General features: G+C 45.1%; 2 protein-coding genes across 2 annotated transcripts in view; one reads left to right on the forward strand and one right to left on the reverse strand.

Annotated features, from left to right (window-relative positions):
• Polr1e (polymerase (RNA) I polypeptide E, 53kDa) overlaps positions 1 to 2,684 on the forward strand; it is a 17,024-nt gene extending 14,340 nt beyond the window's left edge. The window contains exons 9-11 of the mRNA XM_013026583.1: positions 446 to 527; positions 1,284 to 1,415; positions 2,401 to 2,684. Coding sequence (XP_012882037.1) covers positions 446 to 527; positions 1,284 to 1,415; positions 2,401 to 2,560 — 374 coding nt within the window. The 3' untranslated portion in view covers positions 2,561 to 2,684. The remainder of the gene's footprint in view (positions 1 to 445; positions 528 to 1,283; positions 1,416 to 2,400) is intronic.
• Positions 2,685 to 4,399: 1,715 nt separating this feature from the next.
• Positions 4,400 to 27,668, reverse strand: Fbxo10 (F-box protein 10). Its single transcript, XM_013026656.1, has 10 exons — positions 27,077 to 27,668; positions 22,250 to 23,089; positions 19,171 to 19,320; positions 17,495 to 17,631; positions 14,815 to 14,885; positions 13,346 to 13,498; positions 12,216 to 12,485; positions 10,638 to 10,951; positions 9,387 to 9,568; positions 4,400 to 6,940 (listed from the first exon to the last, which is right to left on the reverse strand). Exons 1-10 carry the CDS (start codon positions 27,659 to 27,661, stop codon positions 6,766 to 6,768), a joined length of 2,877 nt encoding a protein of 958 aa, XP_012882110.1. The 5' UTR covers positions 27,662 to 27,668; the 3' UTR covers positions 4,400 to 6,765.
• Between the last annotated feature and the right edge of the window lie 26,026 nt (positions 27,669 to 53,694).

Here is a 53,694-nt window from a genome sequence, read left to right on the forward strand (position 1 = left end):
CTCCTGAATAGCTAGGATTACAGTCATGAGCCACCAAAGCCTTGACCATGTTTGCATTTTTTAAAGTGCTCTTCTGAATCTTGAGCCCTCACCTGTCTAACCACATGATTCTGGTCATTACGGCCATTGGCTTCTCTCTGATGAGGTTGGGACCTGTTGACTTTTTTTTCTTTGTTTTTTGGTCTGTCATGGGGCTTGAACTCTGGGCTTGGGCGCTGTCCCTGCACTCTTCAGCTCAAGGTGAGTACTCTATCGCTTGAGCCACAGCGCCACTTCCGGTTTTCTAGTGGTTTATTGGAGATAAGAGTCTCACGGACTTTCCTGCCCGGGCTGGCTTTGAACCATGATCCTCAGATAAGTAGCTAGGATTACAGGTGTGAGCCACCAGCGCCCGGCGGGACCTGATGACTTTTGAGAAAGTAATCAAATGTAATTTGTATTCTAGGTTTCCTGGGACCCGGAATTCCCCACATCATCTCCTCCAAACTGCTAAAGCAGTTCACCTGCTTGTCTTATAACAATGGCAGGTCAGGAGGCCGAGGCAGGGGTGGGTGGGGGGTGTTGCCTGTGAAGGAGAAAGAAAGCAAGTGAGGGCTGGGTTCAGGTTCAGTTCCACATCCACAGAGATGCAGTGTAGCGATCACTACTATTTAATGGCCTTCTGCTGTCTAGTCTACTGTCCCCTTTGAAAAGCTCACTTTCTCTTCAGGTCAGGGAAGCCTGGTACTTACTTCCTATACTTCTGAGGGGCCATTCTTGATGCCCCACAGAACTAGTGCTCTATAGAAAGGCAGTGTGCAGTGAAGGGCCTGCCAGTGTGGTGACTTGGGGAAGACCCTTTGTTTCCTGCTTCTGGGTGTACTTGAAAGCAGCAGCGCTGAGTTTGGGCTGACTTGTTTCTTCCACCTCTGCTGAGCAGACAGACACAAATTCACCAGTGTGACATTACAACATCACCTAGGGAAAGTGGACACAGCTTTCTCCCTCCCACTGTGGGGAAATGCTGGCTTGATTTTTTTTTTTGTGTGCGTGTCAGTTGTGGGGCTTGAACTCAGGGCCTGGGCATTCTCCTTGAGCCTCTTTGTGCTCAAAGCTAGCGCTCTGCCACTTGAGTCACAGTGCTACTTCCTAGCTTGCCTTCCTTGGGACTAAGGCCATAGAAGGAAAACAGGACATGTTGCTTGGGAAGATGTTAAACACAGTGGAAGCAGGCTTATTTTGCATGGTCCTATTTTGCTTTTGTAACATAATTTTCTTTGTATTGCCCCTGCCTGGTTTTGCAGTTTACAGAATTTAATCTCAAATTCCATGAAGGCGAAGATCACTGCATATGTTATCATTCTTGCCTTGCACATAAACAACTTCCAGATTGACCTGACAGTGTTACAGAGGGACTTAAGGCTCAACAAGAAAAGGTGAGCTCAGCAGAGTGTATTGTTGGCACCACTGGTAGGGACTGGGAATAGTGCGGTGGGGTCATATGGGAAAAACTTGAGACAAAGGACAATTTGCTATGTATGTATGAATGAATGAGTGGCTAGACATTTTGAGTCTTTCTGTATAGCACAGCACTAGTCACTCATCTCATTGATTTCTCTGTTCCAAAAAGTAATGTCCTTCCCAAGTCTCACAAACACAGGAGAGTCAGGCTTCAATCAGCCTTTGCAGAGTATTCTGTTCTTGAATAACTGAGACCCTCCTGATCTCTGAATTGTCACTGTGGAAGGGGATTCTCTGTGGTTCTCGAAGTATACCTAGGAGTGCAAGTGAGCCCACCTTTGGCTTAAGCCAGCAGAGCTCTCTCAGAGAGAAGGGACTTGAGGTGTTCAAGGCAGGGTAGAACTGATTGTCAAGGACACATTTGAACTTCACCGATGAGATGAGAAGAGCTGGAGAGGTGACCTGTCAGGGGGAAATTCAGAGAGTAACTGAGGGGTATCCGACACCCAAAGTCATAGATTGTGTTCCAAAAGAGCCAGGATAACACTTCTGTGTGTAGTCCCACTGTTCTCAGTGGGGCTGTTCCAGGGCCTGGCAGTGAGGTGGAAAACCCAAGTGAACAGCCACCAGCCAGTCATACTCTAGCAAGAACTGAATCCTTGTTAGTTTTATCATGTGGTTATAGATGGTAAAGATAGTTACTACTAGAAATCTCGAGAACCTGGTTTTCTGTCACTGCATGGATAGTTCCCAACATCAGCACATTTACATGAAATTGTTGAATGCCCTAGGGGAGGGGGTGCACAGGGCCATCTTGTATGTCCCTTTACAGAGGCTTTGCTCTGGCTGGCCACTTGCGGGATTCTGGTTTCATAACCTGGAGCACAAATGTATGGCCCTCCTGCCAAGCCACAGCACACTGAGGAGTCCCTCTCTACATTCGTTCTGTTTTTTCCTTAGGATGATTGAGATAGCAAAAGCCATGAGGCTGAAGATCTCCAAAAGCAAGTTACCTCTGGCAGACAGCATGGAGGAGCAGCATAGACTGGGTACTCTGTCCATCCCACTGCCTCCAGCCTATTTTTTGGAACACCAGTCAAAGAGGAAGAAAGTTATCTAGATGGGTACTTTCTCGGTGAAGCATTTGACCACCTTATAGCCGCTTAGCTCATTTCGATTTTTATTTTGTGCTGGTGCTGAGGACTCAGGGCCTAAGTGCTCTTCCTGAGCTTTTTGTTCAAGGCTAGCACTCTACCACTTCAGCCTCCACCACACTTCTGGCATTTTGGTGGTTAATTGGAGATGAGTCTCACAGACGTTCTTGCTTGGGCTGGCTTGCTTTGAATCTTCAAATCTCACTAGGATTACAGGCATGAGCCACTGGCACTGGGCTCCTTCTATTTTTATATTTTTTTTAGTACTGGGGTTCTAATGCAGTGTTTCGTGCTCCTTGCAAGCACTCTACTATTTGAACTAGCCTCTAGCCCTTTTTTGTTAAGATAGAGTCTCATGCTTTTTGCTGAGGGGTGGCCACGCCACGGACTGTGGTTCCCCTGTGTGTGCTTACCATGTAGCTGGGTTTGTCAAATACTATACCCAGCTTGTTTGTTTGACATAGTGTCTTGTTTTTTGTCTAAGCCAGTCTCAAACCTTAGTCCTCCCCTGGTGAGATTATAGTAGCTAGATTACAGATATATATCACCATGCATTGCTCCCATTCCACTTAAATATATATATTTTTTGTCGGTCATGGGGCTTGAACTCTGGGCCTGGGCGCTGTCCCTCAGCTCTTCAGCTCAAGGCAAGCGCTCTACCGCTTGAGCCACAGTGCCACTTCCGGTTTTCTAGTGGTTTATTGGAGATAAGAGTCTCACAGACTTTCCTGCCCGGGCTGGCTTTGAACCGAGATCCTCAGATCTCAGCCTCCTGAATAGCTAGGATTACAGGCGTGAGCCATCGGCGCCTGGCTCCACTTAAATTTTTAAAGGGGAAAAAGGACAGGCATGGTGATGGGTGCCTGTAATCCTGATGTGTGGAAGAGTTAAGGCAGGAGAATCATAAGTTTGAGACCAGCCTGAGATGTATAATAAAACTATCTCAAAAAGAAAAAAAAGCCTAGCTTTGACATGGATATCAAGCCAGATGTCAGCACTCCAGACACACCTCCGTATGCAGAAGTATAAAGTGATGTTCAGATTGGACTTTATCTCCCTCCTTTGGTATTGACACAATTGTGAATGGCAGTTCTCACATTGGCTCATGTGTGGAGATTTGAAAGATGGGGTCTGCGGAGCTCAAGACAAAAGGTCCCCCAAGCTGATATCTAAATGAAACCTAACAGATGAAGGTTTATAAAGAAAATAGTATGTGGTGAAGCTTTATCATAGCAAGGTAGCTTCCAGCTTTACAAGGAGCTGTGGATTGCCATTTAACTGGCGTTGCCAAATAGCCAATGTTCTAGTCTGCTGTAATGAAGTGGTGCTAGATCAGGCAGTGATCATCCCAGTTTTTCTATCTGGCTGAGGCCACAGAAAAGGGTAGAGATCAGCCAAGTGGAGAGGACCAGAGACGAATACAGTGTGGAAAGCATTGATCTTACCCAGTGTCTTCACCTGCTATTTGGATACAAGCCTTGCCAGAATGACTTGACAATGAAATGTCTCATTCCTGAAGGCAGCTGTGAATAATGGCTTGTTCCTGATTGATTCTGTGAGCCAAGCATTTAATGCATATGTATCCTGGCAGCACATCTTGGTTCAAAACATCACAGAAGCCAGGCATTGGTGGCTTATGCCTATAATCCTAGCTACTCAGGAGGCTGAGATCTAAGGATCGCAGTTCAAAGCAAGCCCAGGCAAGAAAGTTCATGAGACTCTAATCTCCAGTTAACCACCAGAAAATGGAAAGTGGCACTGTGGCTCAAAGAAGAATGCTAGCCTTGAGTGAAAGAGCTCAGAGACAGAGCCCAAGCTCCAAGCCCCACAACCAAAAAAAAAGTACTTTTGCTGGGTGCTGGTAGCTTGGTAATAAGCAGTAGTCCTAATTCTGGAGATTTGGAGGATTATGGTTCAAAGCTAACCTGGGCAGAAAAAACAAAACCAGTAAAAAGCTAAGTTGGAGACATGGCTCAAATGGTAGAACACCAGCTGAGCAAGCAGTGCAAGTAAGTACAAGGCCATTTTAAATTCTAGTACTGGAAAAAAAATAGATACATAGTGGACAATATAACTCCAGACATGATGTGGAAGATATAGAAGAAATTTGGAATAGGCCCAGAAGACTCTTGCCCAGATGAAAGGGTCAAAGGAAGGCAAGCGTCCTCGGCTCAGGAGCAGGCTGCAGAGAGCTAAACCAATTTTCTATGAAGATTTCTTCAGAGACAGCTTACTGACGGGAATGTGGCTTATGTAGAGTGCTCATGAAAGCTGGGTCTGATCTGCAGCATTGTAGAAAAAACAAAACCCAACAAAGTAAACCTGCCCCCACACACACCAAAAAAAAATGGTATTAACTACTAGCTTCTCCAAGACACTATAGATTAGCAAAAGCTATAAGCCACTGAGTAACTAGTTGGGAAGATGTGTTGATACGCTGAGGAGGAACTGTTACTGCTGGTCGTCACAGAGATGGGACAGGGAGGACTGGAGTGACACACACACTAAGCCTCTGAGAGATGTAACCCATGTCATGAGTTAGAGCCAGGCTTGACAAGAGGCCCCTGGGATTTTCCCGCCCCTTACAGAGGTTCCAGTAGCCAGGCCCCTGCATCTGATCAGGAAATGCCCAGACCAAAAAAAGACACCCATTAAAAGTACCTTTTTTAAAAATAAAGAATATAGAACTTTATTTTGGTTATTGAGATGTTCATAAGTACCTGGTTCACAGAAAAGTCATTTTTTACAAAATAACAAAGGCAGCATTTTATACAGCGACTCACATTGGGGCCACCAAGTGCAAAGGACAGTGCTGGGGATGGAGGGACCAGTGCTCGTGTCCAGAGTCTTCAGGGAGAAGCCAGTGTTCCCGGTTCCTGCGCTCCCACCCACCCAACAGAGCAGCACCGAGGGCCTGGCAGAACCAGCCTGGGAAGCCATCAGGACCAGGATAGGACAGTGACCCCAACAGGCTGAGGAAGGCCCTGCATTAAAGGCTGAGCAGGAGGGAGATGATTGAGGCAGGGCTGGCCCTGCATCCAGCCCCCTTAGGCAGTAGGGTCCAAGCCCAGACTGCTTCTGGAACATTCACAGTACAGGTTAGTAAAGCCCTTTGGGAGCTGGCTGCCTCACTCAGGCCACTAACCTTAGCTCTGGGCTGGGACTTTGGGACACAGTCAGATATGGCCCTACCTTCAGAGTTCACAGGCAAGTGGGTGGGGCTGGGTATGGACCCGAATAGTTTTGAAACAAGGCAGAAAGTGCTCAGTGCCCTGAGGGAACAGAGGAAGGGCTGCTGAGGTTCAGAGGAGGAGACATGGCCCTTGGGAGCAAGGGGGAGAACCAGGTAGAGATGGCAGTGTCTGAGCTATCACCTGCACACCAGGAGATGGCAGGGAAGGGCATGCCGGGATGGGGTAAGCTGAGCCAAGGCACAGAATAGGCAACATGATGGGGTGAGTAAAGGCAGGTGGTCACCCATAAGGATGTGGACAGCTGAAGACCCAGGCACCTCCATCTGGACAAACGAGCCAGGAGGGACAGCTGCTGTGTGTGCTCACAGGGGACCCTGTGGCAAACATGGAGCTAATGTCCCGAGCGTCTTGCATTCCAAGCTAGCACCTGTCTACATACCTGAAGAAAGCCATCTTGTCACCTGCCAGTTTGTAGCACGTTCCCATGTCATCCCTGGGCAGCCTTTTAAGAGGGACTCCTCTTCCACTCACAAAGCTATGTCCAAGTCTATATCGTTCAGTGAACCAAATGCAGCCATGGCTTCCAGAGGCAGTTAGAGGCTGTGCAACCCCGGGAGGGAACCAAAGAGGGTTGGGTCCAGAATCTGAAGTCCACCTGTGTTTCCCTGGTTTCGTGTGTATAAAGCAAGGTTTCCTGTAACTGAAGAATCCTGACCTCAATAAAAGCTTCAGGGTGCTTCCCCAACTCTTCATAATCTCTAAATGCTGGCGTGATGGGAAACCTCTAATTTCCGTTCCTTTTTCTCCTTGGAAAGTGCTTCCAAGTTCATTCCTGCTGAGGCTGGTTGATCTGAAGGGTCTAGAGATACGTTGGCCTGGGACCTGCTTTTCCAGGGGGGCGGTGATTAAGAGGGGAGGGCCTACAAGTCTTCTCAGGCACTACTTCCAGTCTGAGGGCCTTCGTTGGGTCTCCAACCCTACAGGATGGTGCAGAAGATGCTACGGTTGCTGTGGTATCCACCTTCCACACGGGCTGTGATCCTGGTTGCCATGGCTGCCACCTTCTGCCCACCGTGGGCTGCAGAAGGGCCCCTGAGAGAGTTTTCAAGATGAGGCCGTGCTGGGGGGTTCACCAGGCGCCATGTATCAGACCTGCAGGTGCAAGGAGGAGGCTGTAAAATTGGAGATCAAGAGCACCTGAGTTCCCCGCAATCATCTTTGCCTCATACTCACTGGGTCCTAGGGTTCCAATCTAGGTGGCTTTGTCTCCCCGGGTCGTGACAGCCCAGAGAGCTGAGGTGTGAGAAACTTAGAAACTGCCTAAATGCCCAGTTGATGAATGGGTAAACTGCCCTCCTCTATACATAAAAACTACTCAACAATAGAAGGGAATTTAGAATTTCCCTTTAGTTGGTGTGTGTGTGTGGATGTGTCTACCGCGCTCTCCAGTGCTAAGGACTACCTGGGAGCTGTTCCTGATCTTTTCTGCTCAAGGCTAGTGTTCTTATCACTTGAGACAGCTCCACTTCCAGTTTCTTGGTAGTTAATGGGAGATAAGAGTCTCTTGGACTGTCCTGCCCAGGCTGGCTTCAAACTGATCCTCAGATCTCAGCCTTCTGCATAGCTAGGATTACAGGCACAGGCTACTAGCACCCAGCTCCATTTAGTTTTTAATATTTTTAAATTCCTATTTTGAGGACAGTTTATAATGTAAATGGTACACCAGGAGAATACTACAAATAACTTAAGGAATAATAGAACATACCTATATGAGGGACTTTCTCTAAACCTATCTACATGAGTATGTAATACAGTGTGACAATCATTACTAGAAAATGGGATCCAGGACTGGTATGTGGCTCAAGTGTTGGAACACTTGCATAGCAAGTATAAGGCTCTGTGGTCTAATTCTCATACCACTAGAAAAAGACAACGAATGGGGAGCCAGCAAAGATATTTGCTTTTGAATGGAATGGCCCTGGAGCTCTCTTTTAGGAAGGTCAGCTTGGCAGGATTAGGGGCAACAAGGGCAGGGAGATCCATCAGGAAACAGACTCAATACCACAGGTGTGACATGGTAGTAATAGTCACTACAGCAGTAGAGCAAGGCACTGACCAATCAAAACAGTTCATCCATCAACAGTTAAAACAGCTCTGCTGGTACTGCAGGTAGAGGGTAAGGGCCAGACCTGAGTAGGGGAGGTCAGTGGGGAGGAGGTGCCAAATACAACCTTTGACCACAGCCCCGGGTTTCCCCAAGTGACCAATCAAAAGGCTGAATATGAGAGGCCACTGTTCATGAAAGCATGTTTCATTTCAGCTCAGTTAAATTGAGTTGTTCCTACTGGTACTTATGCTTGGAATCCTGATAAATGGAGTTAATAGTTTAAATTGCTTCCTTCTGAGTCCAGTCTCCTCATTCTACAGATACTGAAACAAAACAACCGAACCTTGACTCAAACCTTTGTTATTTCAAGTACACGTCACTGCACATTTTGATTTACAGTTGTCCCCTGCTATATCGTGGTTCACTTATTACAGCTTCACAGTATCATGGGTTTTTGAAAAAATACATAAATAGTGACCCCTCACCTATCTTGGGAGCTACATTGTAGAGAACCCCCCCCCCCCCGCAATAAGTGACCTATGAGTGAGGGATGACTAAGGCTGCTACTTCCCAGATTTTCACCTATCGTAGCAGTCTTTGGAATATAACTCTCGTCATAGGTGAGGGATCACTGTATTATGACTATTACTTTTTTGAGATGTTAAAAAGATGATTCTCTGATTAAATTGTGTGTGTGTGTGTTTATGTGTGCGCGTGCGCGCACTCATGCACCAGTCTTGGGACTTGAACTCAGGGCCTGGGCACTGTCCTTAAGCTTTTATGCTGAAGGTTAGCAAACTCTACCACTTCAACCAGAGCTCGACTGAGCTTCTTGGTGATCTATTTGAACTCAGGCTGGCTTCAAACTGTGATCCTCAGATCTCAGCCTCCTAAGTAGCTAGAACAGGCATGAGCCACTGGTATCCAGTAATTAAATGTTTAAAAAAATAATTTTCTACAACTTTAGTTCTTTTAAAGAAAGTTTACTAAGTAAGACTCAAAGATGTTATATATCTTGCCCACAATCACATAGCTAATGACAGAGCTGAGATGTGAAAGTACCTATCCTTGATTCTTTTTTGTTGTTGTTGTTGGTTGTGGGGCTTGAACTCAGGGCCTGGGTACTGTCCCTGAACTCTTGTGCTCAAGGCTAGCACTCTACCATTTTGAGCCACAGCTCTACTTCCAGTTTTTGGAGATAAGAGTCTCACAGACTTTCCTGCCTGGGCTGGCTTTGAACTGCAATCCTCAGATTTCAGCCTCTTGAGTAGCTACAAATACAGACATGAGCCACAGGTGCCTGGATCATCCTTGATTCTTTTCCTCACAAGAAGTCAGGCACAAGTCCCCACCCAGACTTGGCCTGACACAAAGGGAAAGCTGGTAGGACTGTGGTGGGCATGTCAGAAGCTGCAATCTGTCAGCCTCAGCTGGCTTCCCAGTGACCTCACTGGTTTTCAAAATCTGGTTCAGGCAACCACAGAAACGTACTTTTTCTTGAAGACCAGGAACTTGTTGTTTTGCATGATGCATTCTCGGTTGTTTGTGATCTGCTGAAAGATGGTCTTGTTGTTCTTGCCCTGGAAGATAATGTTCTCTTGCACCAAGGCCTTGGCACGGCCCCGCACTGCGATGCCGTAGGCCCGGAATGAATGGATTCGGTTCTTTATTACCTAGGAGAAGCAGGCAGAATTTGTTATACCTTAGGAACCTACAGACGAGTCAGGGGCCAGACAAGTGAATTGAGGCTGGGAGGTCAGTACAGATCCAGAGAATCTCAATATAGGCTACCAAGAGCAGCCTGGCAGAGCCAGGAAGTGGTGGGCAAACTGTAGCAGTTCAACATGGGTTAGTTTTTCCAGGAAGAAGGAACAATATGGAAAAGCCAGATGCCAGAAGCCAAGGCCCCTGAAAGCCCAAAGAAGCCACAGCATGCCCCCTTCTGCTCCTCTGGGGTTCACATGCAAAGTATGGGCCTCTTCTGTCCTTGCCCAAGTTGGTGGAATTTGATGCTCTAGAGCTAAAAAGAGCCCGTAAGCTTCACAATTCCACAAGGGGGTGGGGAACTGTATTTGTTTGGCTCAGCACTGAAACCCTAGCACCCAGTACACTGGCTTTGCATAAAAGATGCTCTGAGCTCACATTCTGTGGGGGAGACATACAGGTGAAGAACGCATGGAGGTATTCATCAGGCAGGGTGGACACAAGCACATCCAAATCCAGAAAAGCAGCAGCACCTCGGACAGCTCAGGGCAATCAGGAAATTTTCCTGAATGCAACTAGTCCAGCTGTATGAAGTAGCATAGGAACAGGGGGGACTCTGGATAGATAGGGGGTAGTATGTGCAGAAGCCCTGTGCCAAGAGTCCTCTCCCCATTAAGCACCTACTGCATAACAGGTCCTGAACAAGCTCATTCCATTAAGAAAGAGCTGACACGGCCCTGACCTTGACCTGGATACACCATGAAGATACCTTAAGAGGCTCCCAACACCATGAAATCTAGGAGGTGACTGACATCCTCAATTCCTAGCATGCTGCTGCTGAATTCCTATTCATCCTTTAAGACCCTGTTTACATGTCCTCTCCTGGGTGAAGCCCAACCACATTTCCCAGGCTGGGTTCTGGCAGGAGGAATGGTGTTCCATGCAGCACTCAGAACTGATGGCGTGGATCTTCAGCAGAGGGCCTGGGCCAGGGCTGGGCCTCTGCTGCCACCCTAGGTCACACACATGCACACTTACCTTAGTGTCAGATCTGGGCAGCAACTGCAGCCCACTGCCGCGGTTGCCAATGATGTCATTTTCAACGACAACAGTGCTCTCGCCCTTGGTGATGATTCCATGGCCCCTGTTGTCATAGATGCCATTGCCCCGGAGCTCCACCTTGCACTGGGTCTCCACCTTGACTCCACTCTGGCGGTTGCAGGAGATGCTGTTGTTGGCCACTCGGGTGAGCTGGCCACTCTGGGCCACAGAGATGCCTCTGTCCCCATTAGCGTGGATCACATTGGAGATGACGTGCAGCACCTCACTGCTTTGGACATAGAGTCCCGAGGCTACAGACAGAGGGGGTGATCACAAGGTCAGCCCTGATAACAGGAGTCAGGAACAGCCTTCTTTGGATGGTCTATCACAGGACAGAGACCCGGAGGAAAAGGCAGTGACCTGCAGATCAGCCTTGGATGTCATCTTCCAGGCTGATGACAGAAAGTAGGAAGCCAGGGGGCATCGAGAACTTTCTGCTGCACTAGGACGTCCTCACCAAAGGTGGTCAGGGGCACAGGCTGGGAGAAGATTCCTTGGCTTCAATGGCCTGTCCTAGGCTCTCAACCCCACTGAAATGTCCCCTACCACCTATCTACTGTTTGTGCCTCCTGTGATGAGCAGCTCATTACCTCCTGCAGGCTCTGCCTGTTAGGCAGGTGTCTGTCTTAGTTTTTTTCCCCCATATGGATCTGGAACCTGTCTCATTATTTTGGAAAATTTTCTTCATAAGGGAAATCCTATCATTTCCTATCATATGAAGCAATACATAATCTAAAACGTGTAAACAGTTACAAATGCTTTGCAACTATGTCTGCGTGGAATAAAGCAGTTATTACAAGGGCCCCTGACTCATCAGGGTAACTAGACCTGGGTGGGGAGGGAGATGAGGAGGGCCTGGAGAAGAATGACTGTCTGCAGCTTTTATGTCGGCCTTCCACAGAAACAGGACTGGGGCAGTACTGGGAGGGGACAGTGTGGAAGACAACGACTATGGAAGTGGTCTACACCAGGAGTGAGTCTGCAAGTTCAAATCTCAGTGTGACACCTGTCTGCTGCTTCCCCGGTGTGGCTGAGTGTGTTTTGCCTGTCCTACCCTAACAGCCCAGCTATATGGAGGAAGCCTAGAACTAGGGGGGATGGACCCCATTTCCCATAGAGGTAGGCTGGAGCCGATGACTAGAATTTCCCTGCCTTCCGCCAATCCCAGAAGAAAGAGCTGCCCAGGGCCCAGAAAGTGATTTCTTTCTTCATTCGTAAATGACTCTGCACCCCATAAAACATATCACTGAGAATGGGGAGAGGCCACATTTCAAAGAAGGAAAGGATAGAGGCATTCACAGATGGTCAGGAAGTTCAAGTTACCTTGAGATGTGTGGATGGGAGGAATTTTAAGCATGAGTAAAATAGGTTAAGAAAAAGCTTAGAGAGGAAGTCAAGGAGCGTGGGTAGCAGATAAGAAGTAGCTGAGAGGCTGGAGGACCAAGCTGAGACCAGTCTGCAGTCTAAGACAGGGAGGACCCTTCAAGGTTTGACAGCAGGAGCTGATACACTCACCTCCATTGTGATTAATACTGTTGGACTCCACCAGCGCGATGGTGATGGGCCGGCACAGTGGGTCGTCCTCCTTCTCCAGCTCTGTCTCCCAGAGGATGGCATCCCCGTCCTCACTGAAGTTCTCCTGGGCCCCATGGCCTCCAGGAAACTCACTGATGCCATCCTTCTGGCTGAACACAGCCACTCCATACAGGCCATTGTAGCTCACGTGATTGCTGGTGACGTGGGGTAGGCTGGATGACATCATCCAAACACCACAGCCCTTGTTAGCTGAGACAGTGAACAGAGCAGGTCACTAACACCCAGCCACGGCTGAGGCAGCACCCAGGGTCACCCTGAGAGGGGATGCAAAAGGAACTGGGACAAGTGAAGTCGCAGCTGTAGCTGTGGGCTGCTTCTTCATATGGGAGGGATGTCAACAAGTAGGCCAATCTCACAAGCTGTGAGAGCTGACCAGCCACACTTTTGGATCAGAAGCACACAGGCTCATAGCGAAAGGGTCTCTGCAGGAGGACCCTACCATTCTCCAGCTGGGACCTAGAGCAGGTTATCCAGGATCCATGCCTCAGTTTCCCCACCTTTCTATTGAGATTAAATGTACCTTAGTACCTTCTGAAGGTAGTCATAAGGATTAAATGTGACAATGCATAGGAAGAACCTAGCAGAGGTAGGCCTGGATAAACCTTGTCTATAATTATTATTGGAAACTTAATCTGGAAAGATCATGGCTTTGTCCCAAATATATACATCCAGATGGGATGTATAAGGATGAGGAATAGATGCCCTTCTGTTGGATGAGGAAAGGAGGAGGAATTGGATGCTTATGTGTTAGAATTTAACTGCAACACTTCTGCCTTTTGTTATGTTCCTTGGTGGGAGGATAAAGCTCTGCTGTGCTGAGCCCTTGAGCTCAGTGTGGATCATGAGGTGATGGGGGGGGGTCTTCATGGTGAGAGGGTTTGCAACAACTCCACCTCTTCTCATGAAGTGTCTGAGTCCGAGAGAAGTTAGTGACCTTCTCAGGACCTACAAGCTAGCATGGAACCCAGGCTTCCTGCCTCGCAGGTAGGGCTGGACCACAGGACCTGTCCCCTGGCACCCCTTCCCCCCCCCTGGAACCAGCTTCTCACCATAGATGGTGTTCCCCTCTATCAGTCCTTTGCCTTCATCTCCCACAACCACACCGTCTGAGTAGCCAAAGCAGATGAGGTTGCTCCTGAGGACCGGGATGGCTCCCCGGCGGATGTCCACACCTCCCCACTGATTCTCCCGGATGACATTTTCTATGGAGAGGCAGAAAGAAGGTCAGCACACCAGAGCTACCTCCGGCACTGTCAGGATTTGAACAGCTTGGAGAAAGGACATCGCAGAACAAGATGTCCATACTTGTTGCTTCTGGCACTTAGCATCCTGATGCAAGTCTGCTGGCTGATGTTTCAGACACTCATCTGCTTTCTCTGGAGGAAAGGTTTGTGTCTGTCTTATGCATTCCCATGTCCCCAGCCCTCACTGTATCTTGTGGCCTTAAAATTGATGAGTAAGAAGAAACTGGCATTTAGAGCCCAAGGAAGAGTCCACAAGTTTCTCCACAGCTTGGGAAGCTACCCTGACTGACTTTCCTGCTCTCCTCTCTCCTGGGAAGCCTCTCCTTTCCTGAGAGTGGGTGAAGAGTCACAGATCAGAAGGGTGGTCCTGGCACTGCTATCTCCAACACTGTGGCAGAGCGTACTCGGCCCCCTGGGCCTGGGTGCAATGACTCTGAGACCCTTGTGTTGGGCCCCTTCCTGCTCCGTGACACTATCTCATGTTCTTTGCTCCAAACTCCCTATACTGTAGTCCCACCAGCTACCCCCAGTCAAGCATGCCCATCTACTCACACTGTTGGCCCTGTTCTTTTCTTAGGATTCATCCCATCTTTTAGGTTCTGGCTTGCATGTCATCTTCTGAGAAAGGCTTGCCTTGGGCCAGGCCTATAATCTCAGCCAAATAAGCAAGGTCTATAAGTAAGTCTAAGGCTTGCCTTGGGTGCAAACAGGAAACCATACCTGAAAAACCACTAAAGTAATATTGGGCAGGGAGTTCACAGGGTAGAGTGCCTGCCTAGCAAACACAAGGCCTTGAGTCCAGACTGACAACAAACAGAAAGAAAGGGATTAAGTAAAATGTCCCATAATAAAGATGTCTTGGGTACAACAAATGAATATGATATAAGAAGAAGCCAGGGAAGGCTTCTTTGAAGAGGTAACATTCAAGCTGATACCTCAAGGATGACCAGATTTCCAGAGCGAGCAGCAGCCCAGAGGAAGGATTCACACAGGTCATCAGGCCTCAGTGCTTCAGGGAGTGGTGTGAGCCACCCAGTGAGGTGCCTCAGCACCTGGCCTGGTAAAGGCCGACGCTCCTCTGTACTATGCTAGGCCCTCCTCATGGGAAACGTGGCCAGTAAGGAGCCCATGTCCCTGAGAACCAGTCCCTAGTCACAGAAGGAGGCATGTGCTGGGTAAGGAGTGGTAGAAGGTGGTGGAGCGACCCGAGGGGACGGTGGTGTGGCTGTCAGTTATCTTCTGCTAGCTGTGGCTCTAGGGAATTCCCAACATACCTGTGATGAGGCCTTTGCCATTCTCGTTCACTGCTATGCCGGCTGCACGGCCCTTAAAGATGTGGTTCCCACTAAAATGGAAGGACACGACATAAAGGTGAGACCAGAGGACTATCATCATGCCCCAGGACTAACACATGTTCCAATGTGCTATAAGCCAGACACTTAGAAATCCTTAGCAGTTAGAGGGGCAGCTTGACCAAAACTAAACTCTCAATTATGGGATGTAAGTATAATAATATGTGACTCTCTGTGGCTTCTCTTTACTGTCATCTACCTATATATACACCATTTTAAACAGATGTTACCATGGTGTATGGTCACAGGTAAGTCTTGGTGGCATGAAGAAATCCTAGGAGGCCATGCTAAGCTTGCTTAGGAGTGATTAGTTATAACTCCAGCAGCAAATCGGGTTTGCCTCATTCATGCAGCTCAGGAGCCTCAGATGACTACTACTACTATTACTACTACTTCCCCTTCTTTCCTCCTCCTCCTCCTCCTCTTCCTCCTCCTCCTCCTCTTCCTCTTCCTCCTCTTCCTCTTCTTCTTCCTCCTCCTTCTTTTTGACCAGTCCCTGGGGCTTAAACTCAGGGCCTGGACACTGTCCTTGAGCTTCTTTGGCTCAAGGCTAGCACTCTACCAGTTGAACCATAGGTCCTACTTCTGGCTTTTCTGTTTATATGGTATTGAGGAATCGAACCCAGGGCTTCATGCATGCTAGGCAAGCACTCTACCACTAAGCCACATTCCTAGCCCACTCTCAGACTTTTTTGTGTCCTCCCCTGAGGCCGCTGCCTCTTGTCACAAGCCTCATAAAAGGAAGGAAGCACACCCTGTCCTCTCAGGGTGACTATGTTTGCACAACCTGTTCTCTCACAGTGACTAGCCACATGTGAAAGACCATGTCACTGATCCGATGCTGATAGTCTTCACTCAAAGTTGGTTTTCCAGAACTTGCAAGGGACACCAGGACCACAAGTTATCTTTAACAGTGAAAAGTATTTGCCTAGTACTAACAGAACAGGGTAAAAAACTGTGAGGTATCAAAATGGCAGAATATTCTGAAACTTTCCAGAGTGATAAATACAAGTGCCATGCAACCACCTGGAAAATACTCTATGGACTATTGCACAGGAAAACCACCGGAGAACATTCTTACTGCAGGTTAATTGCCAGCTATGGTCCTAAAGATCGGCACAACTGTGTGAGGCTTCAGCTCAAACCTTTATTACAGATTCGCCATTATCTCAACAGAACCAACTCCACTGTCCTCAGCTTGGCTGATATAAGGCCATGTGTATGGGGGTGGAAGTAGTATGCCCATGCCTGTACTTGAACTCAGGATCTCTCAATCTTGCTCAACTTTTTTACTCACAGCTGATGCCACTTGATCTACCATTTGATCTATGCCTCCAACTCTGGCTTTTTGCCAGTTAATTCAAGATAAGAATCTCACAAATTTGTCTAGTTGGGCTAGTTTTGAATGGTGATCCTCAGGTTTCAGCTTCCTAAGTAGCTAGGATTGTAGGGGCAAGCAATCTGTGCCCAGCCTCAAGCCTTCTTTTCTACCTTCATTTCCACTATGCTGCATGGCAGAGACGCTGCCACATGGGTATAAAAAGTCATCTTAAAGTCATCATAGAATCCAAGACTTTCAGGGACAGTTTCAATAAAAAAAATATTCTATTCCCCTTCCACCCCCACCCCTCAAGCCACAGTAGACTGCTCACTCCTGGATCTGCTGGGCTCTACTTTGTTTGCTCATGTCATTTCTTTTCCTAGGAATGCCCACCTCCAATTTCATGAGAGTTTGAGTCTTCCCATGTTTGCTTTTTGTTGTTGGTGGTCATTGGGCTTGAACTCAGTGCCTGGGCTCTGTCCCTGAGCTCTTTTGTTCAAGTCTAGCATTCTACTACTTACACAGTACTACTTCTGGTTTTCCGGTGGTTAATTAGAGATAAGACTCTCATGGACTTTCCTGCCCAGGCTGGCTTTCAACCGCAATCCTCAGAGCTCAGCCTCCTGAGTAGCTATGATTACAGGTATAAGCCACCAGTGCCCAGCTTGCTTCCCATATTTCAAAGTTCAAATCCACCTCAGACACAAAGCTTTCCCACCCATATCCTCCTAGTCAGAATGATCTTCTTCTCTTGACATCACCTGATGGCATCTGTCACACTCTGTCCCATATCATAGCTAGTTTGGTAGATAGAGAACACTGTTCTTCTCACTACAGTTTAGATCACTATTTAGTCATAGCATGTTTTCAGAGGAAGTATGTGGATTTTAACATAGCATCCCAGGTGGCCACTCCCAACTGTGGCATGTGAATGGAAATCCCGATTTTACTCCTGTCTTATGGTATTTCTGTGCGTGAATGTCTTCCAGGCTATAATAAGCTCCTAGAGAGCACAGACCACCCCTGTTTACCTTTGTCATCCCTGTTAAGAGTACGCAGTGGTTTGCTGAACAGAATGCCAACACAACAGGTAATGCAAAAAGAAGGCAGAAGCACCAGAGCAGTTGTGTTATTAGGGTGGAATTAGAGTGTGAGGTCTCTGCTGAAATCTGTACAGTTGTGAACAAACATATTTTCAAATGGAACATACACAGAGAGCGGGGAAACAGATGAGAACAGGGAGATGGGATCGTGGCACAGCCAGATAATCTGGGCACCTACCTTACAACTGGATTTCCATGGTACAGGATGTAAATGCCAGCCTCTTTATTTGAAAAGATTTGGTTGTTTCTGATGATGCCTTTCCCATTGCCAAGGACAACAATGCCAGAACGAAGGCCATGGTGGATCTGGTTACACTGCAAGTAGAAGTGAGACACTATGGAAAACAGGTCAGGCATGCTGGTGAGAAGCCGAAGGCTCCATCACTGTCCACATGCCTGGGCCAGGATGGACACTGTGGGGACCACACTGTCACATGGCTGTCCTCCTCTTCCTGAAAATGGGGGAATGACAATAGCCTTGCAGCTCCCTGGCATGGAAGAGGGCACTGGGTAGGTGAGGCTTTGTTCTTTAAGCTGGGAACTTTTCCTTTCTCTACATTTGCATGGCCAGTCAAGAGAGGACGGCAAGGAAGAACAACCCTGAGTCAGACCACCTGCATTTAAATCCCACGTGTCACCAGCCACATGGAGTTGGGCAAGGTCTTTAACCTTTTTGTTCCCAATGCCTATACCTGTAAATGGGGGCAGTCACTGTCTTATTTCCCATGGGTGAAGGATAATTAGGTAAACATGTACAAAGGGCTTAGTAAAGTATCTGGCTTACTGGGGAAGGGTCTTATTTTATCCAAGACCTATAATTTCCCTATTTCTAGAAATCTGATTCTGAAGAAATGGTGGTCTCTCATGGCCCCTGTCACACAGTTTAAGATCTTAAGCAGGTTTACACTGGTATAACAGCAAGCTAAATACACCCTTACAGGCCCATGAGACAAATAATCTTCAGGACAAAATACCCAGTGTGTCCTCCTTATAGGAAGAATGGGCTAACTAGGTAGGGTTTCATTTTGATTTTAAGACCAAATGTCTTTTAGGGAAGACATCATGTCTTTATTGTTTTATTTTGGGGCAGTACTGGGTTTGAACTCAGCATTTCACACTTGCTAAGCAGGCAGTCTACCACTTGATCCACACTTCCAGCCCTTTTTGCTACAAGTTAGGATTTCACATTTTTGCTAGGGGCAAATTCCAAGGGGAAAAAGTCTCAGACTCAATCTTTCTTCTGCCTCATAAGGAACTGGGATTACAAACATGAGCCACTGCACTCAACCCTGTATGTTGATTCTTATGGTACTTAAAACCAACCACATATCAGGGCTGAAGGAGGGCCCTGTGAAATTTCCCTGTCCACCTCCTCTTTAATGATGGGAAGACCATAGGAAGTGACTTGCCCACAGTCATTATTAATGTATGGAAGAGAAAGTCATAAGGACACAAAAAAGGGCAACATTCACTTATAAACTGGAAGTACATAAATTCAAGATGGCAGCCTTTTTTCCCCTTCCTTCCTTCCTTCCTTCCTTCCTTCCTTCCTTCCTTCCTTCCTTCCTTTCTTTCTTTCTTTCTTTCTTTTTCTTTCTTCCTTTTTTTTGCCAGTCTTGGGGCTTGAACTCAGGGCTAGAACTATCCCTGAGCTTCTCTGTGCTCAAGGCTAGTGCTCTACCACTTGAGCCACAGCCCCACTTCTGGTCTTTTCTGTTTGTGGTACTGAGCAATCGAATCCAGGGCTTCATGCATGCTAGGCAAGAACTCTCTACCACTAAGCCATATTCCCAGCCCAAGATGGCAACCTTAATGGAGCCATCCTGAAGAAGGAAAGAAGATAGGAAAAAGTACCAGAATGAGTGGGTTGGACCGTTTCCGAATGTCAACACCAGCTTCCGCATTGTGGTAAATGTTGTTGCCTGCGATCAAGCCTCCTCCCTCCAAGCGAAGAAAAATGCCTGACGCTCGACAGCGATAAATGTCGTTCCTGAGCATGACAATCTAAGTGGACAAGGGAAAGTCATTTATTTTGCTGTCACGGTTTTGTTAGCAACCAACGGGGGAACACTTGAGACCTTACCATCTGGTAAAGTTCACCTCCAGTTCACCCACAGGTGAGAAGGGAACCTCTGTGGCATCTACCTTCCCACTGTGCGCTCCAGAGCACAGGGTCTCTCCACACAGCCTGGCAGAGCACCCTATGGGCTCATTACCAACCAGTCTCCTGTTGAGGCTTTACCAAAACCCAGACTGAAGCTTGGCCCTGAGCCCAGGCCACATAACTGAAGGATGGATGGAAAGGATGCTTACAGAAATGGGTTCTGGGGACTTTAAACTTCATGCACTGGGGTTGCATAAAGACTTCACAGGGGCTCAAAGATGCAGCTATTTTTAATGGATCCAGATCCAGATTTATCCCTTCCGCTTAGGATAGATCTTTTCTAAAGCTCACCTGTCCCGGCAAACACCAAGCACACGGGAACTCTTCTCCCTCCCATCATTCTTCCACTTAAGAAAACCAAGGCTGGGCTGGGAAGGTGGCTCAGTGGTAGAGTGCTTGTCTTTCCTGCATGAGGCCCTGGGTTCGATTCCTCAGCACCACATAAACAGAAAAAGCTGGAGTGGTGCTGTGGTTCGAGTGGTAGAGTGCTAGCCTTGAGCTGAAGAACTGAGGGACAGAGCCCAGGCCGAGTTCAAGCCCCATGACTTACAAAAAAAACAAAGAAAAGAAAAGAAAAAAGAAACCAAGGCCAATTATTTAGCTGTTTTTGTTTGTTTGTTTGTTGTTTTTGCAGGGGGTGGGGAGGGAGGCTTGGGAACCAAGCTGTGGCTTGTGTATTCTAGGCAAGCACTTTACCACTGAGCTATAATCCTAGCCCTTCTTCCTTCTCCTTCTCCTCCTCCTTCTTCTTCTTTTCTGTTTTTGAGACAGGATCTCACTATGTAACTCAGTCTGGGTTCAACCTTGTCATCTTCCTGGCCTGTCGTTCAAGTGCTAGGATTACAGGCATGTTCCACCAAGCCTGGCTGAAAATATTCTTTATTCTTTTTTTCTGTCGCGGTCCTGGGGCTTGAACTCGGTGCTGTCGTTGGGCTTCTTCTGCTCAAGAGCCACAGCACCACTTCTGGCTTTTTCTGAGTAGTTTATTGGAGATAAAAGAGTCTCACAGATTTTCCTTCTCAAGCTGGCTTCGAACATGATGCTCAGATCTCAGCCTCCTGTGTAGCTAGGATTACAGGCCTGAACCATTGGAGCCTGGCTTGAAAGGCCATATTCTAAATAATTATGAAAGGAGGATAGTGTGGTCCCTGAGGGCTTAAAGCATATTCTTCCATCAGGGTATCCCTCCTTCCTTGCCCATTACCCTTTTATTTGACCTTTTCTTTTCTGTTTATAGCACAATCTTAAGAGTAACATTACCTAAAAATCCCTTTTGGAAGTGGGCTGGGTAATATGGAAATAAAGTGTAACTGTTACTAACTATTCTAGAAGCCTGTAAGATCCACGTTTGACATCTGCACCGTCCCCTTTAGTTTCCTGAATACTTCTGCCAACACCATGGCACCAGGCCCTCAGCCCCAGTGAGAAAGGCCAGACAGGAATGCTCACGTCCTCTGCCAGAAGCAGAGGTACTGTTCACAGCAACAGAGAACCAAAGTGCTGTGCCAGGCTCTCTTCTGTAAGGCCTGTCTTTCCTTTCAGAGCCCTCCTTCCTGGTACCAATCATTAGTGGAATTGCAGTTTGTCTTGCCATACCCAGAATGCCTGCCTAGAGCCAAGGTGTTAATCATATCTCTGGGTTGCTCTTAACATAAGGTCCACCTTTCCAGGCCCCGGGAGAGGTGGCACCTGCTCACCTTTTGTTGCTTCATCTTTCAACCTGTCCCCACTAACAAGGGTGAAGGCAGCACTACAACCAAGCCCAGCACAGGACGTTCCTGCTGCTGGAATGGCTCACTGCATATATTGTGGGTCCCCTTTCCATCACATAGGGCCCATTTTCCCTGGGCCTCTACTTATTTACTCAGCACAGACAGCTCTTCTTCTCAAAAGCCTTCTCAGCTATACCACTTGAACCTGAGGTGAAACAGTGATCATGTCTCCATGAATCTTGTCTTATTTCTTCTACTAGGACATGCACAGCATGTCTGAGAAGCAGCATAGTGAATACACAGTCCTGAGCTCTAGAACACTATTCTCCCTCAAACTTTCTGTGTGACCCTGAGTAAGATACCTTCCCTTTTTAGGCCTCTGTTTCCTTTTCTATGAAATGGGAAGAATAATTTCTATCCTGTCCGAGTCAGATGATGAACATGAAGCAAAGTGTTAATAAGCTTTAAAAATTATTTTTAAAATGCCAGGCACCAGTAGCTCCTGTCTATAATCCTTGCTACTCAGAAGGCTGAGATTTGAGTATTGTGGTGCAAAACTAGCCTAGGCAGGAAAATCTGTAAGACTCTCATCTCCAATTAAACACCAAAAAAGCCAGAAATGGTTCAAGTGGTAAAACACTAGCCTTGAGCAAAGAAGCTCAGGGAGAGTACCCAGGCTCTGAATTCAAGCCCCCAGTATCAGTACACACACAGAGACACACACAGACATACACAAGCAAGATGCTACTCAGGAGGATCAAGAGCTGAAGACAAGCCTGGGCAAAGTTAGCAAGGCTCTTAAGCAAACAAAATATAAACAAAGGATCTGAGGGCTTAGTTCAAGTGGTAGAGCACTTACTAGGCACGTGTCAAGTCCTAGGTTCCAACCCCCACTATAGCAACATACACACACACACACACACACACACACACACAAAACATCCTATGACACCCTCTTTATCTATAAATCTCAGGAGCCCTCTTAACAGCCAACCATCATGCTCCAGGTGACCCAGGGATGCCTGGTCTTCTCCTATGTCCACGATTAGAACAGTACCTTGCTGTTATGTATACACCGCACTGCATAAGTCAGGTTGCGGAAGATGTTTCCTTCCATCTTGGCCCGGCCATAGGAGCAGACAAAGACGCCTCCTTTCCCGTCCCGGAAGAGGCACTTGCGGATGAGGCAGCCCTGCACGGAGCTGGCCAGCGCCATGGCCTCCTTGTCCTTCTGTAGCTCCTGCTGCAGTGAGTTCAGCACCAGGCAGCTGGGTAGCTGAATGGAGGCTCCTGGCAGTGGTGGGCCTAAAAAGGAACCTCCCAGGACAGGACGTGGGCCCTGTACCTGGTAGGACAGTCTGTACGTGAGCTGTTCTTCATCCTCCTCCTCACCCTCACCGCTGGGACTCAGGCCTCCATCGCTGCTGTCTGGGGTCTGGGCCACCCTTTCTACATCGCTGGCCACTTCAGCCTCCTGGGAACTAGCCTTGGAGCTCGGCTTTGGGGAGCTGGAGGCTGGGCTGGTGGGGCTTTGGCTGCCCTCGATGACAATATCACAGGTCCTTGGGCTCCAGGCCTGGTCGCGGCTCTCCAGGTCCAGGGACATTAAAAAGTCCGTGTCCTCTTTGGGGATCAAACTGGGAGAGGATCTGACAAGCCCCAGCAGATACTTATAGGCCCAGTTCTTATCTGCTGATGGGTGACCCTCAACTGTCACCGAGTTGTTTTCACTACCCACAAATTCACAATTTTCCAGGACACACAGGGGCACATTGTGCAGGAAGACATGGGTGTTTTTGAAGATGCAAAACTTCACCTGGCAGGTCCCGGGGCCATGGACCTGGATGTGTCCATTCTCAAAATTGCAGTTGTCAAACTGGACATGACCTGATGTGGTCTAGAAGAAGAGAAGACACCATGAGAGAGGTAATTTTTTTCTTTTATGACCTCCTAAGACTTGAACTCAGGATTTGGGCACTCATTCACTGTCCCTGAGCTTTTTTATTTTTTTGGTTCAAGGCTGGTGCTCTACCACACCTCTACTTCAAGGCTTTTTTGGGTAGTTTATTGGAGATAAGAGTCTCATGGGTTTTCCTTCCCAGACTGGCACTGAACCATGATCCTCAGATCTAAGCCTTCTAAGTAGAAAGGATTACAGGCATGAGCCACTGGCACTTGGCTGAGAGCTAACCTTTGTGTGCTGTCAGCACTCAAGCTGCTCTTAAAGGAGAGCAGGGCAGGAAAAGCTCACATGTTCCACTGATTTTCTGCCCTACTACACAGGGTATGGGAGTCAGCTGGTGCCCAAAGGAACTGGGGAGAAGTGGGAGCTACCTGACCTGCTATGAAATGCTTGATGACAATGCATTCCTTTCCAGAACATGGGTGGGGGGAGATTTGGCAGCTGATGCTGGATGAAATGGAACTGACACACATTCACATGGGAAAGAGGTGGAGCAGGAGACACTCAGGGGAAACCATGTGGTTGGGAACACTTCAGATTTTCTTTTTTATTTTCCTTTTTTTTTTTTTGCTTTTAAATGATCAACTTTATTCTTACAGCCAACCTGAATGGGTATTAATAACCCCATCACTTCAAACTATTGGAAGAATTATTTATTCCTTCTTACAGGTATCAAAACTGAATGAGTTCTTGGTTACAAAGGAGATTTAATTTTTGTACCTGTTTGTAAGTCTTTGAGACAAAGTAATCAAAGATGCACACAAGAGCTACGGATTTTTACAAACACAATTAGGTGGGATATGAGCTGGATTTTACCAAGCCTTCAAAAGGGTTGTGTGTGTGTGTGTGTGTGTGCGCACGCGTGTGCATGTGATGTCCCCACTCAGTCACTGGGTTCTAGCAAGAACGGGTTAAATCATGTGCAGAAATGTCTCTAGCTCTCACCCTTGCAAAGTGCTTTCGCTTTATGCATGTTTTCTCTTGGCCCACAGTCCTGTGTCTTCCAGGAGCCTGCTGCCCCAGCCCACCACAGAGCTAGCTGCCTGAACTCGGACTGGCCCATGCAGAATGTGATTGCAGGCAGAGGGGAGACAGGCTAAGCCAAGAGGGGACAGGCAGTCCTAAAGGTATGGGGAGAGTCCACTCTATGCAACTACTGGTATGCAGTGGAAACACGGCAAAAGATAGCAGGCTGCATCCTGAAGAGAGGAGGTGAGGGATGCTGCCATGGCCATTAAGCAGTGGTTAAGAGCACAGGCTCTGGGGAGGACCATATGGGAGAGACTTGACCTTTGTCTTTCTCAAGGGCACTTCCCAGTATAAATTACCTCATCTATCTAAGCCTTAGTTTCCTAGTCTGCAGTATGAGGTTTACTAATTAATAAAGCATAAAACTCAGATAGATACTAGTGGCTCATGTCTAAAATCCTAGCTACTTGGAAGGCTGAGACTGGAGGATCATAGATCAAAGCCAGTTCTGGCAGAAAAGCGCAAGACCCTTCTTTAGTCCATTGCTGGGCACAGTGAGGTGTGTTTGTCATCCTAAGCTCCATGGGAGGCTGAGACTGGTGAGAGCCCAAGCCCAGGCAGAAAAGCCCTTTAGACTTCATCTCAGTGCAGAGAAACTACATACAGTGAAGCATATTGTCATGTCATTCCATAAATGACAGGAAACAAACCCCTATCTCAAAAATTACCAATAGGAAGTAGAGCTGGAGATAACGGCTCAGTAGTAGAGGCTCTAAGTTCAAATCCCAGTGGCACCAGAAAAGAAAAAGTACAGAATGTAGTGCCAGGAATAAAGTTTGTACTCAGTAAAAGTTAGCTATTATTTCCAAGGTCACAGACACAAGGAACAGAGAGCTCCTAAGAGACTGGGGCTGGGGAAGCACTAAATTCATAATTTATCTGGGTCTCTTGGATTTAGCCTGAGTGAAAGACAAGCTTTGAATGACCCAATTGCTCAACATTTCTGAAAAAAAATTTCTAGATTCCACACAAATTGAATCAGATGCACTTGAACCATAAAATGAGCATCTTACAATCCTATTTAATAATCTGAGCACATTTATTCCTGGAAGAGTTTTTTAATATTCTCTAGTTATGAGTTCTCTTGAAAGCTTCTTCCTAAAGCTCCACTCCTCTTGGCCTAAGTTCTTCCTTATAGCTAACCTACCTTTTTCTTGCTGACACTTCAGTCCATGGTCTCTTTCCTTGGTCCTGTCTAAGGATAAAGGCCAGATCTCTGGAGATACAGAGCCACTGCTAGGATTTTCCTCCCAAATCACTGACAACTGCTATGAAATTACACTGGCCTTTTTTCCCCCACAAGGTCATCCCACGCCCATGTGCCTTTTTAAGTTAGAAGACAGTTGTGGATTGAGCACAAATATATGCCAAATACTACACCAGATGGAGAGTCACAAAGATGCCTCAGGCCAGGTCCCTCCCTTCAGGAGCTACAGCTGTGCTTTTGAGGGGAAGCAGACTCAAATGCACATATTACTCTAAGTAAATGTATTATAAAGGGTCTGGAATACTTTTTTGTTTTTGAGAAATGAAGTCTCCTAGGTCTGTAGCAAGAAGAAAAAAAAAGCTCATTCATCCTTCTAATACATATTCTACATAAAATGCAGGCTTTTAAGTTTCAGAGGAACCCAGCACGATGTAATTTTTAAGTGCTTAGATCAGAAGGCATGGATTTGAGCTCTAACACCACTAACTACCCATCTGAAAAGGTTACTTAGCATTGCTCTCCCTTAGTGCCCCTCACCTGCACAATAGGGACTCCACTTGTACTTTGTTCACTAAAGTTCATTGAGGGGATCAAATGAGGTCACAGATGGAAAGCCATCTAGATTATAAACACCTTACTAAATCTGAGACCCTGACACACACATCACTTGCTCTTATTGAGCCTTGTTCTCCTCACTTATACCATCAGACATTACTACTACACATCTCAGGCAGTGGTAGAAAGGAATAATGAGAAAACATCTGTAAGGCACATGCCTGGCACACATTAAGTGATCACAAATAACTGGTGGTAAGATGTTCGTTGCAAACCTAAGTTGTTATTGGAAGTAATAGTGGCAATGTAATTTTTCCTGAACAGGCACATAATCCAAATACTGCAGTCAGCTTCTGGGCAATTAGAAGCTCTAGATTTTTCTGTCAGGATCTACCAATGCTTTGATTACATGCTTACTTCTGCTCTGTGTTCATGAAAGGACTGGGTTTTCTTATGCACTCTCCTGGTACCTCTGAGAAGTAGCTAATCTCAGAAGAACACTTGTCTTCTTCAACCCCACGTGGGGTGGGGCTCACATGCTGAAGACACTTCAGCACAGCCTCCTGTCTCCCTGGTTTCGTCTTTCAGCAGCCAGTGTGTTTTACTGGGAGCTGCATGCTCCCAGAACCTAGACCCCAATGATATGCACTATCTATAGCTCCAGTCGGTCCAGTTAGGGAGGAGGGAGGTATTAATAATTTTGGCCCCAATTCCATGACTTACTTGCTAATACAGGGTTTTGTTTTGCCAGTTCTGGGGCTTTTTCCTCTCAAGGCTGGGGCTCTACCACTTGAACCACACCCCCACTTCCAGCTTTTTACTGGTTAATTGGAGATAAGAGTCTCTCAGATTTGTCTGCTTGGACAGTCAGATCTCAGACTTCAGCCTCCTGAATATCTATGATTACAGGTGTGAGCCACTGACGCACTAAAGCAGCGTTGACAGGAGTAAAGCGCAGTTTCAAACTCTACTGATCCCAAGGGCTATTTTTCAACTCATTGCCTCAGAGGAGTGTGTATATAGAAATAACCACTAAACTCTCAATGCCCACCAAACAAGGGAACCCAAGAAGAGAAGCCAAGCTCCTGGGCTCAGGCTTGGAAGGCACTTTCTTGATGGTGGACACTCACCTTATACATGATGGGTGAGAACCAGGCTGGCATGAAGACCAGGTTGCACAGGCGTGTGGTTGAGCAGTGCTGGTCAATGCTGGCTAGTAGGGCCACCTCACCCAACTTCCCCTGGCCCACAATCTCCACGGGTACCTTCAGGATGATTTCACCTTGTTCTTCGTACACACCCGGGAATAGTACAATTCGGTCATACAGGCTGGCCATGGCCAAGGCACTACCTAGGCTGTCAAACTCATGGCCTGGGCCAACACTGAGCGTGCGTCGCTCCTTTCTCCTACGGAACAGAGAAAAGCAGACAGAGGATTCCAAATCCAGGGCATTCTTGGTCCAGGTCTTGGAGGCAAGGTAATGCTGCTTGAAAGCTTCTCGCCAAGACTCAGGCTCCACATCAGGCTGGTTAGGCCAGTTGGGGTGGCGGCACTCGGTGCAACCCAGACATAGTTGTCGCCAGCGAGTACTGTCGAGGCTGAGAATCAGTTCATACCAGGCCCTGCAAACCAGGCTGCAGCGGCCCAGGTCAGGAAGGTGCAGGTAGGCTAAGATCATACGCCACAGCTCCAGTGGGAGGCCGCCAGCCTCCATGGTTTCCTGGGAGAAAGACACAAAACAGGATTCTGTCTATCCTGCTTGCTTACCATCACCCGTCTACAAATGCCCACCACCTCCTGACCCCAAAGATGAATAAACAAACAAGGCTCAGCCAATCAGAGCACTCAATCCCCTCAATCAGCTACTTTCAGATTTTTCTGCCTGGCATGAATAGGGAAGGCTCTTTTCTCTTTGGTCAGATACTCTAAGGATAGAACCCCAGAACTCCTGGCAGCCAGGTATCCTACCTTTTGATGCGAGAGCCAAGTAGAAGGGAGATAAAAATGAAAAGACAAAAGGTGATCCTGTGTGTATATGTTCTAGAAGTACTGAGTTCTGATGCTTCTAGATGTTGTGGAATCTACTCAGGAGGGATTCATAGCTCACTTTTGAGCCCATTTTTAGCTGTGATGGTTCTAGAGTCTAGATTGATTGCGCTTGACTCCCTAGAGACTATTACTATATCAGTATGAATGTAAACTGAGTGTCTGTCTCTCCTCATTCCTAGATAAGTAACTGCTACTGTTCCCCAGTGGGGTAGTCCCGGAAAGAGTTCATGGGTTTTAGTTCTGGCTCGCTACTTGTCACTGATGTAATCCTAGTGCTTCTAAACATTTACTAGGCTGGCTGCCCAGCCATCTGCCTCCTTGTTGTCTCTGGAAAATAGCATTCCTACTAGTAACTATTTATACCACATGATTTATATAGAGGGAGGGCTTCCTGAAGTTGTGTGCATTGAAAAAACAGATACTCCAACCTCTGGACTGCAAGTGATTGGTTACAATGGATTCCAGTGGGCTACTGAGACCTTATCCTGGTACTATTCGAGTACCAGGCTGGCTTCCTTCCTGAATAATGGGGAATGAATGCTTCTTTCAAAAACTATAAACTCAGGAATAGTTAATAGTGATCACTTTCCCCTGGGAGAAGAGCAGAAACTGATTTGCACTAGGAGAAGATTGAATCAGACACGCAGAATAAGAGAATAGGGAACAAGTAAGTGGTGTCCCAGTTTCTCAGCAGGTCAAAGCCCTAGTCTACTCTTACATTCAGCTTTCTCTTTGCCTTTTGAGTGCTATCAAATTCTGTAGTCTTATAATAATAAATCTTCCTTCTGGCATAAACTGGTTACATACATTTTCTGTTCTCTGTACCTGGTTAAAATTCATTTAAGTTTCTGGAGTGCTGAAGACCGAACTCAGGGCTTCATATATTCTACCACTAAGCAACAGCTCTAGCTCCCTGTCATTTAAGATAATCAATTTCCCAAACCTAAAACACAAGAAGGTTGAGTAAGATGCCCCAGAGAACTTCTAAGTCGGAAGCCCTACCTACAGAACTACAAAAACAGAGTGGACTCTAACCCTCTTCAGGGCTTTAGCTTTCCTGTTTTATGCCAACAGAGTTCATACTTACCAGTTACCTAAGCCCAAGAAAGCTACATATCTGGAATGTGCTCAGCTTCCTCAAGATTGAGGTGGCTTTAACCCACAGACTAGTAATACAGACTGGGCAAGTAGATTGACTGATTTCTTCCTTCCTTCCTTCTTTCCTTCCTTCTTTCCTTCCTTCCTTCCTTCTTCCTTTCTTGGTACTAGGCTTGAACTCAGGGCCTGGGGCTTGCTAGATGCTCTCTCAGCTACCGGGTATTTTTTTGTTGTTGTAATAGACATCCAAGTGAGATTTTAATCAGTCCTCAGCTGTACGGGAGGCCAGACTTGGTCTCCTGAGTGCTAGGATCACAGGTGCCTGGACTTCTTTTTTAAGCTATACTTTTTCAATCTTTTAAAGAGGGAAATGTTCTTTTGTCTTATTATTTTGGTGGTAACAGAGATTGAACTCAAGGCCTCATGCATGAGCACACACTCAGCCACTAGAGGCATCTGAGAAAAAATGTTGTTTTTTTTTACCCATTCTCTATCTATTCTGTAGCTGAGCAATCACATCCCTTCTCTGGCTTTTTAACTACTACTGTAAATGCATGGCTACAAAGCCTGAATTTCCAGCCTCAAGTGTCTTTTGATGCCCCACAGGAGCATACCCAATTGTCTGTTGGGCATCTCTACTTAGATGTTCCATAGCTATCCAAAAAACATGCCCCAAATGAACTAACTTCCACTTTAGGCCATGACAGAATAACTAGAAATACCATCTCCCCCTTGCTATACACAACTGCAGAGCTGAACAAATAAAGTCAATGCTTAAGAGCTCACTTAGGCACTGAGTGTCATCAATGTCCGCTGTTATCCTGGGGGTACTTCTTTATGGTGGAAAATGGAGATGGAGGCAAAGAGGAATGTCATGTCCCTGAACAGGCAGACTGGAGTTGTGTGTTATAGAAAAGGCTGACTTTGTCAGGAAAGAGACCTGAACTGACAGAGCAGGAGGACTACTCGGCATAGGGCAGTCTCTTGGCTGAAGGCAGGATGGGCACACGCACAGGGCAAGACTTCGTTAGCCTTAGTAGAGATTGCCCACTATAAGGCTAAGAACTAAAAGGTGGTATTAAGAAGTCACACAGAGCTAAGGAATTCCAGCCCAGACAATATGGTGGTTCACACTAAGATTCAAACAGGATGTTTATTCTACTTCAAATCGTTAGAATAAAAGCAAGTCTGACAGGAACCAAAGGGTATGCCAGTAGTTTAACTGCCTACTACAGTGGAATTTAACATTCTTAAAAAAAAACAGAAAAAGAATATAATCCTAACTATGTAAGAGTTGGAGATGGGAGGATCTCAGCTCTAGGTCAGCCCCAGTAAAAGTCAGACAGACTTGCAAACATGAACATGGTGGTTCACACCTGTAATGCCAGATAGTTAGAAGGTGAAAGTAGGAAGATCATAGTCTGAGGTTCCCTGGGGCAAAAAGTTCAAGACCCTATCTGGAAAATAAACTAAAGCAAAAAAGGACTGTAGGCATGGCTCAAGTGGTAGAATGGTAGCAATAGACCCTGAGTTCTAGCTGCCAAAAAATATAGAACATACATTCTCAACACCTCTGCCTTAAGACAGCATGTTACTATCATAAGAAAATTAGAGCCTCGGGGGGTGGGGGTGGGTCAGTGTGAGGGGGGGTGGGAGATGGGAAGGGGAAACAAAGGAGGAGGCAACAATGCTTGATAAGAAATGTAATCATTATCTTGCCCATGTAATTGTAACCCTCTGTACAGTATTTTCACAACAACAACAAAAAAAAGAAAATTAGAGCCTCATATATACCCTCAAGTGAGTTTTGACAAAGGATTAGTACAATATAATAAAGTTTTTCAGCAAAAAAATACTTGATATTCTAAAATAACGAGTTGATAGCCATGTGGAAAAAAATGAACTTTGATTCATACCTCATACCATATACAAAAACTAACTCAACACTGACTGTAGACCTCAACATAGAAGTCTAGAACTTCTAGAGGAAAATATAGGAGATGTATTTCCAACTTCAGGATAGGCAAATGTTTCTTAGAACACAAAAGTCCACATCACACAGTGACCTCCAGGTTGGAGGGGCAGGAGAACGCTATCCCATGGAGGTCCTTGGGGCAAGCTGGGACACTGGGATGCTGGTGGCTGCCAGGGCCCACCCAAGAGGGACACAGCCAGGACACACTCTCCAATAGTGTTTTTAAGGAGTCAAATCCACGTGGGCATTTTGTTTCTCTTTCTGAGAACGTAACTTGAAACACTACAGAGTCCTATAGTGTATCTGCAAATACTGTATAGTTTTATATACATTCACATAATTTATTTTGTAACACATTACTGCACAGTTGTAAATAACTTATTCACTATAACATCACTTTCAGTTATGTGTAAAGAAATAATTAAAATGTTCTTTGTAAAAAAAAGCATTACTCAAAACAAATAACATTGATACATTGGTTTTATTGAAATTAAAAATATTCCTCCCTTCGTTTCTTCCCTCCCTTCTTCCTTCCCTTCCCCTGCTCTCTTTCTCTCTCTCTTTTGCTGGTAAACTGAGGCTTTGATCTCAGGATCTCATGTTCTCACTTGGCCTTTTCTGCTCCAGTATGGTGCTCTACCACTTGATCCACATCTCCACTTCTGACACTGCACTGACTAATTGGAGAAAGGACTCTCTCCTATTAGTCTTCCTTCACTGGCTTTAAGGTAGCCTCTTGAGTAGCTAAGGTAACAGATGTGAGACACTGGTGCCTGGAGAAATAAAAAAATTTCTGCTGATCAAACATCATTAAGAAACTGAAAAGAAAGCCAGGTATGGTGTTAAATGCCTGTAATCACCAGGCATAGGCTCATGCCCGTAATCCTAGCTACTCAGGAAGCTAAAATCTGAGGAAGCCAGCCTGGACAGGAAAGTCCATGGGACTCTTAATCTCCAATAAATTACTCAGAAAAAGCCAGAAGTGGTACTGTGGCTCAAGTGGTAGAGCACTAGCCTTGAGCATAAAGAGGCTCAGAGATAGCACCCAGGCCTCTAAGACTGGTAAACACACACACACACACACACACACACACACACACACACACACACACACACACGAAAAAAGAAAAGAAAAGAGAAAGAAAAGGAAAGGAAAAAGAAAAGAAAAAAGTAATCCCAGCTACTGGGGAGGCTGATGAGGGAGGATCACTTGAGCCCAGGAGTTCAAGACCAGCCTGGGCAACACAGAGAGACTTCATCTCATACAAATAAATAAAACAAAATTTTAAAAAGACAAGTGATGGCCTAGCACTAGTGGCTCAGGCCTGTAATGCTAGCTACTCAGGAGGCTGAGATCTGAGGATCGAGGTTCAAAGCCAGCCCGGGCAGGAAAGTCCATGAGACTCTTATCTCCAATTAACCACCAGAAAACCAGAAGTGGTGCTGTGGCTCAAGTGGCAGAGCACTAGCCTTGAGCTGAAAACTTGGGACAGCACCCAAGCCAAGAGTTCAAGCCCCATGACTAAGAGAAAAAAAAAAAGACAAATGATGGAACAGTAGAAATATCTGTTGCATATGTATGCATGACAAAGGGCTTGTGTCTAGAATATTAAGAAATTCTGCATTCAGTAACAAAAAAACAATAAAATAGGCAAAAGACTTGAATATCACTAAAGAAGAAAAACAGGCAATATGTTCATGAAACTCCAAATCATTTTTTGTTGTTGTTGTTTTTCTGGTGCTGGTCCTGGGAATTGAATTTAGGACTTTGAGCTTCTGCTAGGCTTTCTTGCTCATGGTTGGTACTGTAGCATTTGAATCACATATCTAGTCAAGGTTTCTGCTGGTTAGCTGGAGACAGAAGCTCAGACTTTGCTGAGCTATCTCTGAACTGGAATCCTCCAAGGTCTCAGACTCCACAACAGCTAGGATTACAGGCATGAGCCACTGGCTCCCAGTTTTCTACACAGGCTTACATTTTATGTTTAAGCCTACAACCCAATTCTGAGTTGATGGGGAGGTAACTAGGGCTTGAACACAGGGCCTTACATTCTTGCTCACAGCTGGCACTCTACTACATGTTCAGTTTGGCACTTTGCTGGTTGATTGGAAATGGAATCTAGCAGACTTTTCCATCCATACAGGCTTCAAATGGAAATTCTCTAGGTCTTGGGGCTCCTGAGTCACTATGATTACAGCTTGAGTTAATTTTGATGAAGGCATAAAGGTTTAAAGTTCATTCATATATGTATGTGTGTGTGTGTGTGTGTGTGTGTGTATGTTTACATTATTACAGATACTTATTTCTACTGGCTTGGTTTTTTTAAAGCCTACTCAGTGGGCCTCTTGTCTTCTCTACTAGGCTGGCAGTTTCTTTTGGATAGAGATGAGGTACTTTTCTCTTTGAGGACTCAATACTTGTTGACTTCTTTTCTGCTCCAACTGTTCAGGACACAGAAAATATAAGGACAACAAAATAAAATTTAAAAAAGGAAGTACAGGAACAGCATTCTTTCCTGTAGTTGCTAAGATCTCTCAATACCAGGCTCTAGACGAGGGCTCTAATTTTTCCCCCTGGCTATCATTGTCTCACACAATGATTTTAGTAAGTGATAATTTATTACTTATAGTTAGCCGAACTCCCTGAAAGACACAACAGGTCAGTAGCACTTCTGGCAAGCTGAAATTAACCCTTTCATGTCTGATTCTCATATAACTCCATTTTCCCTCCTAACTTCATAGATAGATACATACATACATAGACAGACAAATCTATACCGATATTGTTGTTGTTGGTTGCAGGGCTTAAACTCAGGGCCTGGGCGCTACCCCTGAGGCTTTTTGTGCTCAAGGCTAGTGCTCTACCACTAGAGCCAGACCACCACTTCCAGTTTAGAGTGTTTAAGGAGATGAGTCTCATGGGGACTCTTCTGCCCAGCCTGGCTTCAAACCCCAATCCTCAGATCTCAGCCTCCTGAGTAGCTAGGTTTATAGGTATTAGCCACCAGCGCCCGGCAACCTCATTCATACATACATACATACATATATATATATATATATATGTTTAAAAAATTTTTATTGTAAAGATGCTGTAAAGCGGAGTTACAGTTACATGAGTAAGGTAATGAGTACATGTCTTGTTGAACATTGTTACCGCTAACCTCATATATTTTTGTACTTCATAACTCTCCCAAATTTTATCCCACACTTTCCCCAAGACTTTGCTTTGCTCTGCCTCTAATTATTCTTTTCGTAATTCAAATGCTGATTTGTCCCACTATATGGTCACTTGCATGATGAAGGAGTTCTGACACCAGGGGTCACTAAATGGGTCAGGTACAGTTCAGCTCCAGTAAGCTTCTCTCCACCAACTACAATCAGCTCTCCATATCTGTAGGTTCTGTATCCATGGATTCAACTAACAGTACATTGAAGACAGTCATGCAGATTTTTCCTTGTAAATTTCCTAAACAACATAGTATAACAATTATTTACATTGCATTTACATTGTATTAGAATTGTAAGTACTCCAGAGATGATTTAAGGTACAGGAAAGGATGTGTGCGAGTGATATGCAAATACTATACCATGTGAGCACAGTAGATTTTAGTATGGTGGGGGGAGAGACGCTAGAACCAATTTCCTGCAGACACTGAGGGTCAGTCACATGTTCTTGGTTTCCCTCATTTATGAAATTTAAAAAAATGTTATTTGCTGTACATAAGGTCTTATTAATCTATATGTACACCTGTGAATTCAGAGGCTTTATGTAGCCTATTCCTTCTAGCTTACAACCTTGACAGAGTTCACTTAAGCTAGTGGGCTCAGGCCCTGCCATAACATAGTATGGGTATAGCTTATATTGCTTTCTAAATTTTTCTATCTCTGTGTGTATGTGCACACAGGTGTATGCGTGCACACGTTTGTTAGTCCTGGGGCTTGAACTCGGGACCTGAGCATTGTCCCTGAGCTTTTGTTGCTCAAGGTTAGTATTCTGCCACTTGAATCACAGCTCTACTTACAGGTTTTTGGTGGTTAATTGTTAATATAAAGAATCTCACAGTCTTTTCCTGCCTGGGCTAGCTTTGAACTTCAATTCTCAGATCTTAGCCTCCAGAGTAGCTAGGGTTATAGGCATGAGTCACCAGCACTCAACTCTATCTTCATAAAACAGAAGCTCATTTACAAGACTTTTCTATTTGTCCTTGTTTTACATTTTTCCTTATTATCTGGTGACTTCAACTTAGAACTCCATTAATCCCATTTTAATATTTTCCCATTTCAAAGTACGCAAAATATCTATTAACTAAATATTTCTCCCCAGAAGCTGAGCTCATCTTGGCCAGGACCAACTGCAGCATCTGGAAAGAATTTTTTGATGCTCACCAAGAGCTTTGTCTTACTTTTTTTTTTTTTAAATTTTATTTTATTTGTGAACATGCTGTACAGAGGAGTTACAATTACATGGGCAGGATAATGCGTACATTGCTGCCTCCTCCTTTGTTTACCCTTCACATCCCTTCCCCGCCTCCCCCCTTGTCTTACTTTTTAGACCCCTTGTTCTCTTGGTCCTCAAGTCCTCCTTTCTGATTTGTTAGAAACTATGTGCTATTCTTTCAGGGAACATCCTACACCATCAACTTTCTAAGATACCTTTTCCATAACACCCCTTCCTTCTATAGGACAGCTCTGACAGGTGTTCAGAAATGAATGCAGAAACCCTCATCTATACAGCCTGTAAACAGTCCTTTACAGGTGTGTCCATGATGGTCCTCCCTCAGTCTGATGTTAATATTCCATTTGTCTGGAGGATGAAGGAGAGACTAGTCCACAACTACCCAATTGACTACCACCAACCCTGACAACTGTAGCCTGCCTTCTGCCAATTTGAGCCTGGCTTACTGTACAACAGTGTTTGACCTAGACAACCTGTTGGTTGGCCCAGTGACATCCCACAGCACCCAGCACTGCCAATTATTGTCCCAGATGAGATTCTCATAGTTACTGCAGCCTGTTAATAAGGAAGATTCTAAACCATAATTCAGTTATAGAGAATACCCAATAAACCATCTCATATGTAGCATAATATATGCTTACTAAAACTGCTTTTTTTCCCTTTTTCTTTTTTAGTAGTGCTAGGATCTGAACTCAAAACTTTGGGCTTGCTAGGTACATGCCCTACCACTTGAGTCATACTTACAGTCCATTTCCCCTTATTATTATTACTATTATTATTTTACTAACAGTTTTAGTTAAATGAACAAGCAAAGCTGAATTTCTATCAAGCCTCTAACTACATTTTAGGTGAAGAATTAATGTTTTTTTGAATTTCTAGAAATTTGTTCTATCAACAGAGCTTTAAAGGACCCCTCTTCCCCCCCATGAGATTACTGCATCAACCTAGAAATTTCTACATAGAAATTCTTTTTTTTTTTTTTTTGGGTTGGTCATGAGGCTTGAACTCTGGGCCTAGGTGATGTCTTTGTGCTCTTCAGCTCAAGGCAAGCGCTCTACCACTTGAGCCACAGCACCACTTCTAGTTTTCTGGTGGTTAATTGGAGATAGGAGTCTTCACAGATTTTCCTGCCCAGGCTGGCTTTGAATCATGATCCTTAGATCTCAACCTCCTGAGTAGCTAGGATTATAAGGCATGAGCCACTGGCCCCCGGCTCAGAAATTCTTTTTTTTTTTGGGGGGGTCCGGTCGTGGGGCCTGAACTCTGGGCTTGGGCTCTGTCCCTCGGCTCTTCAGCCCAAGGCTAGCGCTCTACCACTTGAGCCACAGTGCCACTTCCGGCTTTTTTCTTTTTGCTTATGTGGTGTTGAGGAATCGAACCCAGGGCCTCAGGCATGCAAGGCAAGCACTTTACCACTGAGCCACCTTCCCAGACCCCGGCTCAGAAATTCTTAAAGTCCTAATATGTGTAAGAAATTGGAGCAAAAATATCCCTTTTACCCTCAGTTCATTCATTTTACAAACACAGACCTATGGACTTGGGCAGTGGGAACACCAGATGAAAAAAGGCAAAAGTCTACCAGGCGGGGTGAAGGAAATGCAAATAAAGACAACCCTGAGATACCACCTTACCCCAGTCAGAATGTCCCACATCCACAAATCAGCCAACGACAAATGCTGTATTACACTGCTGGTGGGAATGTACACTTATACAACCACTTTGGAAAGCAGTCTGGAGGGTCCTTAGAAAGCTAAAGATTGACCGCCCTTACGACCCAGTCATACCACTTCTAGGCATCTACCCTGAACAACAGGAACCAATATACAAGGACACGTGCACCTCCATGTTTATTGCAGCACTGTTCACAATAGCTAGGATATGGAAACAACCCAGATGCCCCACGACAGATGAATGGATCCAAAAATTGTGGTATCTATACACAATGGAATATTATGCAGCCATTAGAAATGACAAAATAATGGCATTTGCAGGGAAATGGATGGAGCTAGAAGGAATCATGTTGCGCGAGGTAAGCCAAGAGCGAAGAGACAAACGGTACATGGTCTCCCTGATAAGTGGATGCTAAATCCAAAATGTTAGGTGATATGACAAAACTAACAGGACTTAAGAAACAAAGAACTCCTGCTCATCTGGTTGAACCACTACTAAATATCCCCATGCTGCTGATCACATGTATGGTGTATAACATGTGAACACTGTTATATATTACAGACTGTGATAGACAATTTGCTCCAGGAAAGTTAGAATGAACTTGTGACTTAGAAATTATGTAATCACTTAATCACAATCAAAAAAAAAAAAAAGAACTTCGGGGAAGGGAGGGAGGGAGGGGATGGTAGGGGGAAAACAATGGAGGGGCTAACAATGTTCAAGAGGAAGTGTACTCATTACCTCACTCATGTAACTGTAACCCTCTGTATAGTATCTTTACAATAAAAAATTAAAAAAAAAAGTCTACCAGGCGATAGTAAATCAAGACAGCTCTTAACAACACGGGAGATAAAGAATCAAGCACCACTGTGTAATTAAAGTATAAGGAGTTCAAAAGGCACCACTGTGTAATTAAAGTATATGGAGTTCAAAAGGAAAGAGAGTCTTGGAGCAAGACTTGGTAGGACTTCCTACAGCAGCGGTTCCATCTACCTAAGGATCATCAGGGCTTGTCCCTAGGTCCGCTTCAGGCCTTCAGGACCAGAACCCATTATGTGCATTTTTAACAGGCGCCTATAAAAAACCATACCCATACCATGATATGGACTCTTCAATAAATGGTCCTCCTCCTCAGCTTCACCCTGTACCTTGCAGACTGATAACCTCAGTCAGTTTGTCAGTCTTCCAAAGTGAATTGCCTATGAAAGGTAATTACAACTGGAGGAGGCCATGAGAAGAGGCCTTGGAAATGGCACTAATGGCTATATAGGGACTAGAGGCCTGAGCTAGCCTACTACTGTCCTGCCATGTGATACTTCTGCCACATTATGCTGTGGCAAGAAAGCCCTCACTAGATCCAGACAGATGTTGGTGCCACACTTTCCTCTGAGACAGAATTCGCTTAAACTCAGGGCTTGGGCACTGTCCCTAAGCTCTTTTGTTCAAGGTTAATACTCTGCCATTTTGAGCCACAGCACCACTTCCAGTTTTCTCAGACATTCCTGCCTAGGCTGGCTTTGAACCATGATCCTCAGATCTCAGCCTCCTGAATAGCTAAGGATTACAGAAGTGAATCACCAGTGACTAGCTTTTTTTTTTTTTTTAATAAATTATTGAGTCTCAAGTACTGTTATAGAAATGGACAACAAAGATAACGCCTGACACAGAAACTCCTGGGCTTTAGTCATCTTGGGATTGTAAAAAATACACCAGCAATTGGAAGCAAACAGTCTAGCAGCTGGCCTCTTAGGGGAAACAGGATGTCCCAGTGAGCCAGTTTTCATCCTTCACATTTGCTTTCTTCCAGATTTGCCTGTGTCCCCAGCTCCAGGGGTCTGAATCTAAATGAGGCCAACAATTCTTCCCGCAGGCTCCTCCTTGAGCTCAGATGAGAATTCCCTTTCATTCAAACTTCAAGTTGCCCATTGTTCCATTTGGTCTTATTTACTGTGTCTGTACAGTAATCCACAGGGATGCAGGCAACAACAGGGATTTCTATAACCAGGTAACACTTTCTCTAAAATGTATTCTCCAAGTTTTGCCTTTCCTTTTTGCCACTGGGACCTCTGAGGGTGGAATGAAGACTCCACAAGTGTTCCCTAGGGCCTGGGCACCTAGGGTGTGACACTTGTGAAGAACTGGAAAAACAACATTTGGGACGGTAGGGGGAGCAGGTGCTGGGTGAGCTCCCAGCTATGTGGCTCCTCCTCACATTCCCACTGCAGGAGCCACATGACTACCTGGTGGTCTCCAATCTCCTGGGACAGGCAGACACCTGAGGTGGGAGCTCCACAAGACTTGGTTGCTTCCTAGCTCTGTGACAGGCAGCAAGTCCTTTTACCTTGGTGAGCTGACTTCCTGGCCTCTGAACTCAGGCTCACAATGGCTCCTGCTAGGGAGTTCTCTAAAGGAAAAAACAAAACAAAAAGGCCAGGCACCGGTGCTCACACCTGTAATCCTAATTACTCAGGAGGTTAAGATCTGAGGATCGAGGTTCAAGGCCAGCCTGAGCGGGAAAGTCTGTGAGACTCTTATCTCCAATAAACTACTCAGAAAACTGGAAGTGGCGCTGTGGCTCAAGTAGTAGAGTGCTAGCCTTGAGCTGAAGAGCACAGGGACAGCACCAAGGCCCAGAGTTCAAGCCCCACGACTGACCAAAAAAAAAAAAAAAAGGTCATATATTCAATAAGTATTTGTCACTTACTATGTGCCAGGTACTGTTCCAAGTTCTGAAAAGCAGTAAACAAGAATAAGTCCAACCTTCAGTTGGACAAATGGGATTGCACTAAACTGCAGGGCTTCTGCATAGCAAAGGACATAGCAAGCAAGATAAATAGAAAGCCCACAGATTGGGAGAAGACCTCCACTAGCCATAAAACAGACAAGGGCCTCATATCTAAAATATACTTAGAAGTCAAAAAATTAAATCACCCAAAAACAAATCCTCAAAGAAACAACCACCCCATTAGTTAATGGGCTAATGACTTAAAAGAGAGACTTCTCTGAAGAGGAAATAAGAATGGCCAATAGACACATGAAGAAATGCTCAACTTCTCTGGCCATAAAAGAAATGCAAATCAAAACAACATTGAGATTCTACCTCACCCCAGTTAGAGTGGCTACAATCAAGAAATCTAATAATAACAGATGCTGGCGGAAATGTGGCCAAAAAGGAAACACTACAACACTGTTGGTGGGAGTATAAACTTGTTCAACTACTCTGGAAAGCAGTATGGAGGTTCCTCAAAAGACTAAACAGAGCTTCCCTAGGACCCAGCAATCCCACTTTTGGGCATCTACTTAAAGGACCAGAAACAAGGCTACACTAAAGCTACCAGCACAACTATGTTTACTGCAGCATTATTCACCATAGCTAAGATATGGATCCAACCCAGATGCCCCTCAGTAGATGAATGAATCAAGAAGATGTAATATATATATATATATAAATATATAATGTTATATATAATATATTAATATATAGTATATAATATATATACATATATATATATATATATATATACACACACACATACAATGGAATTCTATGCTTCCATCAGAAAGAATGACACTGCTCCATTTGTAAGGAAATGGAAGGAGCTGGAAAAAATCGCATTAAGCGAAGTAAGAAACACAGCTCCCATGGTTTTCTTCATTTGTAATAATTAATATACATCTAGGATAATCTTAGCAGATGAGCAGAATAACTCAACAAAATATGTACATATGACCATATAAGATGATGCTAAGCGAAACGAACTCCAAGGCATGGACACAAGAGGTTTTTCTTTATTATTATTGTTGTGTTTTTTTTTAAGGTGGGATAATTTTTTCTTTATTGTGAAAATACCGTACACAGGGGTTACAATTACATGGGCAAGGTAATGAGTACATTTCTTATCAAGCATTGTTGCCTCCTCCTTTGTTTCCCCTTCCCATCCCTTCCTATCTCCCCCCACCCCCCCATTGTTGTATTTGATGTACTACATGGTTCATTTTTTCTTTTGTGTCTTTTCCCCCCCTATGGTTTATCCCCTGTTGTGACGGCATTTGATTTTGGTACCCTGGGTATTGTTTATATGTTTACCTGAATTAGGGAAGGGAAGGGGAACAAAAAAATGGTGAGACAAAAGACAAAGGGGGAACCAATGCAACAGTGATACTCACAACACAATATGTTGGAAATGATCTGTGCAAATTGGAAGGGGAGGGAAAGTGGGAGAAAAATGAGGGAGGGGGTAACAAATTCCACAAGAAATGTACTTACTACCTTACTTATGTAACTGTAACCCCTATGTACATCACCTTGATAATAAAATTTAAATTTAAATTAAAAAAAGAATAAGTCCACCCTTTAGAGACAGACAACAATTAAAGATGAATGTAAGTGCTATGAAGAAAATGGAATCAGGCTAAAGGGTATGTGTACACACATATCTGGGTATCTTAGGGATTATCTATCTATGGAAGGTCTCTGGGGAAGTGACATTTGAACACAGACTGGAAAGATCTACCCAGTCATGGCAAATCACTAGTGACAAAGTGAAAAAAGAAAATAGTCTGCCAGTCCAACATCCAAAGAGCATGCGCTGGAAAGGACTCATAAGGGAGTAAGTGGGAGTGACCATCCTTGGAACCCTTATGGAACTGTCCACATGGAAAGCACTGATACAAACATTCCTGGCACTGCCTACCATCCACTGCCTCTGAGGAAGGTGGTCCCTCTGAGCTTTGAATATTCCTGAAGGGCCTGTTGCTGGGAGCTGGGCTGTCAAAGGTCAGCAGGGGAAACCCTTGGTATTACTAGTACTCAGAGAGGACTCTATGGACACAGATTTGAGAGTTGTTTGCTGTAGGGCATAACAGGAAGCTCTTTCTTTGCTCTTCCATAAAATCACTAGTAGCATCTTCTTACCTCATAAATGCTTTTGTGAAAGTAGATTTTTTTTTTTCCGTGTGTGCTAGTCCTGGAACTTGAACTCAGGGCCTGGGTACTGTGTCTGAGCTTCTTTTGCTCAAAGCTAGCATTCTATCACTTGAGCCACAGCTCTACTTCTGGCTTTTTGGTAGTTAATTCAAGATAAGAGTCTCACAAATTTTCCTGCACGGGCTGGCTTCAAACCATGATCCTCATATCTCAGTCTCCTGAATAGCTAGGATTACAGGTGTGAGCCACCAGCGCCTTCTGTGTAATGACTTTGTGAGGTAAGTAAAGAGGACAAAAGGAAAACAAGTTACACTGCTGGGATGAACCATGTAATAGCAAAATAGTAGACACAGATCAGAGCAGTCAGCTGACACCATGTCTGAACACCTACTACCAGGAACCTTAAACATGTCCTTTGCCCTCTATATACTGTCTGTCTCCCCTGAGTTACATGTAAATTTAGAAGAAGAAATATAGTACCACTGTTTTGTGTTATACTTGCCCCATAGTAGGTGTTCATCCCTGAGTGAATGGATCATTGTGAATGGTACACTGTGAGTGACTGGTACACTGACATCAATGGGATTAGCCAAATCATTAGCTGCCTATTCCCTATGGCCACATAGAACCTGTGGAATAGGAAAGTAAATAAACTCAAGTCTATAATCAATAGTTGCTATGTAAAAGACCATTTTGGGAATCAGATAATGACAGTACCTGATCACAAGTCTAGTAGGAGACAAAGATAGATCTACAAAACAAAGACAAAACCAACCAAACAAACCAACTCCCCATCCCTCCAAACCAAATAACAACAACAACCCCCAATAACAAAATCAAATAAAACAGTCCAAGGGGGAAAAGTACTTAGTGTCTTAAAAGAAGGACAGCCCATATAAAGAATTAAAATATTAGCCAGGCTAGCTACTCAGGAGGATGAGGTCTGAGGATCACAGTTCAAAGCCAACCTGGTCAAGAAACTCTGTGAGATTCTCATCTCCAAAAACCACTAGAAAACCGGAAGTGGCACTGTGGCTCAAGTGGTAGAGCGCTTGCCTTGAGCTGAAGAGTGTAGGGACAGTGCCCAGGCCCAGAGTTCAAGCCCCACAACCAACCAAAAAAAGAATTAAAATGTTCCAGGCAGTGGCACATACCTATAGTCATAGCTACTTGGAAGACAGAGGTGGGAGGATTGTGGCCTGAGGCCAGCTGGGGAAAAACTTAGCAAGAACCTAGCTCAAAAACAAACAGAAAATGGTGGTTCATATTTATAATCCTAGTTATTTAGGAGTGGAAGGCAGGAGGATTGAGGTCTGAAGCTGGTCTGGGAAAAAAGACAAAACACAATTTGAAAAACAAAATAAGCAAAAGCACTAAAAGCATGGTGAATGGTAGAGAAACTGCCCAGCAGTCAATCCCCAGTTCAATCCCAGTACCAAGTATAAGAGAGTTCAAGGACAGTCTGAGTGACCATAGCAAGATGCTGAGGAAGGAAGGAAGGAAGGAAGGAAAGAAGGAAGGAAGGAAGGAAGGAAGGAAGGAAGGAAGGAAGGGGAAGGGAAGGAAAAGAAGGAAGGGAAGAAAGAAAGAAAGAAAGAGAGAAAGGAAGGAAGGAAGGAAGGGAGGGAGGGAGGGAGGGAGGGAGGGAGGGAGGGGAAGGGAGGGAAGGGAAGGGAAGGGAAGGAAAAGAAGGAAGGGAAGAAAGAAAGAAAGAAAGAGAGAAAGGGGGAAGGAGGGAGGGAGGGAGGGAGGGAAGGAAGGAGGAAGGAGGAAGGAAGGAAGGAAGGAAGGAAGGAAGGAAGGAAGGAAGGAAAAATGTGACTTGCAGCTAGGGAAATCATTCAATTATAGAACAGAAGGCAAGGAAAAAGGAAAGCAGGCACATTTACTGGGCACTAAATTTAAAAGACACTTTTCTACTAACTAGACATTATATTGAAAATGAACTATACAACTTGCAGGTGGGGATAGGAGGGAAAAACTGGGAGAACAGGCCAAAAAGAAATGTATTCTTTACCAGACTTATATAGCTGTAACTGTACTATACCCCTTTATAATAACAATTTAAAATTTTAAAAATCGAAGAAGATATCTTTCTGTATCATTTCACTTCATTTTCTCAATATGTCTTCAAAAAGAGCTTCCCAGGTACTCAAAACTCCGTAGAAACACAAAATCCTTGGCACTACCCTACACCTACTGGAGCAGGAGTGGGATTTTAACAAGATCACCAGGGAACTTGTTTGTACCCTAAGTGTTGAGAGGCAATGACTAAAAGCCGTCTTGTCTTTTATTTTACTGGTGAAGGCAATAAGCCTGAGAGGGCTTAAGTGACAAGGGACTTACCCCAAGTCACTGTGTTGGAGAAAAGAGTAGAGCCACTGAAGCTAGACCTGGCCCCAAGGACTGACTTTTCACCACTAAGCTTCATGGGCAAATGGGCATCTAAGCCTGATTCTAAGATGTGGGTAGGACTGTGACATTCAGGGAAAGGAGGGAAATAAAGATGCAGAGGAGCCGATGATAGCAAAACCCTGGAAAGGGGGATTCCAGGGGGTTTAGAACACTGGCTGCAGTTCTAGGAGCCTGAGAGGGTAAGAGAAAGGGCAGTTGGTTCACAAAGGCACCCTAAGCCAAGAATAGAGTTGCTAGTTAATTTGGTGGGCAGTAGAAGTTGCTACCGGTCACTGTAGAAAGGGTTCTCCACTTCATGCTGAAATGTCTCAGAGCAGAACAACTGAGCTTCACATTCTAGTTTGGTATATGCTTCTCCTTCCCCCATTCATCTTCAAGGTGAGTCACTAACTCTTGTTTTAATGGCCAAAGACTCGATAGTTTAAAAAAAAAAAAGGTATTTGCTTCTACCTAGAGGCTCTTAGCATCAGCACAGCTGGTTTTGCAAAACTAAGCAGCAGCTTAGTTTTTCATTAAGCAGCAGTTTAGTTTTTCATTAAAAGGGGTTAGGGGGATCTATAGCAGCTCAGAACCCAATTTAGTGCCAACAGAGAAAAAAAAAAAGATTTTTCCCAACATAGTGTAATTAAGTATCAACTTTATTGATGGAGTGACTGTAATAGGCGAATGATTGAAATCTTCAAACCAAAGTAGATATATCTATTCTATAGATTTTAGTTTAAAACTATTCTGAAGTCCTAGAAAGTAAAATATGACCACAAAGAGCCCTGCACCCACACCCACACCCACACCTATACATATCCACATCCTGTAGAAAACAAGACAAATGCAAAACTGAAGATGACAGAGTTCTCAGTTGGGCTTTTCTCCATTTCTCCAAACCTCAGCTCTTCTTAAGTCTGAGAAACAACCAGCTGTTTCTTATTTTCAGCTTTGAAACTGGACACCATAAGACCAAACAATGTATACTGATGGGAGCCCAGTGCTTTCAAGCCATAAGCACACTCTCTGCCTCTTTGAAGGAAAAGTTGTTTACTGAGACTCATCTGGCAGGAAGTACAGAGCAGGGACTCCTAATCACTGACCTTTAGGCCTGATTCTCACACAAATTCAATAGGCCACCTTGACCAGGCAGGGAAGGCCACTATAAGGGCATGCTATATGCAGGTGACTCTGTATATGCCATCTCAATGAGCACTAAAAACAACCCAGAATATTGTGGAGAGCCTAGCCTCTATACTTGCTTCCTCAGTTTCTACTGGTTAGTTAGCAGTACAGCTGGGGTTCCTAACCCAGCCTGAGTCCAAACCTGTCTGCCTCCCAGTTCACTTCTTGGAATACTGGGTTCCCACTTCCTAGCCTGACCATCACACACACACACACACACACACACACACACACACACACACACATCTGTATGCATACACACTCATAGATCATGAAAAGAATGAGGTCAGTCCAACAATTATTATGCACTAGAGTACCACACAATGTTGGACTCACAAGAAATCATGGCCCCAAAATTTACAACCTTAGGTGAGAACTTAGGAAAATTCAAGTACCTCAACTGGCAAGTGGATTGTCACCACCTAGTATAGCAAAGAGAACCTCGATCGATGGATTTCCCAAATTCTTGCCTCCTACCCAGCCACTAATTGCTTCTAGTCACTCTCTTTAATCATTCTCAGCTCAGGCTGAGAAATCCACACATAGTAATTGCTACTTTACTGGTGACATTACACACTGAATGGAGTCTGATTGTCTCTGCCTGTGCTTCCTCATCTATAAAAATGAGGGTAATGCTACCTCAGGGGAGTTGTTAGAAGAAAAGGACAGAAAAGCAGGGAAACAGTTAACAAGGAGCCTGACACATAGTAAACCCATAGTAAAGGGTGATGGATTCCCTCTTTTTTTACCTGCCAACCTTCCCCCCCCCTCTCTCTTTTGTTGGTTGTAGGGCCTGAACTCTGGGCCTAGGCGCTGTCCCTCAGCTCTTCAGTTCAAGGCTAGCACTCTACCACTTGAGCCACAGTGCCACTTCTGGCTTTTTCTGCTTATGTGGTACTGAGGACTAGAACCTAGGGCCTCATGAATTCAAGGCAAGCACTCTACCACTGAGCCACCTTCCCAGCCCCTGTGTTATTCTTCCCTTTCCCTAGATCCTTTTTCTCTTGCTCTGCATCACATTTTGAACAAACCCTTTCTGAGTGCTACAACAATAATGAATTGCTTTAACCAGTTAAGACTCTTTTAATTGGGAAGAAGGAATAAAAGGGTGATGAGGAGGTGATCACCGCCCACCTTCCTGGCCCACAAATGCATGGCACATTCCTAGGTTAAATAGTAGGTGTTGAGAATTTTCTTTTTTTTTTGATGCCAGTCCTGGAGCTTGAACTCAGGGTTTGCACACTGTCCCTGAGCTTCTTTTTGCTCAAGGCTAACACTATACTACTTGACCCACAGTTCCACTTCTAGCTTTTTTGATAGTTAATTGGAAATATCAGTCACACAGATGGGCTGGCTTTGAACCAAGATCCTCAGATCTTAGCCTCCTGAGTAGCTAGGATTATAGGGGTGAGCCACTGGTTTCCAGCCTGTTGAGTATTCTTTACTGTAATGGAGCCAACGAGATCTGCAACTCCTAACCATCCAATTACACATAGAATACAAAATCCGGTTATTCAGAATAGGATGACTAGAAAGCACTGACAGCAATAGAAATTTACTCAGGTGGACACTGCCCTCAAGTTTGGAACATCTGTTCTAGGGAGTCTTTCATTGCAAGTGCAAATAAGGGAGGGCTTAATACCACATATATGTGGTCTGCTAAGGATAATAGGATCTTATGGAAATCAGGGGTAGGACCCAAGTCAAGCTGGGTCTTCCAGATCAGAATGGAAGCCTGGATCCACAGCACCCCTAAGGCCCTTAGCAGCTAGAGTCTATGGGTCTTCAGTCATTTTATGTCTGGGCCACCCTGTGCAGACCCACTCCACTCTCTCTCCTTTTGCCTGAACTGTACCCTAATTTTTTCCAGTGCTAGTCTTCAAACTAAGGGCCTTAGACATGCTAGGCAATTGCTCTATTAATAAGGTGTACTGCTAGCCCTTGCCCCTGAGCTTCTTTGTTCAAGGCTAGCACTTTTACCACTTGAGCACAACACCACTTCCAACTTTTTCTGAGTAGTTTATTGGAGATAAGGGTCTTATGGACTTTCCTGCCCAAGGCTGGTTTTGAACCTCAATCCTCCTATTTCAGCCTCCTGTGAAACTAGCATTACAGATGTGAGCCACAAGCGCCCATCCCGCTGTCTTTTCGCTGGCTTTTTTGAGACATGGTCTCGTGAGAAGAGTTCTGGTTGGTCCTGAATTCATGAATTTCCTGTCTACTCCCTACACTCCTTCCTTCCTTCCTTCTTTTCCATCCTTCCTTCCTTCCCTTCTATCCTTCCTTCCTTTCCTTCCTCCCTCTCTCTTTTGTGCTACTCTTGGGGCTTGAAGCTTTTTGCTCAAGACCGACTCTACTACTTGAGCTACACCTCCACTTCCAGTTGTTTTGCTAGTTAACTTAAGAATCTCCTGGGGGCTGGGAAGGTGGCTCAGTGGTAGAATGCTTGCCTTGCATGCATGAGGCCCTGGGTTGGACTCCACATAAGCACTACATAAGCAGAAAAAGCTGGAAGTGGCGCTGTGGCTCAAGTGGTGGAGTGCTAGCCTTGAGCTGAAGAGCTGAGGCACAGCGCCCAGGGCCAGAGTTCAGGCCTCACGACCAGCACCACCCCCGCCCCCAAAAAAAAGAATCTCTTGGGTTTGTCTGCTTGGGCTGGGCTTTGAACTTTGAGCCTTAGGTTTCAGCTTCTTGAATAGCCAGGATTACAGTATGAGCCAATACTGCCCATCTTGGAGCAAGATTTTATGGGTAAAACCATGGATGCCTTTACATGAACAGGAGCTAGGATGTAGAAGTATGTCCCAGAAAAAGTTATGGGAACAGCAAGCATTGGGGCTGACATAATGACAACCCAACACCAGACTTCCCTTGCCTCTACTGTTATAGACAACCAAGGTGTCCTTGACTGACAAAGGGCATGCCAACGTATAAACATAGGTATATGAATGTTTCAAAAGGTATACTGGGGGGCTGGGAAGGTGGCTCAGTGGTAGAGCGCTTGTCTTGCATGCATGAGGCCCTGGGTTCAATTCCTCAGCACCCAAAAGCAAAAAGAAAAAAGCCGGAAGTGGCGATGTGGCTCAAGTGGTAGAGCTGAGGGACAGCGCCTAGGCCCAGAGTTCAGGCCCCACAACTGGACCCCCCCCAAAATATATATATACTGGGGAGAACAATTCTGATGTTCCTCTCAAATTTTCTTCACTGGCTAGTACAGCCACCTCCCAGATACAAATATTAGTTGACAACTAACATCTATCCCTTCCCCAGAAAACTGCTACCCACCTGAGTCTGTCCCTCTTTCCTGTCTCCTCATCTGCGAATTTCTTTCCATGTCAAGTCCTGAAGTGTTCTAAAACATTGCCATTTAAGAGAGTGAGACAGAGTGGGGCTGAATATGTAGTCCAGTGGCTGTATACCACTTTGCACTTCCCAAGCACTGCAAAAAAAGCCCAACCCTAACAAATAGGCAAAAAAAGGACTGAAATCAGTAGTGTATAAAAGAGGCTATCCAATCAACTAATAAAAAAAGTACTCAAAGCCAGGCATCCATGGCTCAGGCCTAAAAATCCTTGCTATCCTAATCCTCAGGAAGCTGAGATCTGAGGATCATGGTTCAAAGCCAGCCCAGGCAGGAAAGTCTATGAGACTCTTATCCACAATTAACTCCCCCCCTCGCTCCCCCCCAAAAAAACAGCTGGAAGTGGTACTATGGCTCAAAACAGTACAGCACTAGCCTTGAGGATAAAGCTCAGAGACAGTGCCCAAGCCTTGAGGACTGGCCAACAAAAAAAGTGTTTAACCTCAGTAGTAACCAAGGAAAGAAAATTAAAGCCACAGGAGAGATATCATGACACATTCACAAGAACAGTTAAAATTGAAGCTGACAGCTGGGTGTTGGTGGGCTATAATCCTAGCTACTCAGAAGGCTGAGATCTGAGGCTCATGGTTTAAAGCCTTGACAGACATATTTAAGATTCATCACCAATAAATCAACAAAAAGCTGGAAGTGGAGTTGTAGCTCAAGTAGTAGAGCACCAATCATGAAGGAAAAAGCTGAACAAGAGAGCAAAGACATGAGTGCAATCCACACACACGCACACACACACACACAATATAAATAAATAATGCAAACTAACAAAATCAATTATTTGCAAGTGAGTTTGAATACTGCTGGTAGGAAATAATTTAGCACAATAACCAAAATAACTGTATGGTATCTCTATAAACTTATAGTTACCTACTCATACTATCATTGTTAGCAATGAACATGAGGATATTATAGGAATACATATCACAAATAACAAAATGAGTAAAAGAAGTAAAACACAGACTGTGATCAGTATATTCTATATGTATAAAGTCACACTAGCAGAACTCTAAACTATACTTTCTGGATGCAAATCCAGGAAGAACAGAGATGATTATCTCAAAAGTCAAGACAGTGGTTTCTCAGGAAAAAAAAGGTTATGATTTAGATAAAGTATTGCATAGACATTGGCAAACTTCCATTTCTTTTTCGTGTGTGTGTGTGTGTGTGTGTGTGTGTATTGAGGGCTTAGGCACTGTTCTTTACCTTTATTTGCTCAAGACTAGCATTCTACCCCTTAAACCATTTCTGGTTTTTTGGTGGTTACTTGGAGATAAGTCTCAGATTTTCCTGCCTGGCTGGCATCCTCCTGAATAGCTAGGATTAGTTTTTGTTTTGCTTTGCTTTGCTTTGGTGTGTGTGTGTGTGTGTGTGTGTGTGTGTGTGTGTGTGTGTGTAAACTGGGAAGCTAAGGGAACCCCTCACCCATTCTCCGGTGATAGAACCAATTTACCAAAGGGACTTGGGTTAAGCTTAGAAAAACATATTGAACTCTCAAACCCTAAAAAAAAGTGAAAACATTCAAATGTCTTGAGTACTCTAAGGTGACCCCAGGACAGCAGGGGAAACCAGTCCAGAGACAGGCTCAAAAAAAGGCTCAGCATGCAGTACTTTGGGTAGTGTGGCCAAGCATGTGAACAGAAGCTTAGAAAAGTTCTAACACGGGAGTCCAAGCAAGGGATCATGCTGGCAGGGACCACACACATTCTTGGACAGTGCAGGACAGCTCTTTAGCAATGAAACCATGTAGCTGTGTCAGAAATAATGATGTGGATGCACTGTATTGTTCTTTCCTCTCCATAATGAGGGTACAACTGACACCACTGGACTGTCTATACCCCCAGAGGGCTTAGAATTCTTACCACACAGGGCATTAGAGGGCTTGGGAGATACATTGGGGGTGGGGATGGGGGGGGGGAAATGTGACTGCATTAAAACCTGACTTGTGAAATAAGACATAGAAGTTAAACATCTAGCCTGGTGCTGGTGGCTCTTGCCTGTAATCTTAGGTATTCAGAAGGTATTCAGAGGATCACGGTTCAAAGCCAGCCCGGGCAGGAATGTTTGTAAGACTCCAATAAACCACTAGAAAACCAGAAGTGGCGCTATGGCTCAAATGGTAGAGCACTTGCCTTGAGCCGAAGAGCTAAGCAACAGACCCAGGCCCAGAGTTTAAGCCCCACAACTGACCAAAAAAAAAAAAAGGTAACCATCTAACTGAATTAGACAAAAATCTTAACCAAATCTGCTCTATCCTTTTATATATCCAGTACTTCAGATGAGTGGAAAAATAATAAATCACTAAATTAACAGAGGGTAACGAAGGAAATCAGCAGGCATTTCAATCCAAGCCCATGAGCGACTTAAGAGGTTCATTCATTAAAGCAAATTGAAAGAACAGAATGGTTGAGTCTGATTGGGGTATCTTATATGTATGCATGGAAATGACTCTAAAACTCCCTTGTACATCTAACATATGTTAATAACAAAAACCTTTTTAAAAATGCTGTTGTACCATCTATGATCTCTCTGTGACAGGACCATCAAAGAAATATATTTCTCTCACACATCCTTTGAAAAGCAGACAATATCTTTGTTGCCCAGGCTACTACCATTCCTGCCTCTGCGATCATTTGCTGACACGATTGCTTACACCTTTCCATAGGCCCACCGATCTGCCCCTTGTGTGCAGTAATACCCTGTCTCATGTCCCCCAAGGACTGGGCGGTCCCTCAGGCCAAGGTCTCTATGTTTGTATATTCTCACTCCTCTAGGCCCTGTCACCAATGCATGTTTATTGAAGCAAAAAGTGGAAGGAAGGAATGAAAAAGGAAAATGTGTCTGCTCAAGAGCTGGGAAAGAACAGGAAACAGACCATTACCAGAAAGCAGAATCCCTTGGACTGGTTGGTGACTGCCTTGCATTGCTTAATAAGCTACTTGTGCTATCGTGAAAATACAATTCCCCTGATAACCATGGAAACCAGCATGAAGACTTTAGGCTGGGAACTCTCTTTTTAGAAACCTAAAATAAAATAAAAATAAAAAAGATAAGAGGCCTGAAATCAGAAAGACAAAGGAATCCAAGTGTTCTAGGCCAGAAGGAAATCCTTTCCTAAAAACTCTGACAAAACAATATTTTATTCCTGTCTCTTAAAATCTTACCAGACTTCCCCAAAGCTGGAGAAAACTATGAGGGATCATGAAATAATTCAGGCCTCTAGTGTCCTTTGGTCCCTTGGGGCCAGCTCACTGGGAGCTGGAACTTATTGTTATTATAAAACATACTGAGAACTAGCGGAGGGAAATATATTTCCATATGATTTTATATAACTCCAAACTAGCATAGGTAACTATGGAAACAACAAGAGACCATTGTCTTGTTCACATCTCTACACCCAGCCCTTAGTGGGTGTAAAATCCATAATGGATATTCTTCAAATACTTGTTGAATAAATGTAGAATTGAGGAATGAAGTTAGATCAAAGAGAAAGCATGGTGCCTGGCCAACATTCTGTTGGGTCCTGAGAAAAATCCAAGTCCTGTTCTCATTCTAGGTCCAGTTTCTCTATTTGCAGGAGACAGCTGGGCTACATGGTTTCCTAGTCATGACAGTCAATCACTGTGATGTGCTTTTTACGGTGGCAGCACATGCCTGGCAGGTTTCTTTCCCCTCCCAGGGAATCTGATACCCATCTGCTCAAGTAAATTAATGTTCCCATCCTGCCTGGCTGATTTGGTGGGAACAACAGGTTCACATGCCAATGTAAAACAGCAGGCACAGGGGCAGGGGCCCAGAGCCGGAAAAGGGGGTTTTAGGATCATATACACAGTAACTGAATATGATATTCTACTAAAAATCCCTCTCCTGGAGCCCTCCATAGCTTACTATTTTAATAATACTTATATAAATAGCACTATCTATGGGGCCTTCTAGGCCTGCTCTGGGCTAAACCATTTACACTTAATCCTCACAGGAATCTATGAGCGAAGTACTATTATTATCTACTTTTAAGAGGCCAGGAATGGATGTAGCTCAAAGTCACATGGTTAATAAGTGGTAGAACTGCAACTTGAATCCAGGGCTGACTGTTTCAGGAGTGCTAGCTCTTCAAGTGGTTTTCCTATCTTCCCTGAACAAGGCAGGGGAGATGTTCCCTTTTCAATGATAGAGAGACCAAATCTCCAAGAGGGTAACACAAAATACAGAAGACCCAGACTTATTCTTGCATCCTAGGTGACGGCTCTGCCCAGCCCCAGTTTGATTCTTTCTCTTGCACTTTTGACACACTCATGAGCCTGGAGATGGAGGCAACTGCGGGGGTACCTGCTCGGGGCCAAGGGTTTAACAAGCACGGAAGGCGAGGCACGGCTCTTCCTGGGAGGAGGGCGGCTCCAGGTGGCGCGGGCTAGGCCCTGGGTTTCCAGTGCCCGATCACGTGCACAAGCTCGGCCCAGCCAGGGCAGCACCCCGCCGTCCACCGGGAGAAGCACCCAGGGAAGCAGCGCCGACCTCCCTCTTCCCCCGCTCTGGATGGGGCATCCCGAGCCTGAGCATGCAGTTGCAGCCAGCGCCTCTTACCTCGGAGGGAGCCTTGGGGCCGCGGTGCCCTGGAAGCC

The sequence above is a fragment of the Dipodomys ordii genome, unplaced genomic scaffold (genome assembly GCF_000151885.1).
Source record: "Dipodomys ordii isolate 6190 unplaced genomic scaffold, Dord_2.0 Scaffold95, whole genome shotgun sequence".
NCBI classification, from domain to species: Eukaryota; Metazoa; Chordata; class Mammalia; order Rodentia; family Heteromyidae; genus Dipodomys; species Dipodomys ordii.

What these genes read in the sequence shown, in the direction of transcription:
- Fbxo10 (XM_013026656.1), bottom strand. Translation starts at nt 27,661, where the DNA reads ATGGAGGCTGGCGGCCTCCCACTGGAGCTGTGGCGTATGATCTTAGCC. An exon ending in CATGGAAATCCAGTTGTAAG is followed by an intron (nt 14,886 to 17,494) that starts GTAGGTGCCCAG and finishes CTTCCATTTTAG; the next exon opens with TGGGAACCACATCTTTAAGG. An exon ending in AGAGGGGAACACCATCTATG is followed by an intron (nt 12,486 to 13,345) that starts GTGAGAAGCTGG and finishes TCACTGTCTCAG; the next exon opens with CTAACAAGGGCTGTGGTGTT.